The following is a 72,089-nucleotide window of genomic DNA, read 5'->3' on the forward strand; positions in this document are numbered from 1 at the left end:
ATACTTCGGTGAAGACAGGTATAGGGTTTACTCCATTTCATTTGGTATATGGAAAGGAAGCACTATTGCCCGTGGAAGTAGAGTTGCGTGCGGTCAAGATGTTAGAGAAGTTGCTTGGGCAGCCTAGTGATGCATTCAAAGAGAGGCTCTTACAGTTACAAGAGGTTCATCTGGATAGGATGAGTGCATTGGAACATTATGGGCAGATGCAAGATAAGGCTTTAGAAAGGATAAATAAAAAGGTCAATAAGTAAGGGTATCAAGAAGCATGACTTGGTTTGGCACTATAACACTGAGCTGGACAACACCTTCCAAAAGAAGTTTCAAATTAAGTGGGAAGGCCCTTTCAAGGTAGTGGAGTGTTTTCCGAATGGTACATATCAGTTGGCTAACCTGGATGGGATTTTACATAAGTCAAGGGTAAATGAATTGCATCTTAAACTATATCATGCGAGGTTAATGATGGTGGAGCAAGATGAGCTGTCTGTGGAGTAAGTAATGTATGTGAGGGATGAGGAGACCTGTGACGCGGCGAGTCTCACATCTCTTTTTGCTGCTCCTGATCATGAATGATCTAGCAGGCTAGGGGATGGGCAAACTATGTTAGGAGTTTTTTGGAGCAAGGGATTTCACATATGTACATACACATGCATGGTGCATCGAATAAAGGATTGCCCATTTTCCAGAGCCAGGTGGTTGCGTGGGGCCCACATGTGTACAAGTAGGACAACATGTACATAGTGCATCGATTTTCACTATCACCAGTACCAGTGTGTTTTTTCTATAATGATGAGGAGTTGGTAGCGTGTAAAACTTCGCAAGGAAGCTATCCACGAGCCGACGACATGAGGTAAGCAGGTGCGTCAGATGGCATCTAGTGGCGTCAAGAGGTCGAATGGGGTCAATACTTGCACGTGGATAAGTATGGACACAACGTGGGTGTTTTCTTGTGATAATTATGCAAAAATTTCATCATGGGCACTATATTTGGGGGCCACTTCACGTGGTAGCGGGATGCATTACTGGAAAAAGTTGAGTGCCAAGTGTGCGGATGGATGAAGCAAGGTGACAACTATGTACTGCGAGGCCATTTTTTGGCCTGTTCGGGGTCCGTTTGAGGTCAACTAAAAGGCCAAAGGTGTCCAAGTAATAAAGCTAAGTGTGGAAACTGAAAACTTGAGAGAAAACCAGAAAAAACGTGGAGAGAGGAGGATTGGAGCCTGTTTTGGCCATAAACTGCTCATCCGAGGTCAGACTTGAGCACTTTGACATTGTAGACAGGGGTTTTGGGCCGTTCCGGACGCGATGGTGTCGTCCATTTTGCCAAATTCCTCACTGTTTTTCTGCTATTTTGTTCGTGTAAGTTTCTCCTATGAGCGAAGCCTCTGCTCCAATTTGTGATTGTATCTGGCATATTTTACCCATATTGTGTGAGCTATTTGCCCCATGGGTGTTGGCCCAAGATCAATCGTATCTAAACATCATAAATTCTCCTCTTTTGAGCTGAGTTTTTTGGGTGTGTGTGTGTGTGTCTCTCTGTGTGGAGTGGGAAAATGGATAGTCTCTCTCCTCTCACTCCATCAGTGTGTTCCGTGTCTCGGCCAGGTGGGTTGTGTAAGCCGAATGATGCCCCATAGTGTGTGTGTGTGTGTGTGTGTGTGTGTGTGTGTGTGTGTGTGTATCATCCCAAGAGTGTGTGTTGGGTGATTATAGAGGCATTATGTGTGTTTCCATCCCGCTCACAACGTCTAACCCCATTTGTCTATCACATCAGGATTTTCAACTTTTACATATTGAGTCTCGTTTGTATCCATATACATTTTTCCTTGTTTGTTTGCTCTTATTTCCTCTTCAAAATCTACGTTATGGTCATCAATGCGAATGGCATACTCTTCATTAGGATCCAGGTAAACCTGAGCTCCATGAACATTAGTCTTATAAAAGTGAGTATGTGCTTATATCACACTGTTGTTTCAGTTCCTGACTGAGTCAAATAGGAAGACATTTAAGATGTTGAATCGGAATAAGTATCTGGGTCCTCTTCAAAGATAGTGCCCAATTGATCTCCTTGATTCATGTTCTATTTGATGGATACCCTACTAGTGATCTCTCCAAGTATGCCCTGATTTGCTAGTGTATGACCACATCTAAGGTTCATATAGACTTGTTAAGACTTGGATAGAGTATTTACTTGTGGATTGGATTGTTATCTATTTTTTCCACATGACTTGAACTCAGCTCCTAACAAGCTCCCAATTCTTTGCCTGCAACCTGGTTCCTAGGTTAGTTTTAACCAAGTTAGCTATTTTCTCTCAAAGACTGTACAATTTTTGCTAACTATTGTGATTGGTCTGTGTATATCACTTCAATCTGAGGTAAGTGAGTCAGCGATTGAGACTTCAAAATACTATCCTTTCAAAGAGCTAAAGGACTAATCTGCAACCTGGACACTAAGCAATCATGTACCAATTTGGATTCGATGGAACCCAAACTTGATCAATGGCCTTGTATTATGTTGCTCTAACACTGTACAAGCTCAAAAGTCCAAAATCTTGTCTCTGGGGCTCAAAAGTAAATAATCAAATTATTTACTTTTCTTAGTTTTCTCACTTTTTAGACCCGTATAGACACCTTGTTGTAGTCTGGACAAGTTTCACTGAGTTTGAACAAGATCTGTCCAAGTTACCAATTGTTTAGTGTCCGCATACTCAAATTTCATGAATATGACTTAAGTCTCTCTTTTGTGACCCAAATTTCACCAAATTTGATAAGAGTATTCTACTTGATATGCTCGACCCTGTGGTATACTCTTGTGCAAAAACTCTCAAACATGGGGTAGATGTAAATAATCACGATTCTTTACTTATGAAACTTTTTAGTATTTTTTTGCCAAGACGATGATAGAAGCAGGTAAAGAAACTCAACTTAAGCTCTTTAGCAAAGTTTCACAAAGTTTGGATAAACCCTACCCAATTTGTCAACTGTTTAGTGTTCGCAGACTGTCTTTACAAAATTTGCCACCATTCTCACTTTAAAGATCCTTATTTTACCAAATTTGATATGAGTGTTCAATACAACATGATAGAACCTATGGTATGCTTGGTTGGCCAAAAATACTTGAAAATTGGACAAAAGTAAATAATCGTGATTATAAATACAATTGTCAAATTTTAGCATATTTTTTATCATTTGAGTATACACACATATTAAACTCTTTAAAGTAAGCCTGTAAGTCAAGTTTCACCTAATTTAAACAAGATTCATCAAGTCAAACTCAATTTCTTGACCATCAGTACAGATTTTAGTTTTTATCAAGCTTTTGGTATGTTTTGTGATCCAAACTCTATGAGCCTTCACAAAAGATGTTTGTAATCATGCATTGAGTCTTTGGGAGTCTTACCGTAGCCCGAGTGAGATTTTTTGAGCGACCTAAAACCCGAGCAAATTTCTAAATGGTTAGGACCCAATTTGTGCTATGAGTTGCACTCTATATTGTGATGGGTGAAATGTTTTTTTTTCCCCCCCCCCTTATTCTTATCTTGTCCACAATGACCCAAATGTCTAAGAACCAATATCAAGCCCTTGCAAAGGGAGAATTAAGCCCTTGCAACCAGGTGCTATCACGTGGTGATACATGGAACTACATAGAAGTTTGTTTTGCCTAATTTTTCTCTAGTCCAAAAGGGACAGATATCTTGAAAGAGAAAATTATACCCTTTTCAGAGATGCTTGTAGTACCGTGTGTTGGAACATGGTGCTATATGAAGCTTTGCAAGTGCTTTATTATGGTAGGGTAAAGGTAGGTGCCTTACCCCGAGCCGAACACTAGATCTGGATGCCCATTGTTTCACCTTATTGATTGAGCATATACAAGCAATAAGGAGTACTCTCACTTCACTTTTGAGAGGCCGCCCATCCACTCCCCATGTCATCTCTCCCCTTCCCCTTTATGCACCATGCATGCAAACATCACACACTCACAAATTAGTCCCTCTGAAGATTCCTAACATCACCATGTGACGAATGTGGTGCTATAGCACCATGGACAAACACTTGGTGCTACAAGAATCTCCACAAATTGCTTAAATGAGCCCCTTTGAAACTTCCTAAAGCACTAAGTGCTGACACGTGGTGCTATAGGCAACTCTACAAAGCGCTTAAATTAGTCCCTTTAAAGCTTCCTATAGCACCACATGACGGCACATGGTGCTACATGTAGCTCCATAAAGTGCTTAAATTAGACCTTATGAATCCGCTTTGGGTATTCCTATAGCTTTGGGCTTAAATCCGCTTTGGGTATTCCTATAGCACCACATGTGGACACGTGGTGCTACATGCAACTCCACAAAGTACTTAAATTAGCCTCTTTGAAACTTTCTGTAGCACCATGTGTCAACACGTGGTGCTACAGGAAACTCCACAAAGCGCTTAAATTAACCTCTTTGAAACTTCCTATAGCACCACGTGTCAACACGTGGTGCTACAAGCAGCTCCACAAAGCACTTAAATTAGCCTCTTTGAAATTTTCTTTAGCACCAGGTGTCAACACGTGGTGCTACACACAACTCCACAGAGCACTTAAATTAGCCTCTTTGAAACTTTCTTTAGCACCACGTGTCAACACGTGGTGCTACAAGCAAACCCACAAAGCGCTTAAATTAGCTGCTTTCAAACTTCTTGTAGCATCACGTGGCGACACGTGGTGCTACAAGCAACTCCACAAAACACTTAAATTAGCCTCTTTGAAACTTTCTTTAGCACCTCTCGACCCGTGGTGCTACAAGAAACTCCACAAAGCGCTAAAATTAGTCTCTTTGAAACTTTCTTTAGCACCTCGTATCGACATGCGGTGCTACATGCAACTTCACAAAGCGCTTAAATTAGCCTCTTTGAAACTTCTTGTAGCACCACGTGTCAACAAGTGGTGCTATAAGCAACTCCATAAAGTGCTTAAACTAGCCTCTTTGAAACTTCCTTTAGCACTACGTGTCGCCACGTGGTGCTACAAGCAGGTTCACAAAGCGCTTAACTTAGCCTCTTTGATACTTTCTTTAGCATCACGTGCCGACATGTGGTGCTACAAGCAGCTTTGCAAATGGCTTAAATTAGCCTCTTTGAAACTTTCTTTAGCACCATGCGTCGACACGTGATGCTACAAGAAACTCCACAAAGCGCTTAAATTAGCCTCATTGAAACTTCCTGTAGCACCACGTGTCGATACGTGGTGCTACAAGCAGCTCCACAAAGCGCTTAAATTAGTCTCTTTGAAACTTTCTTTAGCACCACTGCTATAGGCAACTCCACAAAGTGCTTAAATTAGCCTCTTTGAAAATTTCTTTATCACCACGTGTTGACACGTGGTGCTACAGGCAGCTCCACAAAGCGCTTAAATTAGCCTCTTTCAAACTTTCTGTAGGACCACATGTCGACACGTGGTGCTAAAGACAACTCCACAAAGCGCTTAAATTAGCCTCTTTGAAACTTTCTTTAGCACCTCATGTCGACATGTGGTGCTACATGCAACTCCACAAAGCGCTTAAATTAGCCTCTTTGACTTCTTGTAGAACCACGTGTCGACGCGTGGTGCTACAAGCAGCTCCATAAAGCGCTTAAACTAGCCTCTTTGAAACTTCCTTTAGCACTGTGTGTCGCGACGTGGTGCTACAAGCAGGTCCAACAAAGCGCTTAACTTAGCCTCTGAAACTTTCTTTAGCACCACGTGCCGACACATGGTGCCACAAGCAACTTTGCAAATGGCTTAAATTAGCCTCTTTGTAACTTTGTTTAGCACCACGTGTCGATACATGGTGCTACAAACAGCTCCACAAAGCGCTTAAATTAGCCTCTTTGAAACTTCCTGTAGCACCACGTGTCGACACGTGGTGCTACAAGAAGCTCCCCAAAGCGCTTAAATTGGCCTCTTTGAAACTTTCTTTAGCACCACGTGTTGACACGTGGTGCTACAGGCAACTCCACAAAGCGCTTAAATTAGCTTCTTTGAAACTTCTTGTAGCACCACGTATCGACACATGGTGCTAAAAGCAGCTCCACAAAGCGCTTAAACTCGCCGCTTTGAAAATTCCTTTAGCACCACGTGGTGCTACAAGCAACTCCACAAAGAGCTTAAATTAGCATCTTTGAAAATTTATTTAACACCAAGTGTTGACACATGGTGCTATATGCAACTCCACAAAGCACTTAAATTAATCTCTTTGAAACTTTCTTTAGCACCATGTGTCGACACGTGGTGCTACAAGTAGCTCCACAAAGCACTTAAACTAGCCTATTTGAAACGTCCTTTAGCACCATGTGTCAACACATGGTGCTACATACAAATCCACAAAGCGCTTAGATTAGCCTCTTTGAAACTTTATTTAGAACCACTTGTTGACACATGGTGTTACAAGGGTCTCCACGAAGCTCTTAAGTTAGCCTCTTTGAAGCTTCCTATAGCACCACATATGGACACGTGGTGCTCATCGCAACTCCATAAAGGACTTAAATTAGCCCTTATGAAGACTCATATAGCACTATGTACAGGCACGTGGTGCTATAGACAGCTCCACAAAGATACATGGTGCTACAAGCAACTCCACAACAAATGGCTCAATGATTTTCAACCCTATAATTAGACAAAGACATTTTTTTATGTTTTAGAGAGAGAGAGAGAGAGTATGCGTATCATGGTTCCCTACAATGCATACATGAAGGTTGCAGATAGGGAATGTGGAGCCTAGTATTTATCCTTTGAAATGTGCTAGCATCATCCACTCTCAACTTAATGTCCTCTAATAGCCAGCACCTCTATCTTAGCTTGACTAGAGTGTACGAACTAAATAAAAACACATGTGTGAATGATTATTAAATTAAGTAGAAGTATCTTGAATAGTTTGGGGTTTGTAAAATCATATATTGATAATTTTTGCTCGGTTTAGTAATTGCTCGAAAAAACTCGCTCGGGATTTGGGATTCCTCAATCTCTGGTATCAACCTTGATCAATTTGAGCCAAATGTAAATAATCACGATTATTTACTTTTGGCCTAAAATGAACAAGTTTTGCAATTTCTTTAATAGCCAGTCTTTTTGTGACATGTTTTAAGCCTTTTAGTCAAGTGAAAACTTAATTTGGCCTAATTCTCAAGAAAATGTAAGTAATCTGAGTTTTTGCCAACTCTTGAAAACCTAACTCAAATGCATCCTTATGCTTACCCACTGGTCAGTACAACTTTTATGAGCATAATCTCCAATCGGTTTCAGTGGGACATTCTTTTGATGTACGACTTGAAATTTTGCAACTTCCCATAAACAACTCACAGATAATTCTGTTGGAGTGAGCAATGATTTGAGATCCCACCTTGGATTCTACTTACCCTACTCCTAGGTTCTTCTGCAATTGGGTTGTGGAAGGTGTCCACAAACACTTGTTTTTTATGGTTTCCTGAGCATTGATCTTAAGACTTGTCTTGTCCATCAATCATTCTCAAAATACAACCTAATCCTACAATCCCACAAGGTACTTAGCAGGTACAATTTACTCCCAAGCTACCTCTACACAGCAAAAGACGGCACTCTTAAGCTATGTGGTTCTAAAGAAAAAGTTTAATTCTAGGTAATCCTAGAGGAAGTTAAAGCACAACTACACTAGACGCTCCTGTTTTACCTAGTTTAAATCTACTCGTCCTCGAAAGCGGCGCCAAATGTGGATGGGTTTCCTTACCTCACTCTTATCTTATTATAGACATAACGAGAACCACAAACATAATTGTCAATCCATGGGACGAAGCTGATTCGACTAGTGCATGGAGGCTACAAGAGGGTGTCAATCATTCTCTTGGAAAACGACAGACAACTTGCATCTACCTCAAGCTACACTTAAATGACCTAAGTCATCAAAAGCTAGTCGCTAATCGGCAAGCAAACCATTATCATTACAGCATCAAACAACATCTGAATGCTATGAAACTTCTAGGACAAGTATATAGGACCTAAGCACACATGCTTATGGTCTCAAATCTCACTTTCAATGAGCAGTAAAAAAATACAATATTAATAGTAGTGAGATTTTGACCTAGTCGCTTTCTGACCCCGAATGCATCTAAATGCTTAGTAATGATGCCCCAATGTCCCACCTATGCTTACTTTGTAATTTCCTAGCTTAAAATCCTACCTACGATGAAATTAGACCATGGGTTGGTGACATGACCAAATGCTACGGTTTATCATGATATGTTCACAATGTCCATTTTGGTAACTTGACCTTTTTGCCTCCAAATTCGAGATCTATTGGTATCGCATGCACCATGGTGAGAATCATCATCCATTGCATCATCATGAGATCGTGCATCTCTTTTTGAAGTGTGAGAGACAAGAACCAAAGAAGAAGGTTCATCAATCGTAATAGATCAATCATCATCTGGATCGCCAAGAAGAGGCATATCTAGATAATGTGGAAGACTGGGATGGGTTTCCTAACTTCACTCTTATCTCATTGCAAACATAGCGAGAACCACGAACATAATTGACAATCCATGGAATGAAGCTGACTCAACTAGTGCATGGAGGCTACAAGAGGGTGTCAATCTCTTGGAAAACAACAGACAACTCGCGTCTAACACAAGCTACACTGAAATGACCTAAGTCATCAAAAGCTAGTCACCAATCGGCAAACAAACCATGATCATTATAGCATCAAACAATATCCGAATGCTATGAAACTTCTAGGACAAGTATATAAGACCTAAGCACACATGCTGATGGTCTCAAATCTCACTTTCAATGAAGTGCAAAAAATGAGTTTATTAATAGCAGTGAGATTTTGACCTAGTCGTTTCTAATCCTGAATGCATTTGAATGCTTAGCAATGGTGCCCCAATACTCCACCTATGATTATTTTGTTGTTTCTTAGCTTAAATTCCTACTTATGATGAAATTAGGCCGCAGGTCGGTGAAGTCAAAAGCTACGATTTATCATGATATGGAGTACGTCAATGCGTAGAGCTCTTACCTGTGGTTGCAACACAACAAATGACAGTGCAATGCGACAACCGACAAGGGAGATAGAAGCACGAGAAGGAGAGAAGTGGGCACCATAAGCTCACTTCTGTGTATTTCTTATCCCAAAAAACTTAGAATTAACTTTACAAAATTGGCTTTTATACCGTAGCCAAGGTTTTTAATCATCTGGGAGCTCTAACTAAGGCTAAGTTGATACAAACTGGAAGCTTATAGCTCCATCTCATAGATTACAATATCCACTCGTTCAATAGGAGTTACAATATTCCCGATTTATCAAAAGAATAAGTGTTTTTTACAATGAAGCTCCCAAAAAATGTTACATGAGTTAGCTTGCTGCTAACACTCTCAAGTGAAGCGTGAGCTCATGGAGCTCTTGACCATGGCGGAGAGCTTCCAGTGTTGCTATGGTGGTGAGTTGCATGCACGTAGGCATCCGCTAGTGGTTGTGGGCGGAGATGGATTTCACCGCTCATTCCGAAGTAGGTGGTCATGTGGCTGTTGACGTCCGCAATATTCTCGTGTGACTCGTAAGGGCGTCCATATTTAGGATGAGGATGGTTGTCACCAGCCTCGTCACATGGCATCGTGACCCCCCCCCCCCCCTCCTAAAAGGTGGTTCTCACATGCCTTGAGCACCAAGGTAGCTAAAAAATGGGTGGCTCACATGCCGTCGAGATAGAAATAGGATGGGCCCTTGCTAAAAAAGAAAAGATGAAATCAAATTAGAAGGCGAGCCCATAAGAGGCAAAACTTTTGGACAATTTAGGGGGTCCTTGTGAAGAGGAAACGAGGATTAAGAAGAAGAAGAAGCACAATTGTAACCAAGATTGAAGGAAAAAATGAGCCCAACCCTTTGATTCTTCTTGCTACCAATCTCTCCCACCCCCCACTTCTCTATTTGTTTGGTTTTTTTTGCTCTTGATTGTGCGGTGTTGGTGTGTGTGCATGCTCTCCCCGAATCGTGGCTTGTGTGGTGCAAAGAGAGAGTGAGAGAGAAGTTTTGTTTGTGTGCGTAATGGAAGCAGGTTTGGTATAGTGGTTGTGGATTCTCCAAGAACTCGTGTGTATGTTGTAGGGCTATTCCATTTGTTCGTGGTTGAAATTTGCAAGTTTGAGGGTGAATTTTAGAGGAGTGGGGTGTCATGAGTACCTTGATCTATTGAGAGGTGATAGTTTTGTGTGCCGGGTGTGTTTCCCATTCCCTCTCTTAATCTTTTGGTGCCCCCATGGAGGAGTATCTCATTGCTCTTTGAATTTGATCAAACAAGTGGTTTTTCATCAAGAAGAGGTGGCAGAAAGAGGTTATGGTCTGACTTTCACTAGAGAAGAAGATTTGGAAGAGTGGACGGCCGATTTTGAGTTGTATATGTTCTCATTGCAAATTATATATATATATGAAATTGCTATACCCAACCAATGAACATTCCCAATCTATTGAAGGACTTGTCCTACATGTAGCCATTTCAGCAAGTCGACTACTTTCTTTTGTACTAGTCTTTTTTACCATATTCTAATGTGAGTTTGATATGCATTGGGGAGACGACCTTCTAAGCCCCAAAGAAAAGATTACCACAGTGTTACCATATACATGTAGTAGTGATGTGTGTGAACACACTAGGACCGCCGGGGCATTTTTTCCCTCTTTAGGAGGTTTTTTCCCCCGTGCATTGTATATACGCCCATCACTCTAGGGCTATCTATCTTTCCATTTCACACTAAGTAACACACTCTCTATTGTGTGCCTTGAGCTTCCTTCGTCTTCTACAAGCTGTGTGTGTTTCTCTGCAACCCTGATTCCAACAATTGGTATCAGAGCAGGTCACGTCCTCCCGGGCTTAGTCGCCAGCTGCTCCAACACACGCCTGCTCACTTTCTCCGATTTCAGTGAGCTTTGGCGAGCGTTCGCAGGTCGACAAAAATTTTGGGTAAGCTCGAAGAGCTTGGTGTGCTCAGAATTTTGATTTGGGCTCATTTCGGCCTCCGTTTCCACTACATGTAGTACTGCACAAGCTATTTCGTCATTTTGTGCAAAATTTCTGTCAGTGCTGTTTTGTGCATAACAGGTGCCTTATAGTCTTCTACGGTTTGTGCTATATAGCACAGGTTGTTCCCAATCTGTTTCTCCTATTTTCAGGCAGTTTTCACATCAGGTGCAGCATTTACCATGGCAGACAACAACAACACAGACGTGTTCAAGATGTTTGCTGTTGAGGACAGGTTGGATGGGGACAACTACCCTATGTGGGCTTATATGATGCAACATGTTCTTGTGTCAAAGGGTGTCTGGAACATTGTGCAGGGCATTGATGTACGTCCTGGTTCTGAGGATGTAGGGGATGTTGAGGATGTTGCAGGTCTTGCTGCAAGGATTACAGCTGCTAGAGTTGTTTTTCCTACGGCAGAACAAGCTCGTTGGGATGTTAAGGATGCGCAGGCTCATGCATTGATTGCGTTGTCTGTGAAGCGCACCATTGTTCCTCACATCCGTTCAGCAAAATCTGCAAGAAAGGCTTGGGATATTCTAGCAGGTCTTTATGCAAGCCGCAATGAGGCTAAAATTGCTTTGCTGCGTAAAGAGTTGGAGTCGAAGATTATGCATGAGGAGGATGATATGGACACTTTCCTTGCTAGTGTCAAGGATACCAACGAGCAACTTATTTCTGCAGGTGAAGTCATTTCAGATAGTTCCCTTGTGCAGACTGTTCTTGATGCCTTACCAGATTCCTACCAGACTTTTGCTAGTACTTGGAGACTTATGACCCAAGGAAATCCTGAAGTTGTCAAGTTTGATGCATTATGCACATTGCTTTTGCAAGAGTCACTTTTCAGAAAAAACAGGACTAGGCAGCGTGCAGTTGAACAGGCTTTTATTGCTTCTCAAAGAAATGGTGGTAACAATAATGCAGCCACTTCTTATGGTTCTGCTGCGAGTGGCAAAAATTTTGTTCCTAATGCTTCAGCTGGCAGCACTTCGTCTGGCAATTCTCGTGATAAGGGCAAAAAGAAGATGCGTTGCCATTATTGTAAAGCCAATGATCACTTGATCAAGTCATGTCCTAAGTTGAAGGCCAAAGAGGCTAAGAAGAAAGAGGATGGTTCCACTGCAAATGCTGGTTGCACTACAAATGCAGCCATTGTTGAGTCTTCTGTGAAAGGAGACTGTGTTGCTGATGTTGATGCAGAATGGGCGTTTAGCGCAGAGTGCACTTACAATCCTGTTGTCCATGATGCATGCTTGTTAGTTGCTGCAGATTCACATGTGTGGTATTTCGACAGTGGTGCTACAAAGCACATTACCTCACATCGTGAATTGTTTACCCCTCTCGAGTCTGTCCCTCATGGGAATTCAGCCACTTTTGCCAACAACGCCTCTTATCCAGTTCAAGGAGTTGGAAAGATTGTGCTCACTACTGCTAATGGCAGTTCCTTCACACTATTTGATGCACTTTATGTACCTGGGATCAAGAAGAATCTCTTGTCTGTATCCGCACTTGCTAGACTTGGACTTGTAGTCAAATTTGTGGATGACAGATGTAGAGTTCATGATCTCAGTTTTGGTGATGAAATTGTTGCATCTGGACTTTTGTGCCGTGGGCTGTATAAGCTCACTTTGTATGACAAGTGTGGACAAAATTTTGCAAATGATGTTGCGGATTCAAGGGCTATTTCAGATGCAAAACTTTGGCATGCACGTTTTGGTCATCTGAAGTTTTTCAGTTTGCTGCGTTTGCAGAAATCTGATATGGTTGCTTCTTTGCCGCCTCTTGAAGCACCTGTCAAACATGTTTATGAAGGCTGTATTTTGGGTAAGATGCAGCGTTCTAAATTTCCAAAGGATGGTTCAGTTCGGGCCACATGCAGGTTGCAACTTGTGCATAGTGATGTTTGTGGGCCCATGCAAACTCCGTCCTTGGGCAAATACCTGTACTTCGTGACTTTCATTGATGATTACTCCAGGCATGCATGGGTATTTCCGCTTAAAGCGAAGTTGGAAGTTTTTATGTGCTTCAAACAATTTCTGGCTATGGCTGAAAATGTCTCGAAATGTACTATGGGCACCCTTCGTTCTGATCGAGGGGGGGAGTATATGTCTCATGAATTTAATGCATTTCTGGCTAATCGTGGGATAAAACACCAATGTACAGTGCCTTATACACCTCAGAAAAATGGTGTTGCTGAGAGGAAAAACAGGTCACTGACGGAAATGGCACGATGTATGGTCAAAAGTCAAGATTTGCCGCATTCTTTTTGGCTTGAGGCCATTATGTGTGCCACTTATGTACTTAACAGGTGTCCTACGAAAGCTTTGCAGTCTATTACTCCATATGAAGAATGGCATGATAGAAAGCCTTCTATTGAGCACATGCGTGTTTTTGGTTGTTTGGCATATGCTTTGGTGCCACAAGTGCAACGAAGAAAATTGGATGATAAGGCTGTCAAATGTATTTTTGTTGGTTATAGTGCTGAAAGCAAAGGTTACAGGTTGTATCATTCGCAAACAAAATGTATTCTGGTTTCATGGGATATAGTGTTTGTCGAAGATTCTGTTCAGCCCTTGCTGTCATGTACCAGAGACAGTAATGTAAGCTCACAAGACATTTATGACACTTTGTTGCCTCTTTTCAGTGGTGGAAATATGAATGTAATTTCCAATGAGGCAAATGTACAGCCTATGGGGGTTTCTGAAAATGTTCTAGATCAGCCTATTACTGATGCAGATGTACATGATGTACTTGATGAGGAAAGGGCTGAAAATGAGTAGGCTAGAGGTATGCCAAAATGGCTGGTGCACACTTTGCGTGACAGTAAATTGGATGCACCTTTGTCTAGTCGTACTCGTTCAGGCTCTTGCCATGCATCTTATGCATCAGATTGTTATGCTTTGGTTGTGTCTAGTTTACATGATGTTGAGGAGCCTCTATCTTTTGATGAAGCACAAAATTCAGAAAATTGGATGGCTGCCATGCAATCAGAATATGATGCACTTATAGAGAATGACACATGGACTTTATGTGATTTTCCTCCTGGCAAAAAGGCCATTGGTATGAAGAGGGTTTACAAGTTGAAACGCAAGCCGGATGGTGAGATCGATCGCCATAAGGCTCGACTTGTTGCAAAGGGTTATGCACAGCAAAAAGGCATAGATTATGAAGAGACTTTTGCTCCCACTTGTCGTATGACTACTGTGCGTTTTCTATATGCATTGGCAGCTCATTTTGGTTGGGATGTACATCAATCAGACATTGTTACTGCTTTCTTGAATGGTGACATATTTGAGGAAGTTTATGTTACACAGCCTGGCGGTTTTGTCATAAAAGGACAAGAGGACAAAGTGTGCAAATGTAACAAGGCTTTGTATGGGTTGAAGCAATCTCCTCGTGCTTGGTATGAGAAAGTTGACACTCATTTGGTCAAACAAGGCTTTCGTAACAGTCCAACAGAAAGCACATTGTATGTAAAGCGTGAGGGTGATGTATTTCTCATCGTGGTTCTTTATGTTGATGATTTGCTGATCACTGGACCAAATGAGAGACATATTGCTGAATTTAAGGCTGATTTGAATGCTACTTTCAAGATGAAAGATTTGGGGCTGTTGCATCATTATTTGGGTATACAGTTTAAGCAGTGTGATGGTGGTATTGCCTTGTGTCAGAAAAGTTACATAGAGACATTGCTATGTAAGTTTGGACTTGAGGATTGCAAACCTATTGCCACTCCCATGAAAACAGGTTTGAAGTTGAGTCTACATGATGCTAGTGATCCTGCTGATGTCACTCTTTACCAAACTGTTGTTGGTTGCCTCATTTATGTATGCAACACGAGGCCGGATATTCAGTTTGCAGTCTCACAGGTCAGCAGATTTATGCATAGCCCAGGGTCTAAGCATTGGCAGGCTGTCAAGAGGATTTTCCGCTACCTGAGTGGCACTTTACATCTTGGCTTGTTTTATCCCAAGGGGGGGATCATTGCCGCCAGAATTACATGCTTTTTCGGACTCAAATTGGGCTGGTTGTTTTGACATGCGAGTGTCCACAAGTGGTTTTTGTTTCATTCTTGGCAGTTCATGTATATCATGGTTGAGCAAGAAGCAACCTACTGTGGCCACTTTGAGTTGTGAGGCTGAGTACAGGGCAATCTTCACAGCTACGGTTGAGTGTGTGTGGCTCAGATGCCTTATGGCTGTTGGACAGGACACTGCCAACACTATCTACACTGACAGTCAGAGCGCATTGGCAGTTGCAAGGAACCCAGTTTTTCATGCTCGCACAAAGCACATTGAGGTGTAGGGAGAGGCTCTCTGCAGGAGAGATCAACTTGGCTTATGTGCCAACACAAGACAACCTTGCAGATAGTTTCACAAAGGCATTGTCTCGTGAGAAGCTTGAAGCTTTCCGCAAAGCTTTGGGCTTACTCCCCTTTGTGGACTGATCCTGTCCTCAGGGCATGGCACTTCCCTTTACTCATGTGCTAGCTCTCGTTCACCGCATCACTCCAGAGGGGATTTGTTACCATATACATGTGGTAGTGATGTGTGTGAACACACTAGGACCGCCGGGGCATTTTTTCCCTCTTTAGGAGGTTTTTTCCCCCGTGCATCGTATATACGCCCATCACTCTAGGGCTATCTATCTTTCCATTGCACACTAAGTAACACACTCTCTATTGTGTGCCTTGAGCTTCCTTCGTCTTCTCCAAGATGTGTGTGTTTCTGTGCAACCCTAATTCCAACACACAGGTGGTTGAAGTGGACAATGCAAGCACGGTGTGGTCGTACCGGTGCTAATTAAAAAGCAGCTTGGTGCAGTGGCCAACTCATCTTTGGTATTTGGATTTATGGGCAAAATACCCTCATAGGTAGAGCTCACCGTATGGATCTCTGGTATGACGGTCCTTAACCATGGTAGAACAATTGACTATGTCCAATATTTAACCAAAGGGTTCTTTACTGTTAGGTTCAACAACTCCATGGTAACTAACAAGATCCTAGCCAAAAGCCCGTTGTACCTCAACTGCTCCCCAGTTTGTGTCTTACAATGGAGCTCGACTTTTGAATCCCCCAAGGCCTTCAAGGATATATGCCCCGTGTGGGTTGATTTTGTCAATACCAATGTGGTTGTGGGATAGCCTCAGAGAACTTTTAAGAACCCTAGGTATTTCTATGTACATACCATCACACAAGAAGTTGGGGACCACTGCAAATAAAGTGTGGATTTGTTGGAATGTATGTAAACCTCCTCTATATAGCATGGTAATCAACATAGGTGCAGGTCTGAAAGTGATCCCTCTCAGATTTGGTACATTTTTTGGAGCATTCTTTAAGTGCAATGGGTTCAGCCACTTTGCTAAAGACTGCCATCTAAATGGTACTAGGGAAATTAAAGAGGATAGAGCTAAATAGGTACAAGCAACTTTCACTGAAAGAATCGACAGTATTCAATATGGAAGTTGAAGTTGCAGATCAACGAGAAGGCAGGACCAGCAGGGATAATGAAGTTTGCGAGTTTGGAAAGATGGTTACTCATGACACTCCCCAAGAACATTCGACTGTTGAGCAACGCCCAAATGTTAGCAGCATCCAAGCCACACCAAGTTTGCAATTTGTTGCATTCCCTATGGTCAAATCTCCCATGAAGCCTCCTCAAAAGATTATCTTTCCCTCAGCTCCAAGGTTGATGGACAAGGGCTGGCAACAAGTCATTGTGATCAAGTGCAAGAGAGTAAAAATATTGGTGTGGAGCAACTTCCACTACAAGGAGAACACTTTAGTTAATCAAGAATATCCCATCAATCTGCATTACGTCTTTGAGGTTCTTATGGATATGAAATTAAAGTACTTTCTTACCTCGGAGTTGTCGTCTTCTTAGCTAAATATGACGGAGGAGGACAGTGAAAGTGAGGCGGCGAGGTATGGTTGAGGCGTTTATCCCACTCTCTCCATAAAGGATGACTTACATATTCAGTCTTGGAATGTGAAGGGCATACAATTGGCAAAGAAAAGCACTCTCTTTTGGGAGGAGGTCCTTAAAGTAGCTACAAATTGTTGGCTCATTCAGGAGCACCATCTTAATGCTTCTTGTTGTACGAAGCAGGAAACAAAGAATAAGTTGGTGTATTACAGTGATGGTGCTCTAGTGTTTAGTGGGGTGCTCTCCATTTTTGACAGGGAGTTGGAGCCATAGGTTCTATTTAACCACAAATCAGGGAGAGTCCTTGGGGTAAGGGTCAAGTGGGCTGGTCAGTCCTTCACCATTATCAACATTTATACTCCTTCTGATGCTAAGGGGAGATCCAAAATCTGGGTGGATGTCAAGAAGAAGCCTCTAGGAGGAGACTGGTGTATCATGGGTGATTTCATCATGGTGGAAGCTCGAAAGGACAAGACGGGGTCAGCTATTCTGCTAGCTGATTTTGAAAAATCCAAATGGCAAGAACTCTCTGAGAAATGGGCAGTGCTTGATTTGTGGAATGAAGGTCCATGGAGTAGCTCTCCTGGTTTGACATACACGAGCCTCCAATACGCCAACACGATGTCCCGTATAGATAAGTGCTACATCTCCCATCAGGTGGGCTAGCTTCCCCCCTCGGTGTTGCTATGCATCGATACCTCCAAGAGTATGTCAAATCAATTTCCCTTGAAGCTTCACATAGCTAGGCTAGTAATGACGCTTGCTCCCCAAAGGGGAAGAATAAGAAATAAGTCTCAGGGGATCATCTCTTTAATGATTCTCTCTTTAGATCCTTAGTTAAGACGACTCTTTGCAAGTATGGCAGGATGTGGAAGCAGCTAATCTTTGAGCCTTGACCTCCTTGGTGCGTAGAATCCAATCAGCAATAAAAAAAAGTGGGGCCCAAAGTGAAAAAGGCTCAAGAGGTTGCAAACAAGATCTGAAGAAAGAAGTAGAGAATCTCTCCAAAAGTAAGCAAGAAGGAAGGCCTCTTGAGGAAGAGCACAAAAGATGACTTGTGGCCAAAGCTTGCCTCACTGATTTGCAAGCTGAGGAGATCAATAAGACCCGATTGTTGGCCAGAGAGCTTGCCCTCAAACCCGAACCCGCCAACCAGGCTCATTTCTTCATAACTATCAAAGTCAAAAGAAATAGAAACTCTACCACAACAATCACTATTGAGAGGGGGAACGAAGTAAGAGACCAAAATTGGCCAAGCTCATGCTTGACCATCTCACTCAAATTATTGGTCAGTCAAAAGTCTCCGCTCAAATGTTGGAAAAGTAGCTTGGTACGATCAAATGTGATATAATCAGAATATCAAGCCCTTTTGCTTGGTACGATCAAATGTGATGTAATCCATACTGAAGAAAAAGCATTGGAGAGGCCAATATCTATCAATGAATGTTGGACTGCCTTGCAGGCAATGGGGAAAGAAAATTCCCTTGGATGGGTTGGACTAACTGCAAAATTTTTCAAAGAATTCTGGGAGGATCTTAAAATCCCAATAGCACAGCTAGCTACGAGGGATTTTCTAGAGGGGCAATTGGATGCTAGCCTTAAAAGAGGGCTGATCAAACCTATGCCCAAGTTGGTTTGTTGTTGTGAGACCAAAGGGTGCACCAGCATAATGATCTCCTCCCAATCTCCCTATTTATAGCCCTTGGCTCTTGCAAGTAGGACCCCTTAACCTTATGCCCTTTGGCCCTTGGCCTACCGAGTCCCTCGGCTCCTAGCCATACTGAGCCCCTTGGCGCTTCGTCTGACATTACCCCCCCCCCCCCCCCTTGAATAGAGCATTTTCATCCTTGAAAACAAAAGTGGGTATATCATCATAAAGAACACTAATGTTTGTAGCAGTGGCATCCATCATAGATCCAATTGTCCTTTTGATCGGAGCACAATTCAGTAAGAGGTTCAATAAAATCAAGAAGAGCATCTTGATTTTCCACATTGTTGTCCCTTTGTAACCATCTTGTGTAATAGGCCCATATCCAACATATTGTGTAGACTCCATTTAGAACTCATATGAGCATGCTGAACGAGTTATTGCAACAAAGATGTACCCAAAAGAGTACCTCTTTTCACTTTCCATTAAAGTAACTGGCTGACGTAAATCATCAACAAGGCTTGTGTCCTTGAGTTGTGATATTCGCATCAATAAACAGCCCCACCATAACTAGTGTTCAAGGTTGAGAGCCTGATTTAAACATGAAGAGACTAAACTTAGTCACAAACATGCTTTACCTTACAGTAAATAAACTCCAACTAGAGCGATACATGCTTTCTAACTGGATTGCTTGGTGCTAACATACGTGCTTTGCATATCCTTTAACACAATATTACACTTGTAATCTATCTATCCTTGTTGGATAAATGACAGTACTGAGGTGTTTTCTCCCACCGTTTATAGACATTATTCCAAAATGACTGGTAAAGAGGGATCACATTGCCTTACAAGATGGATGAGGTATTGACAATGTTATGAATAACCATCTTGGTTAACTGAAGAGATCCACAAACACCCAAATTAAGTCATTACCTCTATTTCTGATTGGTAGATCTTAAATTAATCTCAAAGAGATGTTTCACATAGAGTGCAAAATGATTTATAAGCGACTAATGGGACAAATATCCATGCCGCTCCAGATCAGCCTTTGCTAAACACTAGGACCCATAACACTTAGTTTGCATACATGTAGCAAAAATCAATCTGAACCTGCATATCCCTACCTTTCCTAGCCCTTGGACTGACATTGGACCATAACAAAATGTATAACAAAATTAGTGATGATGGACTTGTTTGCTATAGAGTAGTGCAAGGTTGAAGGGTCACGCTGTGTTGCTCCCCAGGCCATGCCACAAGGTTGAGGTACCAATGAAACATGTTCATCAACAGAAAAGAGACTTAATACATGAATAAGAAACCATTCGTTAATGTTTTTTAGCAGCACTTGTAACGTTAACAAGACATTTTAAGTATTCAACAATTTTTGGCCACTAAAATTATTCCTATTACTACATGCTCAAAATGGTCTATAAAACAGAATTGACCAGCACCTAGAGACTTTGTCACGACACATAATTGAAATAGCCGTGTCACTCCCATAGAGTCATATTATCCACATGTGGAATATGTCTCAAATAAGGATGTCCGTAAGAAAAACGTCCTTCAAGTAGGAGATGTACTTGTGTGTGGAGGTAACATCAAACACTCTGCGATGTGAGTGAGAGGAACCCTCATTGACTATTCTCCACACTGTCGAAATCAAACTCCTTGAGCTCCTAGACCATGTTGTATCCCATGTGACAACATGTGCCAAAGAAAACCCTACATATAGGTCTATAACTACTTAATGCAAAAATGTATTTGGGACACTACGTCCCAAAATTATGTGCTTGTATATGACCTTGCCATGTCTCTGAAGAGAAAAAGCAATGAAAGCATTCAAGCTTATTCATCTAGCTTGAAAAACGTCAAGCAAAGCATATTCAAAAAGGGAAATAAACCAAATCATATGCATACCTAGAGGTTGAACATAATGTTCACTTACCACAGTAGTCACATGCACTTTGCAAACTTGAAAGATACTACTGTAAAAATGCTTTACCATAAAACTAGCTGAAAGAGGTAATATATTGGTGACCTCTTGAATACTAAATGAGAAATTGAAAAACAAGCATTAGAAAATGGTAACCCTGGGTGTTTTCTTTTTGCAATTCAAACCCCTTCGTTAGCTTCTGCAATGTCAAACTGCTTGGTTAGACTTTGCATGAAAGCTGCTCAACCTAGCAGCCAACGGTGACAAACACAGTCTACCGTGGTCAAAAGTGTTTGAAATCGACTAGGAAAGTTAAAATTATCCACTACCCTATGGTAGATTGCAGACTTCTTTCCTTGAAAGTACAACTGAAGGAGTACGAGCGGAAGTGCGACGCGAGAGAGAGTGCGAGAAAAAGAGCATGACGATATGGTGAACTCGCTCTACTGTAATGTGTAGAGCATAGTGAGTTCTTATTAGGTTTTTACAAAAGAATATGTGTACATACCTGACGGCCCGCCCACTTACCTGGGCGACCACATTGGGCTTTATACCCCAACAACCTCCCACTTAAAGTCCAATGTGGTACTTTAAGTGTGAGAGAAGCTACTATACAAGCTAATATACAAGAGATGTAGAGAAGTGATGTACTACCCTACACCTAACTGCTTGCGAAAATGCGCGAAGCTCTCTGAGGGAAGTCCTTTTGTAAGTAGATCAGCAGGATTTTCTGTGGTGTGAACTTTGACAAGCTGAAGTTGCTTATCCTCAAGCATTTCCCTGATGAAATGATACTTCACATCCACATGCTTTGTCTTTGAGTGATAAACTGGATTGCGAGCCAATTGTATAGCACTTTGACTATCACAATATAACACAGGCATCTCTTCTTTGATTCCCAAATATGTTACTAGTCGATTAAGCCAAATTGATTCTTTGCATGCCTCTGATGCTGCAACATATTCAGCCTCTGTAGTAGACTGAGTACCACAATCTTGTAATCTAGAACGCCATGATACTGCTCCACCAGCCAATGTAAAGACATACCCTGACGTAGACCTTCGGTTGTCTAAGTCACCTGCATAATCTGAGTCTGTAAAACCCTTTACACTTAGCTCCTGACTCCCATAGCATATACGCATACTCTTTGTAGCTTTCAGGTATCTCAATATTCCTTTCACTGCCTCCCAATGTTTCTTGCCTGGGTTTGACATGTATCGACTTACTACTCCCACTGCAAATGCAATGTCTGGGCGAGTAGCAATCATTGCATACATCAAACTACCCACTGCAGACGCATATGGAATCTTATCCATTTCAACCTGTTCTTCCTCAGACACAGGACAATCTTGTTTGCTAAGTTTCACATATGGTGGCAATGGAACACTCAATGCCTTTACCTTCTCCATATTGAAACGTTGCAAAACCTTGTCAATATAATCTGTTTGAGATAACCAAATCAACTTCTTTGATCTGTCTCTCTCAATGCGCATACCAAGTATATGACTTGCCTCACCCATGTCTTTCATGTCAAACGATTTTGCCATCTTTGACTTCAAAGCTGAAATTTCTTCCAAGTGCTTGCCAGCAATCAACATGTCATCCACATACAAAATAAGGATCAACCAACTGCCATCCTTAGCCTTCTTTGTATATAGACAGTGATCGAACTCACTACGTTTGTAGCCTTGAGAAAGCATAAACTTGTGGAATTTATGGTACCATGCCCTCGGTGATTGTTTTAAGCCATAAAGACTCTTTAACAACTGGCATACCCAATCTTCCTTGCCTTTCTCAACAAACCCTTCTGGCTGCTGCATGTAAATTTCCACATCTAAATCACCATGCAAGAACGCTGTCTTGACATCCATTTGGTGCAACACCAAATCTAATATGGCAACCAATGCAAGAAAGCATCTCAATGTAGTCATCTTGACCACCGGAGAGAAGACTTCATCAAAGTCAATGCCTTGTTCTTGTTTAAAGCCCTTGGCAACAAGCCTTGCTTTGTACATTGCTGACTATCATGAGCGGTGATCTTATACCTGTAAACCCATTTACAGGTTAGAGCCTTTTTTCCCCGTGGTAATTTAACTAGCTTCCATGTCTGGTTTTTATGCAGAGCTGTCATCTCTGACTGCATGGCCAATTGCCAATTCCCGGAGTCCTTCATTTGCACTGCTTCCTTGTAACATGAAGGCTCATTGCAATCTGTCAACATGACATAATTCATAGATGGAACAAACCTATCAGGAGGTCTCGTGACACGTCCAGATCTACGCACAATAGGTGGCTCAGGCTCAGCCACAACCTGTGGTTCCACTCTATCCTGTCCTTGCTCCTCTTGAGCCCTGACATTTTGTCTTGCACGTGCAGGTCCATCTTCATGGAAGACAACTCTTCTAATCTCCTCAACCCTCTCTGGTTTAAAATGATATTCGGATTCATTAAAGTGAAAATCATTGTTGCGGACAACCTTTCTGGATTCGGGATCCCAAAGTCTGTACCCCATCTCACAAGAATTACCATAGCCTAGAAAGATGCACTTTCTACTCTTTGGCTCAAGTTTGTTCCTAAATTCCTTTGGAACGTGAGTATATGCCTCACAGCCAAAGACTCTGAGATGCTTGTATGAGGGCATTTTGCCTGACCATACCATCTCTGGCACTGAATCCTTCTGAAAAACCTTGCTAGGAGATCTATTTACAAGATGAACAGCTGTTGATACAGCTTCAACCCAAAACCCATTTGGCAGTTGTGCATTAGACAACATACTTCTGACCTTCTCTTGTATGGTCCTATTCATCCTCTCAACAACACCATTTTGAGGAGGAATGTAAGGAGCAGTAAGTTCACGTTTTATACCTTTTGACTCAGAAAAGTCCTGAAAGGCCTTTGAAACATACTCTCCACCATTGTCAGTGCGTAAGCATTTAAGCTTCTTGCCACTCTGATTCTCCACAAGTGTCACAAACGTTTTGAAAACACTAAACGCTTCATCCTTGTGCTTGAGAAAGTAAACCCATACTTTTCTCGAGTAATCATCTATAAATGTCATAAAGTAAGAAGCTCCCCCTAGAGATAGGTTAGGCATAGGTCCACACAAATCACTATGAACAAGTGCTAACTGTGTATCTCTGCTGTTGCTTCTATGCTTATGTGGATGCTGTGTTTGCTTACCATACAGACAATGTTCACAGAATTCAAAATCATTAAATGAAAATCCAGGCAAATAACCAGAACGAGACAAGATTTCCATTCCCTTCTTGGACATATGTCCTAACCGGCTATGCCACAAAGAAACATTCGGCTGCTCGGTTACATTGATTACATTTTTAGAGACATTTGATACATAAATCATGTAAAGTCCTCCAGACTTTACTCCATGTGCTACTGTCATAGAACCCTTGGATATCTTCCACATGTTCTGTCCAAAAGTGGTGACGTAGCCAGCATCATCAAGTAAACCTATGCTGATCAAGCTCTTTGTAATTGCGGAAACATGTCTCACATTCTTCAGCGTGAAAGAAGAGCCATTCTGAAACTTCAATTGAACATCTCCAACACCTACGATCTCACATGTCTGCCCATTGCCTAGCCGAACATGATCTTTAGTGGTCACATAAGAGGTAAACCACTCCTTGTTTGGAGACACATGAAGTGATGCCCCTGAGTCTATAATCCAGTCACTCAGTGCATTTCCATCAGTTGTTGTAAGAAGAGCTGAGTCCATTGTATTCTTCAAGAAGTAGATGTCTCCTGACACTAGACTGTCATCCTCTGTAACAGTGTTTGTCACATTTATTTCTTGAATCTTCACTGAGGACTTGCTCTTCTCACTATGGTCTTCAGCTTTCTCTTTGCCTTTTTCTGCTTTCCATTCTCTGCAGTCTCTTTTCATGTGGCCCTTCTTGCCACAATGGTAGCATTCTATGTCACTCTTGCCTTTAGCACTGCGGGACTTGCTACGAGACTGATTCCTCTTTCCACCTTTGTACTTTTCTTTGGTCCTTCCCCTGACAACTAAGGCTGTTCCTTTGCCTTTGTCCATTGTCTTTCTATTGGTTTCTTCAGTAAGCAGACTTCCTTCTACACCTGCTATGTTCAAACCATCTGGAGGTGCAGAATTACTCAAAGCTGTTCGAAAAGTGTCCCAACTTTCCGGCAATGTGATCAACAGGAACATAGCTCTAACAGGTTCATCAAACTTGACACCTTGAGCTGACAACTGACTATAGATTGTGTTGAATTCATTTAGATGATTGGACATAGGTGTCCCTTCTTTCATCTTCAAGTCAACAAGCTTCTTAAGCCAGTATACCTGTGAAGCTGCACTCTGCTTCTCATAAAGATCACTCAGCTTTAACCATGCTTGATAAGCCGACATCTCGTCTGCTACATTGAAGTAAATGCTTTTTGCCAAAGTCAGCATAATGGTAGAAAGTGTCAATTCATCCATTTCGCTCCATTCATCTTCGTCCATATCTTCTGATTTTATCCCCTTGAGCTTTATAGGTTTTATCTGCTTCTTTTGAGCCAACACGTGCCAAATCTGCTTCTTCCACAATGGGAAATTGGTTCCATCCAGCTTCTTGATATTGTAAAGAGCAGTGTCCTGTGATCCAGCCATAGCTACGCTTCACAGTGGTTTACTTTCGTGGGAAAAATTTGGCAGGGTTTCCCCTGTAAACTGACCTCTGAACCAATATCAACCTGTCAAATGAACCAAGAAAGCTTCAGATTCTGCATAAATTTCGGCAGAGTCTCCTTTGTAAAATGGCTATGGTGTACTCAAAAAACAGACCAAAAAAAAGCTCAAAAACACTGTCTCTCTGACACTGTAAGCTGCGGGTAAACCTGTCCTGCACCTGTACTGTCTCTCACTGTCTTGTCACTGTCCTATAAGCATAGACTACAACAATGCCTCAACGGCAGTAAAGCAAAGATGCAATCCCAACTGTCTAACTCATAGTCAATACATCCTAGCTGCCTATCTAAGGGTGCTCGAGGGATCGCTCCAAGACCTGTATCACCGAAAGGATCTCAACATTCGAGAATCCCCAAACTCAATAAAACCTCACTCGACCCTCAACAAAGGCTGCAGTAAATCTGACAGTACATAGACTTCCCACAAAGTCATACATCCATAAATTTCCCACTGTATGCTGTAACCGTTGCGGCGGTTGTTTGCTGCGTGACTCACAGCCAGCAAACCCTCAACAGACATACATCATCTCTGACAATACATCCCATGTGGAAGTACCTGCAATGTCAGGATGAAATCTGGAATATCAAGCAGCAAACACAAGCTACCTGATGAACTAGTGGATGTCGCCTACAGTCTGTGTGTAGATGCGCCCGTGTCGTATGTGACACGCCTCCAAGAACTGTGAGCCGTCCTTCGATGTGTAGACAGCCACAAATCAACACTCTGGGGGTGTCGATATCCTCAGCACCTGCAATCGTAGGCCGAAAAACCCCAAATTTGCAGAGTCAGATCTGCACCCTCCAAGACCACGTAGTCGAAAATGGCCTACGCAGACCTTTGTTGAAGCCGAACGGTGGCCGAGATGACCTCAGAATGAAATTCTGACAACACGAAGCCCTTCGGGCAGGCCCACGAGATTTGGGGCCGTGTCTTTGCCTGTCGAATTTCACTCCAATCTGAGCTGGTGACTCTAGCTTCCTGCAGTGCTGCCCCGAGCCTCGATCTGAGCTCTGATACCAGTTGAAGAAGTACGAGCGAAAGTGCGACGCGAGAGAGAGTGCGAGAAGAAGAGCACGACGATATGGTGAACTCGCTCTACTATAATGTGTAGAGCATAGTGAGTTCTTATTAGGTTTTTACAAAATAATATGTGTACATACCTGGCGGCCCGCCCACTTACCTGGGCGACCACATTGGGCTTTATACCCCAACAACAACTATGTTGAGCTCAAATCATGATATCAACACCCATGGAGTGATTGTGTATTAATTGGGTCATACCCCTAAAAGTACTATCCTTAGAGACATACAATGCTGCAACTAAGCAATAAGTTTGCTGCAATTAGAATCTTATTCACAATTAAGTCATGAGAGAATCTTTTTCTTCCATGAATAGAGGAGAAAGATGTGAAATACTCCCAAAGAAAATAGTCCTACTAGATTTTATCATGTGTCTACACAAGAGATTACCCACGTTGAGGCTCTCTTAATCTATTCATTGCGTGGCATGAATCAGTTACTTGATAGCTAGGCCGTGCCTACTTGCTACCTACATAAACCATCATTTGGATTGATTGCACCTTGTACATAGAGCCAATGTCGTGAAGTGCTCATCGTTGTATACATATACAACGATCTAAAGCCCATCTACCAATCTCAATTGTTCTTGGATAGAGTAGCTAATGTTATTGCAGAAGCATAAACAATGATGGAGTGGATGTACTGCCAACTTACTCGCATCCCAAGCATGCATTGCAAAAAATTAGGTTGATAAGCCCTTGACTTTAATGACAATCTCAACCTTGTACTAGTACACTAGCATGGATATATCACAGTGCAAAATTTCCAAACTTAAATTGTGAGCTTATATCCACATAGTGCCAAATATGTGTCGTTATCCTTGATCTGAAGTCAATGGATAGTACCTTGGTATATAATAGAAGCCTTGCCTCGTATAAAGGCTGGAAAAGCACTTTGCTTTTTGTAGTGGAGAAATCTTTTACAAATGAAAGGTTAAATTACAAGAAAAACAAGTATAGCTTGAAATGTATTAACCTTATTGCCTTTTTGAGAGCATTTGTCTTCGTCTAAAGCAGGCTCGTAGCCTTGTACGCTTAGAAATTTAGAGCTATCATAATGCCATCATGGCTTGGGTCATACCAGCCTCCAAGAGAAAATAGATAGGCATCGTGCCAAGTTTCCCAAAGTCTGTATGCTCATAGCATATTCCAAACTTTGGAAACTTCTATGCAAAATTCCCTGAAGTGAAGCCCTGCTTCGCATAAGTACATGAAAAATATGAGACAGAATGCAGTTTGGTGCTCATAGCTAATAGGTGCTCTTGGTGACACACACATGTCAAAGCAAAAAGATTTGACCTTGTGGAGATTTCATAAAGAAAATCGGCCTTGTCAATGCATGTATTTGAGGATCCTTAGATTGCCTAGTAACTCAGGAAGCTTAGCTATCAAATTTTATTATAACTAGCAAAGTGTGCTTGACTGAAGCAACATTTTCTTATCAAGTTGGTATTGTAAAAAAATTTGCAAGTCACTAAATTTAAAATTGTAAACCAAAATTTAGCATACTTACTAATGTTCTAGAATCTCTACCCTTCGCACCAGAAGTCATAGTATCCTATGGCAGAAGTGTGCGTTCAATATACTTTGTGTACTTACTTTGCCCGCATTTGAACAAGTTGTAATTGTTGTTAAATGATTATGCATAGACATAGCTATGGAGCCATGCTCCTGGAAGCCTTTCTTTACAATAAGTACTTGAAGAAATTACTATGCGCGTAGCTATTAGTTGTGTTCAAAAATGTTCACCTATCATGCAATTGGTAGGAGACATTGTACATTGTGGAAAGGGCCATGCCCTCCAAAGAATAGGTATACCACATCTTATGATTTACCTAAATGAAAATGTCATAAAGAGCATCACCATGTGTATGTAGCAGTCAACCTTTCTGAGAATCAAAGCAGAAAGCAATATTTGCGATTCCTAGACTACATAGGCTATATCTATCCATCTATTGTATCCTATAGAAAGAACACAAAAAATAGATACTTGACAATTTATTTGTTAAAGTCCTATGAATCCAATGCAGAAGGACACTATTTTCTTTGATGTTGTCCCATGCAATTAAATCATAACTTTTGCAATTTTTCTTGCTTAAAATTTGTAACTAAAAGTCTCCTCTTTGCAACATTAATCAAGACTTTTTGACTTTTCCCCCATGAGTAGGGACTGCATCCTACGAGATATACAAGGTGATCAACTTTGTAAGTTGTTCTAACGGAGTAGCAAGCAATTGAACCCAAATGGAAAATTTTCAAAATCAATCATCAAAATTTTGGAAATCACGTCGTGTGATGTACTCCTTTGGTTCCGTTAAATTGTTGGTATCCTCTAGAATTTCCAATACACTCTAGGGAGGAGGAGTCAAATCCCTTGGGGAAAGTATCAAAATCAAATAGATGATTCTCTGGTAATTCCATATGCAAAGAATCAACATGGGGTCCATGATGCAATAGGAAAGAAGTACCTTATCAATATGATGCTTGGTCGTGACCAATCAAAACCGGAAAGAGATGAGTTTGATGCCAAAAACAAAGTCAAAGTCTTCAAAAAGATCACTTTGATACTTTGTCGAAGATTTGTGAGAGCGTGTCAAAATGAAAACGCTTCAAATCTCGTAGCGAATGAAGGTAACCCTTCCATAAAATTTTGTCTAGGTAGACGGGAAACCTATAATCCTGAGGTACTTTGAATTCCTTGCTTGATTTTTTCTTCAAAAATCCATTGAGTGTTGGCTTTGACTACACAGGAGTGGGTGCGGTTGCTTCCTTGTCAAGTTTTCTTGAACCCGTCTTGAGAGAGTATATTCACTTGAGGGATGTGTGCCCTGGTGTGTACTCACCCTTAACCAAATTAAATTGGCCAAATGGTATGGGCCTTGTCTGCCCACTATGTGAAAATAGAATAGCGATGGTGGACCTGTCAGCTGTAGAGTAGCATGAGGTCAAAGGGTCACACTATCTCTCTCCCTTGGCCACACCACAGGGTCGAGTTTTCCTCCCTAGGTGCTGCGAACTCAGTCAAATAATAGCTCTCTCCCCTGGGTCAAATACTAGCTCTCTCCCCGCCTAAGTGGCCTTGCACACGGACATTACCCTTTGACTCTTTCTTAGCAGCCATGCACGAGATCGTCCTCGACCCCCTTCTCCATAGTTTGCATGCTCATGCAATTCATGCACAAGCAAAGAGACCACATCCCTTCTTTCCTAAAAAACATGAGGCTCTGTAACCAATGTGAGACCAAAGGGTGGACCTGCATAATGATCTCCTCCCAACCTCCCTACTTATAGCCCTTGGCTCTTGTAAGTAGGACCCCTTAACCTTATGCCCTTTGGCCCTTGGCTTGCCCAAGCCCTCCGCTCCTAGTCGTAACGATCCCCTTTGTCCTTGTCCTGACAGTTTCTCATTGCTAAAGCACTGGTAGCCGATCTCCATGATGACAGTTGCATACAAGATCATTGCTAAGGTGGATTCTTTAAGACTGGCTCCAACCTTGAAAAGAACCATCACCCCCCACCAACGTGGATTCATCAAAGGATGGTCAATATATGACGGCATTGAGTACGTTTCTTTTACCAAGAAATAATGTATCCTCCTCCAACTTGACCTAGATAAGTCCTATGATAGAATCTACCGGTCTTACATTGAGGCTGTCATGAAGGCTTTGGTCTTTGGGCTTTGGATCCAAAATGTGTTCTCGATAGTTCGCATGCTTGGGGAAGGAAGTTACTCTAAGATTCTCTTCAGCAACAAGATAGTGGGAGGGTTTGCCCCAACTCTTTTATCTTGAAAGTCACATTCAAATCAGCCTTAAATTCAGCAATATGTCTCTCACTTGGTTCAGTGATCAACAAATCATCCACATAGAGAACGTCAATGAGAAGTACATCACCCTTGCGCTTTACATACAATGTGCTTTCTGTTAAACTGTTACAAAAGCCTCATTTGAACAAATGAGTGTCAACCTTCTCATACCAAGCACACGGAGATTGCTTCAACCCATACAAATCTTAACTACATTTGCACACATTATCTTCCTGCCGTTTGATGACAAAACCACGAGGCTGTGTTACATAAACTTAGCCAAATATGTTTCTTTTACCAAGAAATAATGTATCCTCCTCCAACTTGACCTAGATAAGGCCTATGATAGAATCTACTGGTCTTACATTGAGGCAGTCATGAAGGATTTGGTCTTTGGGCTTTGGAACCAAAATGTGTTCTCGATAGTTCGCACGCTCGGGGAAGGAAGTTACTCTAAGATTCTCTTCAGCAACAAGATAGTGGGAGGGTTTGCCCCAACTCTTTTATCTTGAAAGTCGCATTCAAATCAGCCTTAAATTCAGCAATATGTCTCTCACTTGGTTTAGTGATTAGCAAATCATCCACATAGAGAACATCAACGAGAAGTACATCACCCTCGCGCTTTACATACAATGTGCTTTCTGTTAAACCGTTACAAAAGCCTCATTTGAACAAATGAGTGTCAACCTTCTCATACAAAGCACAAGGAGATTGCTTCAACCCATACAAAGCTTAACTACATTTTCACACATTATCTTCCTGCCCTTTGATGACAAAACCACGAGGCTGTGTTACATAAACTTAGCCAAATATGTCACCATTCAAGAAAGCAATAACAATCTCTAACTGATGTACATCCTAACCAAAATGAGCTACCATTGCACATAGAGAATGCATAGTAGTCACACGACAAGTGGGAGCAAAAGTTTCTTCATAATCTATGCCCTTTTGATGTGTATAACCCTTTGCAGCAAGTCAATCCCTATAGCAATCAATCTCACCATCTGGCTTGCATTTCAACTTGTAAAACCACTTCATACCAATGACCTTTTTGCCAGGAGGGAAATCACATAAAGTCATTGTCATTTTTTGTAAGTGCATCATATTCTGATTGCATGGCAGCCATCCAATTTACTGAATTTTATGCTTCATCAAAAGACAGTGGCTTCTCAATATCACATAAGCTAGACATAGCCAAAGCATAACAATTTGATGCATAAGATGCATGGTAAGAACATGAATGAGTACAACTAGACAAAGGTGCATCCAATTTACTGTCACACAAAGTATGTACCAGTCAATTTGGCATACCCCTAGCTTGCTCATTTTTAACCCTTTCCTCATCAAGTACATTATGTCCATTTGTGTCAGTAATAGGTTGATCTATAAAATTTTCAAATGCCCTCATAGGTTGTACATTTTCCTCATTGGAATTTACATTCAAAGTTCCACCACTGAAAAGAGGCAACAAAGTGTCATAAATGTCTTGCGAGCTTACATTACTATCTCTTTGCAACATATTAGTTAGTATGTATTCAAAGTGTGTTGTACTTCTCAAAGCACAACAAGTCCTGGGCGAGCTTTGAATTCACAACTGTTGTGTCATGGAGTGCACTAATTGCTGGATATGCCCACTTGGAGACGGTCTGGGCTTTTTTGACGGATGCGAAGCGAGGGTTGCAATCACATATGCTTGCATCTTGAAGGCAAGGGTGAGGGAAGGTCCAAGAAGTTTTGGGCTATTTTCAGCCAATGCAAAGCGAGAAGTCTTCCCATAGTCAATCACCTAAGCTTGCATCTTGAAGGCAAGGGTGGGTTACGATCAAGAATTTTGGGTTGTTTTTAGCATATGCAAAGAGAAGGCATCTCTCCAAATGCATTCACATACACTTGCACCCTTGATCTATACTATCTATAATGGGGGGAGGAATCCCCCCCCCCCCCCCCCCCCCCCGATGTGTGTCAATATGCTTGTATCTTGAAGGGAGTAGGATACATGTTAATATTAATGATAGTAGGTTACGTGAAAACAACACATACTTAGGCATCAATATGTATGCAAAGTGCGCTGCACTTCACAGAGCACAAGGATTCATTGGCAAGCTTCAATTCCACAATTGTTGTCTCATGGATTGCACTGATTGCAGGATATGCCCAACGTGGGAAGGGCCACGATGGTCTAGGTTGTTTTCGGTGTATGCAAAGTATAGACTACTTTGTGCTTTGGTACCCTCAAAAACCTTAGTCTCTACTCTTCTTTACCTTTGAAAATTAGTTCTCAAGCAGCCACACCCGTGGTTTAGACATTGTTGATTGCAAAGACTAGTGGAGAGGGTCTAACATTGCTCGGTTGATTGTGGTTCCTATTGAGCTTTCTCATAGCTCAATAATGGTTAAGCCAAAAAGGCAAGCCCTGAGAGACTCCACTATTAAGACTATAATTCCCAACGGTGTACCTCGAACTAAGTCCTTCTCAACCAAAATAATAGATCCTTGTCACACTTACCCTATTGCAATAAACATGCCCAACCTTTCATGGACAACTTAAGGACCTCTCTTCTTAAGCAAGAAAAGAACCAACAGCTTTGATACCAAATGTAATGGAAATGGCCTATGAACTTTGAGAATAGCGGAATTAAGAGAATTACAGTGAGCATTTTTGTGAGACTACTTTGAGAACATAGAGGGTGAACTTAGCTAGCGGTAGCAACATAACCATAGTACGCAATTAACTTGGCATGAACAATACTTTTGCAAGAGAGAGAGTTTAGAGAACTTGACAACAATTGAGAACCAGATTTATGTGGAGCCAGTCCCCCCTCCAATAGGCTTCTGTATTATAAATTATCCCATCAAGAGAGACTTGGTACAATACAATCTTTGTGTTCCTTGTGACCTAGGTGATGCAATCAAAATGGAAAGCTTCATGCATCACGAGTATAGCATAGACTTTGTAGAAAGCATTAACCATCCCCGGCCTCAGTCCCAAGACCTCAAACACCTTCAAAGGTGGAGAGAGCTAGAGGGGAATGAGGGTAGGGAAGAGGAAGAAGAAACATTCATAGGAGAAATAAATAGTTTCTCACTTATCATCACTCTTCTTGCTTAGCATAGCATAATAGCATAGTAATGAAGATGGAGAAGATGGCAAGTTTAAGCATTGAAACATGGCTCTTGTTTGGATTTGCATTCCATAGCCAAGAGTGTTGGTGTAGGCTCTCAACTTCTCAACAAGCTTCGAGAAGGAGATGGAGCTCTTGCACTTTGCACCTTACACAATGAGAGAGAGAGAGAGAGAGAGAGAGAGAGAGAGAGAGAGTGTGTGTGGAGGGGGGGGGGGAGTATACCCCCCAAGCTAGCCCCCTCCTTGATTTGGGTGACCCCTCTCTTAGCTCATGTTGGAAGCTCATTGGGCCTCTTCAAGCATGGCCAATCACATGCAGAGTGCATATCAAGCAAGCATGCTAGCCTTGAGACAAGTGTCCCTCTTTTTCCTTTGAGAGAGAGAACTTGATAAATGCATCAACAATTTATTTAATTAACTATATTATCATTAGACCGCTTGGAAGGACAACCAATAGGCTTTATGCACACCATGAGGGCAACATGAAGAGGAACTTGACAAGTGTCCTAGTTGCTTCACTAGACCAAGCTTGCCTTGTGTGAGTGAGTGTGTTCTCTCTCTAGCTCCTACAATGAGGGATCGCCTCCCTTGTGTATGGATTTTCTTTGAGTTTTTGAACACCTTAACCCCTCAAGCACCTTAGTCATGGAGCACCTTAACACCTTAGTCATTAAGCACCTCAAGAACCTTAGTCATCAAGCACTATAAGCACATCAAGCACCTTAGTCAACAAGCACCTTAGTAAGCAAGCACGACAAGCACCTCAGGCTTGGGCCGCGTTCCCACCTCAAGCACAGCCCTAACTTGCCTAAGGTCAAAGGACTTTTAACACTAACCATTGGAGGTCTTTAATGAAGCTAACCCTAAGGTCTTTAAGCTCCATTAGCTAGCCTTGCTGTTTGACGGATCATCTCTCATTTGGACCACTTTAACTTTGGCCCGGTGTTGAGATAGATCCATAAGCACATGTCTATATTCTAACCCTTGTTCCCATTTATTCTCCCACAGTAAATGATCAGTTTAATATGAAAAAATAATTTAGGGTTGGTTAGATATTAGATTTTATGACATTACCTCTCTCTTGAAATCATAATTGTCCTTGACTATGAGGTAGAAGAGATAAAGCGTTAGTCATTAGTCAATGTTTGTTAACTGGTAGAGGATCCCTTTTTACCCTACAAAATCATTCCAACATGGATGACTAATTTATATGGTGCTTGGGAGACGTAACTGCCGCAAGCATGTCTACTCTTTATTCCATTTCATTCTCCCAAAGTAGAGTGACAAATTCTACTTGGTGTTTGAGAGACGTCGTCATCACAAACATGATTTTAAGCATGCATACTATTTAAATTTGTGCACAATAAAAACAGAATTAGTCTTATAAGACAAAAACATTGATCAGTTAAAAGAAATGTACATTTGATTACTCTAATATAGCATTGTAAGCACTGACAAGGTTCATACTATCCTTAAGCTGTATTCCTTGCATCCATCTAGCATCTTCAAAAGGATAATTTTTTAACTTAATAAGATATCATCGGAAAATCTTACCATGTCATAGTACCTTGTCTTCATGCCGAAGGATAGCTTCCGTTTGTACCACCTCTTCTTGGTCTTCGATTTTTGGAGGGTCTTCAATGTAATGGAAATGGCCTATGAACTTTAAAAGTAGCGGAATTAGGAAATTAGGTGAAGCACTTTTGAGAGATTATTTTGTGAGCATAGTGGGTGAACTTAATTGATGGTAGAAACATAAACATGGTACTTAGTTAACTTGGCATGAACAATACATTTGCAAGAGAGAGAGTTTAGAGAACATGAAAATAGTTCATGACCGGATTCATATGGAGCCGATCCCCCCTCCAATAGGCATTTGTATTATAGTTTCTCCCATCAAGAGAGACTTGGTACAATACAATCTTTGTGTTCCTTGTGACCTACGTGATGCAATGAAGATGGAAAGCTTCATGCATCACAAGCATAACATAAACTTGTAGAAAGCATTAACTATCCCAAGCCTCAGTCCCAAGGCCTCAAACACCTTCAAAGGTGGAGAGAGCTAGCGGGGAATGAGGATAGGGAAGAGGAAGAAGAAACATTCCATAGGAGAAAGAAATAATTCATCACTTATCATCACTCTTCTTGCTAGCATACAAAATAGCATAGTAATGAAGATGGAGAAGATGGCAATTTTAAGCATTGAAGCATGGCTCTTGGTTGGATTTGCATTCCATAGCCAAGAGTGTTGGTGTAGGCTCTCACTTCTCACAAGCTTGGAGAAGGAGGTGGTGTTCCTCAACTTTCACCAAGTCATAATGGATCCACCAAATGAGTGTGTGTGTGTGTGTGTGTGTGTGTGTGTGTGTGTGTGTGTGTGTGTGTGGCGTATATCCCCCTAGAACCCCCCTTGATTGCGTGGGGCAAGTTGCAACTGTTCCACATGTTGAAAACTCATTGGACCCTCTCCCCCTAGCCAATCACATGTAGCATGCAGTCAAGTACATGAGTAGTCTTTTGACAAGTGTCCTCCTTACCCCTTAGAGAGAGAGAGAGAGAGCTTGAAAATATCTAGATATTTGTTTGATGGAACTAGAAGCTCATTGGACCCCTCTTTAGCCCAACCAATAGCATTCAAGCACACCATGTGGTTAAGCTTAGTGAGAGTCTGACATGTGTCCTATGTGCCCTTTTAGAAAAGGGGTTCCCCTTGGGTGAGTGGAAGGTTAGGTCAAAGATACCCCTAACTTTGCGACTTATATGCATAGGAAGCTTCTCAAGCAACTTCCTCATTAAGTGTGTAGGGTCTCTTTTTGACTCAAGCATCTTACCCCCCATGCATAGGAAGCTTCTCAAGAAACTTCCTCATTAAGTGTGTAGGGTCTCTTTTTGACTCAAGCATCTTACCCCCCATGCATAAGAAGCTTCTCAAGAAAATTCCTCATTAAGTGTGTAGGGTCTCTTTTTGATGCAAGCATCTTACCCCCCATGCATAGGAAGCTTCTCAAGCAACTTCCTCATTAAGTATGACAAGTATCTCAAGTACCTTAGTCATCAAGCATGACAAGCACCTTAGGTAGAGTTCCCACCTCAATCTCAGCCCTATCTTTCCTAAGGTCAAAGGCAAGTTTAGGTCGGGTTCCCACCTCAAGCACAACCCTAGCTTGCTTAAGGTCAAAGACAAGTTTAAGTCGGGTTCCCACCTCAAGCTCAGCCCTAGCTTGCTTAAGGTCAAAGGACTTTTAACACTAACCATTGGAGGTCTTTAATGAAGCTAACCCTAAGGTCTTTTAAGCTCCATTAGATGCACATTGCTCTTTGATAGACTACCTCCTTTTGGACCCCTATTGAGATGTAAACATCTCTCCTCTTGGTCCCCTAAGGTAAGTCTAGAAGTGCTTATTGTACATTGCTCTTTGATAGACCATCTCCTTTTGGACCCATATTGAGATGTAACCATCTCTCCTTTTTGAACCGTGTTGAGATAGGTTTAGAAGCACATGTCTCTATTCTAACTCTTGTTCCTATTTATTCTCCCACATTAAATGATTAATTTAATATGAGAAAATCATTTGGTAAAGTTAGATATTATATTTTATGACATTCTCTCTTGTCCTCGACTATGAGGTAAAGAAGATAAAGCCTAGCCATTAGTCCATGTCTCTTAGCGGGTAGAGGATCCCTTTTTACCCTACGACATCATTCCAAGATGAATGACTAGTCCATTTGGTGCTTTGGAGACGTAGCTGCCGCAAGCATGTCTGCTCTTTAGTCCATATCATACTTCCAAAGTAGAGTGACAAGTTCTACTTGGTGTTTGGGAGATGGCATCACCACAAACATGATTCTAAGCATCCATACTTTTAAATTTGTGCACAATAAAAAGAGAACTAGTCTATTAAGACAAAACATTTTTCATTTAAAATGCATTTTCATATGCTTACTCTAGTGCAGCATTGTAAGCATTGACAAGGTTCATATTATCCTTAAGCTAGGTTCCTTGCATCTATTTAGCATCTTTAAAAGGATAATTCTTTAACTTAATAAGATATCATTAGATAATCTTACTGTTTCTTAATATCTTGTCTTCATGTCATAGGATGGACTTAAATTGAAGTACTTCTTCTTGATCTTCGATTTTTGGAGGGTCTGAAAATATTGCTTCTTTTGATGGTGCTCCTTTGTAAGGCTTATGTAGGTTCTCATGGAAAACATTGTGCATGAGCCAATGGTTGGGAAACTTCAATTGATAAGCCATCTCATTGACTGGCTTAAGAATTTTAAGGACCATAGTATCTTTTTGCTAGTTTACCATCATACCCTTGGTGGTCCGTAGGACTCTTGCCCGTAGTATGCCTCAGATGAGCCTTGAGAAACTTTAGCAAGACCCAATCATTTCCCTTAAAGGCTAAGGCTCTTCTATGCTTATTAGCAGCAGCCCTTTTTGCCTTTCCTGTGAGATGGATATAACCCCTTTAATCTTTGGGAAAAGATTCTTGTAGGTCTCCACTATATATCATCAGCATCGAAGATCTTCCCATGTACTTTAAGTAGTAAGGGACTTTTGGATCTTCTTTCTTTAACCTCAAACGGTACTTTCCCCATAGAAGTATGTACAATATCATTGTACGCATACTCTATAAGAGGCAGGTACTTCTATCATTGAGAACATTGATCTACTTCCATGACATAGGCTTTTAGTAAATCAAGAATCGTTAAATTAATTATTTCACTTTGGTCATCCGTTTGTGGATGATAGACCGAAAGAGAAATTTAATCTACTTCCTAGATTCTCAAAGAGACCCTTCTAGAAATTACTGGTCATTCTAGGATCTTTGTCTGACACTATGGATGTTGGAAAATCCATGATGCTTGAAAATTTGAGATCTGAAGAGGGTTGCCATTTGATGTGCCTTAATAGTCTTTTTGACAAGCATAGAGTGTGTTTTCTTGTTAAGCATGTCGACTGAAACAATCCAAGTTGCTTCCCTTGATCAATTTTCAACTTTTTGTATACCACGCATTTTGAAACATACTCTTGTATGTTTACTTTTCATGGTAGACCAAAAAATATATATTTCTACTCCTCGAAGAGTAGACTATGGAATCCCTCTTTGCCCCGCATAAGGAGAAGTATGGGATTCATACATGACTTTCGTATTGTATGGGTGATTAACACATAGCCTATTGCCGTTTGGAAGATAACCATCCTTCAAGGTGAATGGTTCTTTTTTCTTCCCTATTGCAAAGGTTGTAATTACATAAAGTCTTGGTCAGTAGCATACTCATCTATCATAAAAGATAGATCATTGTGAGTTGCTATAGACACATTTACCCTTGGTTCTTGTGAAAGTGCATCGACCACTTGATTGTGCTTGCCAACAATGTGAGCAATATGAAATTTAAATTGCAAAAGAAAATTGTCTCACCTCATTTGTTTGTCGGAGAGCTTGGTTTGCGTCATGAAGTTCTTGACGCTTTGTGATCCATTCGTAGGATGAATGGAGTCCCCAAGAGATAGTGTTTCCACATGTTTAGGACATACAGAATAGCTAGTAGCTCTTTTTTGTATTTGCCCAATACTCACTTATTGAAGTTGAGTCTTTGACTCTCATATGCTATGGAGTGCCCTTCTTGAAGCAAAATAGCTCCAAGGCAATTACCACAAGCATCACATTGGACCTCAAATGGCTTTGAGAGATCTAATAGTGTGAGCACATGTTGAGAGATAAGATTCTCCTTAAGCTTCTCAAAAGCTTCTTGCACTTTTGCAGTCCATGAATACTTAACGTTTCTTTTTGTTAAGTCATATAATGGGCCTGCTATTAGCAAGAATTTTTTCTATGAAGCATCTATAGTATGCACACATACCTATGGAGCTTCATACCTCATGTAGATTCCTTGGATCATGCCATCCTTTTATTATCTCTAACTTTGTTGGATCCATATGGGTGCCATCATTAGAGATAATGTGACCTAAATATTGAATCTCTTGTAGAAAAAATTCACTTTTCTTTAGATTAATGAAAAGCTTATTCTCTCTCACAACTTGAAAGGTTACCTCAAGGTGTCGCTTGTACTCTTCAAGAGAATTTGGATGGCCTGAAGATTTTTGTCGATCATGAGTTCGAATGCGTCCGGAGCATTTGTCATGCCAAAACTTGTAAATTATCACATAGATCTTCTACCCGTGGCATGGGAAATCTATTTTTGATAGTGATCTTATTTAATGCTCTATAGTCGACACACATGTGATATGTGTCATCTTTCTTTTGTACTAAAAGAAATGGTGAACAAAATGGAGAGGAGCTAGACCTCACCATCCCTTTTTTTTCACCAATTCATGCACTTGCCTCATGATCTCCTCTTGTTGAGCTTGTGAAACTTGATAAGGAGGCTTGTTAGGTGGTGAGCTTCTTGATAGGGACTCAATTGCATGGTCATCATCGCTCATTTTTGAGATAGCTCAATAGGGATGTCATTAATGAAAACATCTTGGAATCCATTTAGGAAATTAGACAACTCTAATTCCTCTTGATTCCCTTTATTGCAGGGATATGGTGTTCCCCAACTCATTAGCATCTATATACATGCTCTTTTCTCTGTAGGTGAAGTAGATTCTCCTTTCAAGGAACTTCATGTTGGAAGCCATGCGGTTAAACCATGGTGCCCCAATGATAGCATTCTCATGTTTGAGGGGAGATGAAGAAATCCTTCTTGTCCACATAGTTTTTGACATGAAGCCTTAATTTGTCATTTAAGGAATTAATTGAGACGTCTTGTCCCTTGATGGCTCCATTGGCTTTCAATGCATCTCCCATCTTGTGGGTTTGTATGCCTAGCTTGGTGGTCAACTCCGTGGATATGAAGTTGTGAGTTGAACCAGGGTCAAAAAAAATAAAGGCATCGTGCTCTTACATCTTTCCCCAATCTTAGGAAAGGAGAAGTCCTTGGCAATGAGCATCCTCTTTTGGAGCTTCAAACATAGAGGCTCTAGGAGTCTCATTGCAGGTAATTCTCTTGGGACAAGGACATAACCATGGTTTTGCTCCCCATACTTAAAACATTTGTGGTCCTTACAAAAAGCTTCTAGCTCATTAGGAGAGAGTTTATATTTACCTTTGTAAACTCCCTTCTCCTTGGACCGATTGTTGTTGTTGTTGGAATAGCCTTGGTAAGAATTTTGGGCATTGGTTTTCCCCTTGGCATCCTTTTGTCTTTATTTTCCATGGGCTTGACATTCCGTCTAGCCCCTTGTTGGAAATTGATGCGCGGAGAAACCATGGTGTGGTGGACTACTTTGGTGATAGAACCAAGCCGTTGAGAGTTGACATACTCAGCCATCTCTTTGGGTAATCCCGCATAGAATTTTTTCTTTTGCTTGGCAAAATCTATCTTTTGAAAGATAGTAGCCTTGAGATGTAAATCCCAAAACTTGTCCACATATTTGTGGATAGACTCATGAGAGAGAAGCTTTAAACTTCACCATTTGGTAAGCTCTTTGTCCTTTGCATCGCTTGCAAGGAATTGCTTCATGATGGAAACTCGTAGAGTTTTCCATGTCTTTGGGGTTTTGCCATTGCCACAAAAGCTAGCGAGCCAATTTTTGGAAGTGCATAGCTACATGGAGTAGCTTGGAGGATTCCGTGAAACCCTCGTCTCCAAAGGCCACATCAAATAGTTGGATGAAGGACAATACTTTGTCAATAGCACCAAAGGTGCCATCATAGGTGAGAAAAGAGATACTCTTTCCTCCCTTTTTGAGCTTCTTGAGCTTTTGTGACCTTCGCCATGCAGGGTAAGATTTGCGATGTCCTCCCCTCTTATATTCTCTAGGAGAATAGCCATAGCTTTCATTGGTAGAGGAGGAAGGTGAAGAAGAAGGAGAAGAGGGTGACCTCTTTCTTCCCCTTTTCTTCCTTGGTTTCCTCTCTTCCCTTTTTGGAGTGACGAGGAGAAGGACTATGGGTTAACCGTTTCCTCTTGGGAGGAGTTGGTGATCTTTTAGTCCTCCTTTTTTGTGGAGCCACATCTTCAGAGGAATTTAGGGATTCATTGCTTTCTTGATCTTTGGATTCCTCCTCTCGTATGGGAGAGAGTCTTATTTTGGGGGTCTCATCAAGAGGCCTCGTAAGCTCTCTTTCCTCTTGGAGAGGAAAGGAAATCCCATAAGCACGAAGTTGTTGAGTAACTTCAGCTTGCAAAGAGGGGTTGCTCATAGCTTGTTGCAACCTAGTGACAAGATAACTAACAAACATGGGGGCATCATCATTAGCACCGTCATGTGCAAAATCAAAGTTATCAATGTCCATTCTACTCTCTTGATTATTGTCAGCCATGTTAATTAAACTTATGTGTTTAATTAATTAGTGTATGCTTTGGCAATTCAAAACCTTAGTTGCTACTCCTCTTAGCCTTTGAAAATAGGCATTTAAGTATCTACACCCACGGGTCGAATTGGTTAATTAAAGGGAGTAGTGGAGTGAGCTAACATAGCAAAGTTGCTTAGGGATAGCTCCTTTTGGATTTCTTATGGCTCAATATGGTAAAGCCGTAGGCAAGGCTAAATAGAATCCATTATTAAGACCAAAGCTCCCAAGGTGTGCACCATATCCCACATAGTGGGCTCAACAAAACTGATAATAGATCCCAGACCCACTTACCCTAATATAATTAACAAAAACAACCATTAATAGGCTACTTAAGGACCTCTCTTCTTAAGCAAGAAAAGAGAAACCAAATGCTATGATACCAATGTAATGGAAATGGCCTATGAACTTTAAGAGTAGCGGAATAGGGAAATTAGGTGAATCACTTTTGAGAGATTACTTTGTGAGCATAGTGGGTGAACTTCATTGATGGAAGCAACATGAATATGGTACTTAGTTAACTTGGCATGAACAATACTTTTGCAAGAGAGAGAGTTTAGAGAACATGACAATAGTTGAGGACCGGATTCATATGGAGCCGGTCCCCCCTCCAATAGGCATTTGTATTATAGTTTTTCCCATCAAGAGAGACTTGGTACATTACAGTTTTTGTGTTCTTGTGACCTACGTGATGCAATGAAGATGGAAAGCTTCATGCATCACAAGCATAACATAAACTTGTAGAAAGCATTAACTATCCCAAGTCTCAGTCCCAAGGCCTCAAACACCTTCGAAGGTGGAGAGACCTAGCGGGAAATGAGGATAGGGAAGAGGAAGAAGAAACATTCCATAGGAGAAAGAAATAATTCCTCACTTATCATCACTCTTCTTGCTAGCATACATAATAGCATAGTAATGAAGATGGAGAAGATGGCAAGCCTAAGCATTGAAGCATGGCTCTTGGTTGGATTTTCATTGCATAGCCAAGAGTGTTGGTGTAGGCTCTCACTTCTCACAAGCTTGGAGAAGGAGGTGGTGTTCCTCAACTTTCACCAAGTGAGAATGGATCCACCAAATGAGTGTGTGTGTGTGTGTGGTGTATATCCCCCTAGCACCCCCCTTGCTTGCTTGGGGCGAGTTGCAACTTTTCCACATGCTGCAAGCTCATTGGACCCCTCTCCACCTGCCAATCACATGTAGCATGCAGTCAAGTACATGTGTAGTCTTTTGACAAGTGTCCTCCATACCCCTTAGAGAGAGAGAGAGCTTGAAAATATCTAAATATTTGTTGGATGGAGCTAGAAGCTCATTGGACCCCTCTTTAGCCCAGCCAATAGCATTCAAGCCACCATGTGGTTAAGCTTAGTGAGAGTTTGATGTGTGCCCTATGTGCCCTTTTAGAAAAGGGGTTCCCCTTGGGTGAGTGGAAGGTTAGGTCAAAGATTCCCCTAACTTTGTGACTTATATGCATAGGAATCTTCTCAAGAAACTTCCTCATTAAGTGTATAGGGTCTCTTTTTTACTCAATCAGCTTCCTCATTAAGTGTGTAGGGTCTCTTTTTGACTCAAGCATCTTACCCCCCATGCATAGGAAGCTTCTCAAGCAACTTCCTCATTAAGTATGACAAGTACCTCAAGTACCTTAGTCATCAAGCATGACAAACACCTTAGGTAGAGTTTCCACCTCAAGCTCAGCCCTATCTTGCCTAAGGTCAAAGGCAAGTTTAGGTAGGGTTCCCACCTCAAGAACAACCCTAGCTTGCTTAAGGTCAAAGACAAGTTTAGGTCAGGTTCCCACCTCAAGCTCAACCCTAGCTTGCTTAAGGTCAAAGGACTTTTAACACTAACCATTGGAGGTCTTTAATGAAGCTAACCCTAAGGTCTTTTAAACTCCATTAGATGCACATTTCTCTTTGATAGACTACCTCCTTTTGGACCCCTATTGAGATGTAAACATCTCTCCTGTTGGTCCCCTAAGGTAAGTCTAGAAGCGCTTATTGCACATTGCTCTTTCATAGACCATCTCCTGTTGGACCCCTATTGAGATGTAGCCATCTCTCCTTTTGGTCCCGTGTTGAGATAGGTCTTGAAGCACATGTCTCTATTCTAACTCTTGTTCCCGTTTATTCTCCCACATTAAATGATCAATGTAATATGAGAAAATCATTTTGTAAAGTTAGATATTATATTTTATGAAATTACTTCTCTCTTGAAATCATTTTCTTAAGTAAGACCCAATCATTTTCTTTGGACGTTAAGGCCCTTCTGTGCTTCTCAGCAGGTAGATTTTTGCTTCTCAGCAGACGTTAAGGCCCTTATGTGCTTCTCAGCAGGCAAATTTTTGCCTTTGTTGAGAGATGGATATATCCTCCTTAATCTTTTGAAAAGATTTTTGTAGGTCACGGCTATACTCATCGCTAGCGAAGATTTTTCCATGTAGTTTAAGTAGCAAAATTACTTTTCGCATTGTGAGCGTTGATCTACTTTTTTAACATAAGTTTTGAGTAGGTCGAGTATCAAGACCATATTAGGTATTTTGGTAAAAATCTCACATTATGGGAATCTCCAAATCGACTAAATTCATGTAATTTGGGAATTTTCCACTTAAAGTGGGAAAAATTGAGGTGTATGGTTAGTAAATAAAGTGAAAATCTCATAGGATTGTGGTGTTGATAAACACCAAAAGTCAAGAGGATGTACAACACATGGATTTGAATAATAACTATAAATTACATAAAACAAAGGAAGATACAAAAAAGATTTTGTTTACAAACTGACTAGTATAGTCACAATAGAAGCTCCACATAATTCTACTCCACATTTGATACCATATCTGAACTTTGATCCAAGTGTGGTTGATGTGCACGAGTGAGGCCTTCTTTGGCTTTTAGAGCATGCCTTTCTGGAATCTTTATTCTAGAAAATGGTCCTTCTTTGTTGGGTCTCCAGGACCAAACAATTGCATCTATAGTTTTCCACACTTGTGGGTCCTTATAGTTGACAGCCCAATAACCCTTCCAACAATTGCTGTAAGCTTAAGTATCTGTCATCCCACTTTTTCTCGCGCAAGGTGCCCAATATTGAATCAAGAGTTTTCTGTAGTTTGGTGATGTAGGCTCATTATCAATGTCAGATAAAGCCATTGCAAGCCACACTGGATAGATTTCTGTGTCACTCGGAACAAGCATAAGAAAGTCACCTTGGTGCACATCAGACATAGGGTCAAACTCTTCCCTTGGCCTATCTCGTTGAGGCCCACAAAAATGATCGTTCAACTCTTCAAGGCCTAGGAATCTTTCTGCTCCTTGTTGCAAATTCATTGTAGTGCTTTGTAGGTGAGAATATTCTTGAGTTTTTGGCGAAAACATTTCATACAAAACTCCCTCTGATATGATTGCTTTTCCAATCTCTTCAATTACCTTACTCCAATAATCTATCACGGGTCTATAATATCGCGGAATACTTGAACCATTCCCTAAATTTTTCCAAAATTTTATATAGTTCTTTAGCCCCAAAATGACTTCTTCGTGGGCCTTGACATACTCCGCAATTTGTACTAGAGGTGGATCTCCATGTGGTAACATTGGCTTGCCTTCTGTGTCTGTTTTCCAAAGGCGAATACTTCCACTCCAACTTGATACACCTACATGTGCCTTATATTGCATCATTGGTGTCTCATCCTGCATAAAGAACCTGAACTGAAGCGGTTTGGAATGTCCAACAAGTATGTCTTGTCCATCACAAAGATAGCCATCACAATATTGCTTGAAATCGGGAGCTGGAGATGAAGATGAGCTGTTTCGTAATGTATCCATCAAATGTGGCAAAGTATAGGTTTGTGTAACTCTCAGCTTCTCTGAAAACCTACTAAACATGGCGTCTATGTCCTCATGTGTATGCCCAACCATTAAAAATCCCAGCTAGATGGTTTTGAAAACACCCCTTGCAACAAGCATTGACAAATAGGCAAATAAGTATCGATTTCTGTTTTCCCCTGCACAATTATCCAATTGTAGCAACAAGTTCTCTGGCAATCTACGAAATGTTGACCCCAATTCCTCTTCTACAATTTCTGACGACTGCACAATGGGCTCTTTTCCATCACTCAAGTTATGGTAGTCCAAAGCATCCCTTGAGTTCAAAGCATGTAGTAGTGAAATATTGCTCCTTGGAAGTCCATTTGTTACTAGATCACCAAGAGGATGCTTATCTATCCTCTCTAGGTTATGTAAACAATTAGCAATTGAGCCAATTGTAAGATTTGGATCAGCTGGCCACAAACCATTCAAGACAAAGTGTCCGTAATGACCTTCTCCATGTCCATGAGTGATCATGCCAATCAATGCCACCTGCAGATTATATCCTGAATCCACACCCTTGGGAACAATGCGTAATCTAGGAATGGCAGTCTTCTTTTGATCCATCTTATCATGGATTATGCATACATATTTTTGTGGTTGAGTTTCTGAATACGTGCGCCATGCATAATATAGGCTTCTGCAACTCTTTTGTTGTGCCATGTGAACTTCTCTCTCCCTCAAGAGAAGAGCTCTCTCTTCAAGAGAAGGTTTAGCTTCTAACCTTGCCTTGATTGAGCTACAAATATTGCACTTAGAGAACTCACTCGTCTTTGTTAAAGTGACATGTGGGTACTCTTTGTTCCAAATTCTACCAAAAGAAGATTGGGATAGCTTCTTCTCATAGCCCATTTGGTCAAGTGCCGTGTTGATTTCACATAAAATATCCACTTGTTTGTATGTTGATGGAATCACCAATTGAGTCTCTCTTGAGCCATCTAGCAGTGTTCTACTTCTATGTGGCATCTTCTCAGAGTTGTTTTCCACAAACTCATTTAGTAGTGCTCTTGCTAAACTAGTATGTTGAAGTCCCCTTCTCAATGTACATGTGTTCCCATGTACATATTGGCGCACACCATTTTCAAAGTTCTCCTTGTATCGATAAAATGATGTCTTTGGTATTCCATGTAGCTCATACCATGCTCTACAACAAACAATAGAGCCATTTAGCCTGAATTGGTATCGTGACTTCTCATCTTTCTGATAACATATAGAAAGAACATCATAAACATAATTAGTGCGTGATTTTTGAGACTCTCCCCAAAACTGTTGTCGTAACCTTGTCACCATATCACGATCTGCAAACTGGCAACATTTTTGTGCACAACAATCAATGCATGATACCCTTTGAATTGATTTTTTTGAAAGGTAAAAAGTCGAAGCTGGTGCTGCTTTTGATTTTTGAGTCCTGTTCATGAAAGTGTATCGTCTCTTCCTTGACAACTGGACAACATTACTCCCATCAAGTTTTTTTCCAACATTGTCATCGTTGGATACATCCTCATATGTAGCATGCATGCCATCAACAGGAACAAATCGTTGTAATGGGCTCCCATTCAACATTGTTGTCTGCTTCATGGGCCACTTTAGCAAAGTGATGCTACCCACTTCAACCACATCATCAATGCTTGCATTTTCTCTTTCAATACCCACACCCACACAATCAGGACCAAGTTTCTGAAAGTTGACATAATCATGTGGAAATACATATAATATGGTCCCTTCATTCATGGTTTGCATCATTGTGTCATCTTTTAAAAGGACCCTCTGATTTCTCCAAGACTCTCGAATCATTGCTTCAAATTCTGGGCTTGTCATAGGTATTGCATCTGTAACTAGAGGATCAGAATGATCATGTTCTTCATCACCATTGTAGCTTTCCTGTGGATCAATTAAGTTCCCATTTAATACAAAAGATTGCAAAAGAAGCTTTGACCATCGAACAGCACTCCATAATGAGCCTTGGAGAGATGAAGTATCCATTGTAGGAAAAGGTAGGACCACATCCTTCAAGCATTCCTCCACTAGTATGAAGACATTTCCTTGCCCTATCTTTGTACCACCACAAGTGGAATCTGGATCTATTCTACACACATAGCCAATACCAACAATTTCATTGTCAAGTATCATATGTACTTTCTCCCCAGATTCAAAGTCCATCCTGTAAGTGAAAAAGATTACATTGTTAAATCCATAGTTATAGAAAAATACTCTTCAAACAAAAAATCATGCTACAACATGGAAAAGGTTTGCATAGGTTGGACAAGTGGTGAACCTTGAGACCAAATCCTCCTTGCTATATTAATGGAAGCAAGGTTGGAAATTATGGTGGATCTTGAAACCAAAGCATCCTTGCTATATTAGAGCATAGGTTGGACAAGTGGTGGACCAAGTTGTAATACCCACTGCCACCTATCAACTACTATAGGACTATGCTTTCCAATGTCCAAGTATCCCTTGAGGCTTTCAAGGTTGAGCACGTGGTGGACCTTGAAACAAAAATCCCCTTTCTATATCAGAGCATAGCTTGGACAAGTGGTGGACCCAGTTATAATGCCCAATATCCAAGGTGAAATACCTTAGGACCTTGCTACCTTGCTTGCCAATGTTTACGTAGCCCCTCATTTATTTAATGGAAGTAAGGTTGGACAAGTGGTGGACCTTGAAACTAAAGCCTCTTTGCTATATGAGAGCATAGGTTGGACCTAGTTGTAATACCCACTGTCACCTATCAACTACTATAGGACTATGCTTTCCAATGTCCAAGTATCCCTTGAGTCTTTCAAGGTTGAACACGTGGTGGACCTTGAAACGAAAATCCCCTTTGTATATCAGACCATAGCTTGGACAAGTGGTGGACCTAGTTATAATGCCCAATATCCAAGGTGAAACACCTTAGGACCTTGCTACCTTGCTTGCCAATGTTTACGTAGCCCCTCATTTCTTTAATGGAAGCCAGGTTGGACAAGTGGTGGACCTTGAAACTAAAGCCGCTTTGCTATATGAGAGCATAGGTTGGACCTAGTTGTAATACCCACTGTCACCTATCAACTGCTATAGGACTATGCTTTCCAATGTCCAAGTATCCCTTGAGTCTTGTAAGGTTGAACACGTGGTGGACCTTGAAACGAAAATCCCCTTTCTATATCAGAGCATAGCTTGGACAAGTGGTGGACCTAGTTATAATGCCCAATATCCAAGGTGAAATACCTTAGGACCTTTCTACCTTGCTTACCAATGTTTACGTAGCCCCTCATTTCTTTAATGGAAGCAAGGTTGGACAAGTGGTGGACCTTGAAACCAAAGCCTCTTTGCTATATCAGAGCATAGGTTGGACCTAGTTTTTATACCCACTGCCACCTATCAACCACTATAGGACTATGCTTTCCAATGTCAGTATCCCTTGAGTCTTGCAAGGTTGAACACGTGCTGGATTATTGAAACCAAAATCCCCTTTCTATATCAGAGCATATCTTGGACAATTGGTGGACCTAGTTATAATGCCCCTCCTTTCTTTTTTGGAAGGAAGGTTGGAAAAGTGGTGAATCTTGAAACCCAAACCCTTTGGCTATATATAGAGGATAGCTTGGACAAGTGGTGGGCTTAGTTGTAGTATCCAATGTCCAAGGTCCAAGGTGAACTATGTAAAGACCTTACTTCCAAAAACAAAGTCGTACAAGTGGTTCTCCTTCAAACCAAAACGTCCTTAGTGTATTAGAACATAGCTTGGAGAAGTCGTGGACTTAGTTGTAATGGTGAATGTCCAAAGCAAACTATTATAGGACCTTGCTTCCCAAATCAAGTTTGGACAAGTGGTGGATCTTGAAACCAAAACCCCCTTACTGTATTAGAGCATAGCTTAGATAAGTGGTGGACCTAGCTGCCATGGAAAATGTTCAATGTGAACTGCTACAGGACCTTGCTATTAAATGTCTAAGTAGAGCTAGCTTCTTTAATGGAATCAAGGTTGGGAAAGTGGTGCATCTTGAAACCAAAAGCCCTTTATTGTATTAGAGCATAGCTTGGACAAGTGAGGGACCTAGTTTTAATGTGTGATGTCCAAAGAAAAGTATTACAAGACCTTGCTTTCCAATATTTGAATTGGTCAAGTGGTTAAAACTAAGTATAAAACTTTGACCATTTTCTTCTCGAATTTCCAAAAAGCTAGTTTTAGACACCCCTAAATGAAAATGGTTTAGGGTGGCCTTAAGCAACGTTTTTTCAAAGACTTGAACAAAAGGGTTGCCGAAGAGTAATGAAAATTTATTATGGCTTGAAGTGCCTGAGTATGTGAAAACAAGCCTAGGTTTTCCATGAGGCAAAAGGTGACATAATAAGAACATTGGAAACTTAGGATTGACCATGTGGCCTAAACTTTGGCAAGTGAAGTGGTGGCCAAGTTTTGTGGCACAGTGTGCACTTGGTCCTATATGTGTTGACCACTTGGCTAAATCTAGGACCATAAGGCCAAACCTTTGGCACCTTAAATATAGTATGGGACATAATCTAGAACTGCTATAGTAAATTAGTAGTATAGTTAATATGTTAATATTTGTATTATATTTAAGTATATGCTAAATATAATTTATGTTCAAAATTTCACTAATGAAGAATGTTCCCATTTAGCACTCCAGATGCAGGGTCTTAGGGCAATGCCACAATGGGGTGACAAGGCAGCGCTTCCACGTGAGGTTTGGGGGTACCGCTCTTGATGGGGATGTGGAATATAGTGCTCTCGATGGCGGAGCTTGGGAGGCTGATTTTGGGATATTGTTCCGGGCGGGGTCCAGGGCAGCTATCTAGGTTGGACAAGTGGTGGACCTTGTTCAAAATTCTCTAACCACCTCTCTAACATGGTGACATAATTTAGGTGTGATAAATTCATATCTATGCAAACTAATATCAGTTTAGGCTTGTTAATTTGAATTTGTTTGAATTTATGTACAATATAATGATTTGAGGTTTGCATATTTGAATTTAGGTGGTATAATGATATCTTTTTGTGGTAAACTTGAATTTAAAATCAATTTCGCGTGGAATATATTAAATTTAAGTGGTAAAATTTAAATTTTTATAAAAAAGTTTGAATTTTAAAATTTGGGCGGGATATTTTAAAATTTAGGCGGGATATTTAAAATTTGGGAGGGATATTTTAAATTTAGGCAATCAGATTTTGAATTTTAAATTTAGGCGGGAAGGTTTTGAATTTATAGCGAGATCTCCCTTACATAAGAGAGTATAGGTTGGACAAGTGGTGGACCTTAAAGCTACAACATCCATGCTACTGGACATGATAGGTAGGGAATCTAGTTGAATATTGTATGTATAATATATATGTAATAGATCTAGCTTGGACAAGTGGTGGACCTTAACACCAAGATATTCTTAATCTAATTACATAGAGTGGAAAGCTAGTGAATCTTGAGACCAAACCATGCTACTAGCAATAATAGCTTGGACAAGTGGTGGACCTTGAAAGTAATCCCCCCATCTACGAAATATCGTGGGTTTAAGGTATTTTGATGGAGCCTAGCATCTTGGAGACATGGTGCACCTTGCTTCTCTTCATGTTTCAATGGAGCCTATCTTGGACAAATGGTGGAGAATCCTTCTCTCCATGTTTCAATGGAGCCTAGCTTGGACAAGTGGTGGACCTTTGCTTTTCTCTATGATTCAAGTGGTGGACCTTGGAACCAAACCCCCATGTAAAACCTATCATGGTCACTCCAAGTGGTGAGAAAGAATAACCTTTAAGATATAGCCTTATAGGTTGGACAAGTGGTGGACCTTAACACCCAAATATTCTTAATATAATGACATAGAGTGAAAAAGTGGTGAATCTTGAGACAAAACCACTCATGCTACTAGCGATAATAGCTTGGACAACTGGTAGACCTTGAACGTAAACCCCCCATGTTTCAATAGACTTAGCTTTGACAAATGGTGGAGCATCGTTCTCTCCATGTTTCAATGGAGCCTAGCTTGGACAAGTGGTGGACATTTGTTTCTCTCTATGTTTCAATAGAGTTAGCTTGGACAAGTGGTGGACCTTGGAAACCAAACCCCCATGTAAAACCTATCATGGTCACTCCAGGTGGTGAGAAAGAATAACCTTAATGATATATCCTTATAGGCTGGACAAGTGGTGGACCTTAACACCCAGATATTCTTAATATAATGGCATAGACTGGAAAAGTGGTGAATCTTGAGACCAAACCACTCAGGCTACTACCAATAATAGCTTGGACAAGTGTTGGACCTTGAATTTAAACCCCTCATCTATGACATATCGTGGGTTTAATGTTTTTCGATGGAGCCTAACATCTTGGAGACATGGTGCAGCTTGCTTCTCATCATGTTTCAATGGAGCCTATCTTGGACAAATGGTGGAGCATCCTTCTCTCCATGTTTCAATGGAGCCTAGCTTGGACAAGTGGTGGACCTCTGTTTCTCTCTCTGTTTCAATAGAGTTAGCTTGGACAAGTGGTGGACCTTGGAACCAAATCCCCATGTAAAACCTATCATGGTCACTCCAAGTGGTAAGAGAGAATAACCTTTAAGATATAGACTTATAGGTTGGACAAGTGGTGGACCTTAACACCCACATATTCTTAATATAATGACATAGAGTGGAAAAGTGGTGAATCTTGAGACAAAACCACTCATGCTACTAGCGATAATAGCTTGGACAAGTGGTGGTACTTGAATGTAAACCCCCCATGCACAAAATATCGTGGGTTTAAGGTATTTCGATGAAGCCTAGCATCTTGGAGACATGGTGCAACTTGCTTCTCTTCATGTTTCAATGGAGTCTATCTTGGAAAAATAGTGGAGCATCCTTTTCTCCATGTTTCAATGGACCCTAGCTTGGACAAGTGGTGGACCTTTGCTGATCTCTATGATTCAATAGAGTTAGCTTGGACAAGTGGTGGACCTTGGAACCAAACCCCCATGTAAAACCTATCATGGTCACTCCAAGTGGTGAGAAAGAATAACCTTTAAGATATAGCCTTATAGGTTGGACAAGTGGTGGACCTTAATACCCAAATATTCTTAATATAATGACATAGAGTGAAAAAGTGGTGAATCTTGAGATAAAACCACTCATGCTACAAGCGATAATAGCTTGGACAATTGGTGGACCTTGAACGTAAACCCCCCATGTTTCAATAGACTTAGCTTCGACAAATGGTGGAGCATCGTTCTCTCCATGTTTCAATGGAGCCTAGCTTGGTGTTGAGCCAGCAGAGGATCACACCCGCATTTTTGTTCACACCCATCATTTTGTAACCACTGATTGTAATAAATGTCTTTCCGACATTAATTTTGATTTGAGCCATTCATTAAGTAACGGGACTCAATTGAGTTTCCAGCTTGTAATCCCGACGTAATTTCACCTGCTGATGTAAATAATTAGAGATGTTTTCACCTCCAAGGCTGAGGTATATAAGCCAAAGTTTTGTAACCTAAGAGAGGATTCAAAATTAATCAAAGTGAGTTTTTGAGCGGCGTGACTGTGTCTGAGAGAGAGAGAGTCTTATCTCCTTGCTACGCGAGCTATGGGGCTGCCATTGGAGAAGCGACACCGCCATTGTGTTAGCAACGGTGAGAGCTACGCACAGATACCAAGAGTGCGCGCTATCGGCTTCTACGTGTGGTAAGTTCCTACGAGCTTCGGTGTGAGTTTTCTTCCAACTCGTGTGTCGGAATAGAGTGTGCAGCATATCTATAGAACCACAACGAGTAGAGCTACACATTCGTACCATCGGGGTCAAGTTTCGGTCACCTGTATTTTTCGGCCTGTCTTCATACGTGTTTACCGCACGGAGTGGTTATAGGTTGATTTTGCAGTTCAAGTCTTTAGGGTGTTGTTCTTACCTAGTGTATAGACTTCCCCTTGAGTTTGAGATCGATTCGATGATTCTAGATCCTGTTTTGTATAGCATTCGTTCGTAGTACGGATTTCAGTCACTTGCGTGTTTTAGAACTTAGATTTGATTTCCTTAGTAGTGATTGTCATTAGAAGGTCGAGTAGGTGATTTGACACCCACCTAGTTGTTTCCATGCGCCTGCGGGTCAAGCTTCGTCCTCGTCTGACAAATTCTGTTGTTGGTTGAGTTCTCGCTATTTAGCTTCCGCTAGCGGCGTAACCGCCTTAACATTTGGCGCCGCTGCCGGGGACGAGAGCCCTAAGTAGGTGACCTTAGACTAATCCTACGAGGTGAGTCGTATAAACTACTTTGTATACTTTAGTTAGAAAAGATCTAGGAGTGGTGGACTCCGAAGGTCTCGAGAGATACTAGGAAGTGGGGTATTCCTGGGTCTTCCGTGTTGACAGTATTTTTAGTTTAGCTTAGATTAGATTGTTTTTGATGGTGTTTAAGTGGTTGTTGACATAAAAAGCATTTGCTACTCCTTGTGTGGTAGTAAATCTCTTTATATTTTCAATTGCAAAAAATCCATTTTATGATTAGAAGTAGCTTAGGTAGGGCCTGATTTGATCCTGATCTAGAGCTATCAATTGGTGTTCTATTTGCTTGATGTGTTTGATTGCATGTTAGATCACTGAAAAAAGTCGCTTTGGTAGTGAAATATGCAATAAACAAAGTTCAGAAAAAATTTCTGTGTAACTGATTGTTGCTGAGCACTTAAAAGAGCTATTGGAAGAGTTCTGTGCTGAAAAACTGGAAATCTGCAACTTTAGACATCATACGCGTATGATGTCTTAGGACCTAAACAGAAACTAAAATTGAAAATTTGACATTGCCAGAGTGTTTAGAAGGGGGGTTTTACCCTAAGATCAACTTAAAACAAGAACATTAACACTCAAAGAAACCCAAAAAGACAAGTCGGAGTCCAAGAAACGCAAAGAATAGGAAATTTTGGATTCAAATCTTGTTTTTACATTCAAACCTGACAAAAACACTTGAAACTCAATTATAAACATTGGAGAAGGCTTAAAACCAAAAATAGTCAAAATCTGGGACAAAAGACATCATACGCGTATAATGTCTTTTGGCACATCCACTGCTTATTTTTGAGATCTGACCTGACAAGATTGTTACAAACACTGTTGAAAGTATAAATATCAAGTTTGGACCCAAATTGATGAAAAAGACATCATACGCGTATGATGTCTTTGACCTAATTTTGGACATATTTTGATACTTTGCTAACACAGATCCATTGTAATAGCTGTCTAGAGGTTATATTTCAAGTTTCATACCATTTGGATCACAATTGACCCAAAAAACAAGTCAAAAGCGGAAAATTGCCAAGAAAAGCCTGAACTAGCCATAACTTGCTCAAACAGAGTTCAAACTGAATTTTGTGAGTGAACAGAGCATAAAGGGGCCACTGAGAGTGAGCATAACCAAAATAGTCAAAATCTGTGAAAAAAGACATCATACGCGTATAATGTCTTTTTCAGCATAACAGTAACAAAATTCTCACTTGATGAAACAGAAGTTGTCCAACTGACAAGATTAAACAATTGACCAAGTATCAATCAGTTTGGATCAATTCTGACCACAAAAACTTGGGGAAAACAAATTGCCGAGACGGAAAAGCTACAGTCCTTTAGGGGAATTGATGAATTTGAGATCGGGCAGGAATCTCCGGAATAATCAACCAAAACAAGGGGAACCAACAAGTGTCATATCAACCGAGGGAAGTGTAAACCAAAGTTGGGTGCAACCATTAGAGCCGATCTGTGAAGGAAGTGTTTCTGATACTTCTTCGGAGAGATCTTACGAGATTTTCACCAAAAACTTGGAACACTTGAACCTGAACAACAGAGAAAATATGGCAGCAGGATCATCAAACCCTTCCGCCACCATGAAGCTATTGTTCATAAAATACCAGTACGACAATGAGCAAGGTGCCAAGATCTACAAAGATGGAATGGACCGCTATTGTGTAAAGATAGAAGATAGACCTAGTGAGTTCAAGGACTTAGTGCCTGTGAGCTATAGCGGAGATAGATATCTAGATGACGAGGGTACCATGTACTTGGTAGTCCTAAACCCTAACATTGTGGACAAGTGGGGATTGATGGGCACCAAAGCCAAAATAGATGAAGAACTCGAGGAGAAAGCACCAATAATGAACTTCCCTAATGCGAGGTTAAGAAGAGAGAATGAAACTACAAGGATCAACACTGATAACATCTATGTGGGGCTGTACAAATATAATAATGGGGAGCAAGATCTCTATTATAGATGTGAAGAACCCTACACCGGAGAGTTGACAGACCAAAAAAGACTTTATGTCTTTACCTACACAGAGGGATCGGAAGTGAAAATTGCCGCTTACGATAAGTATGGCAGGCAATACTCAACAATGGGCAAGAAAGAATTAGAAGGATATACATACTTTGGGGGACCACTACATCAGTATTATGTTACTTCTACTCACATAGACCAGCACCAACAACTGGAGTGCGAAACTCAATGACAACAGGAGGACAAAGAACTCAGGTTGCTGACTCTTTCAGTCAACCTTGGGACTCGAAGCTCGGACCAATGGGATCATTACATTCCAGAGAGTCAATGGAGACGAATCGAGGTAGTGCAGTTCCAATCCCCACCTATACCACTCCAGGTCCAAGGTTTGAAGCGGAACCATCACATTTACCTCCTAGTAGTAGATTCAGGGCAGGGGAACCGACAAGGGTAACCCATGAAGTCCATGATGCTAGAGAAAGCTTTAGCCGAGACACAGGAGCAATGAGATTGGTAGCAGATCATAGACGTATGAGACCATCTCAAGTAGCCAAGTGTATGCCAAAGAAGTATGGTGGTTCAGGAGATCCGTATGCACATGTGTCACTCTTTAAGCAAGTCTTAAGAGCTGAGCAGATAACAGATTTCCATACACAATACGAGGGATTTGGTCTTACTCTAGAAGGTACTGCATTGACATGGTTTCAACCAATGAACATTGGGGGATTCCATGACATTGACCATTTGCTAAGAGAGTTTGCTGAGGAATTCTCAAAACGAGGGATTAAGCACAATACGGTCTCACAAATATATGCTTTTAAACAGAGAGAACACGAAAAAGTGAAGGAAGCGTCACTTCGCTTCAAACAATACATTGAGAGATGTCCAGTACGTGAACGACCACAAGATGACAGACTATCTGTTCTCTTTATTGAGGGACTGAGGAACGACACTCTCAAGAAGGACTTGCACTTGAAAGCTTGTACAAGTTTCGAGCAAGTAACGAGAGAGGCATTGTACTTAGTGGATAACTGTACGGTTTATGGAGAGGTGTCAGCGGATACAGATTTTGCATCCAGTAGCTCCTCCTCCGTAGCGAGCGAGACTACCACTAAAAAGAATGTTCAAACAACAACCATGCCAAATGTAGAGCAAATGATAGAAGATGCTCTAAAAAGGATGGCACCATACCAAAAACCATTGCCAAAAACACTGAAATGGTGTGCTATTGAACAAAAATGGACAAATCATCCAACAGAGGAGTGCTATTACAACAAAGGGTATGTAAGGGAGCGCCAGTATGCACCTCCTGCTCAATTAGCACCACCTCAAGTACATCCAGTACCTCGATACCCAACGGGAAATGTACCTGGACCTATGGGGATAGAAAGACCGCAACCGGTATTGGGACAACAACCACCTTTACCAGGAGCAAGACCAGTGGGCATTAGATATGCACCAACCTTAGAGAATCAGGAAGAACAAGCCTTAGTGCCTGTTCAAGCCTATTATGAAGAATCGGGTGCACACATGTCTCCGACAGTGTATTACCCACCAGAAGAACCAAAACAACCAGAACCATGGGGCATGATGGGGAATGTTGGAATACCAACAATTACAAGTGCTTCTGATGAAGAGAGATACAATTTGGACGCAAGAACATTGATGTTCATAGCTCATGGAGGGTTAACAGGACAAAGACCATCCTATCCACAAAGGACGAATCAAATGGGACCAAGACCAGCACTAGGACCCTGTTACAAGTGTGGAGGTGACCATCTGATGAATGTTTGCCCACATACGGAAATCATTAGAATTAACGCTTATTGCACTGAGTGTGGGGTTACTCACTTCATTGAGGATTGTTCAAAGAATCCAAACAAAGTGCAAAAGACGACATTGAATATGCTAGAAACTATTCCTACCAGCAGTGGGTCTGAAAATGAAACTCTGATACCAACGCAAGTTGTTACTAGAGCTCAAGCTAAGAAAACCACTAGAGAACCTGAGAATGGAAAGTTAGCGACTGACGTAGTTAGTCAAGGACCGCGGAGTCAGAAAAACACATGGAAAGCTAGAAAAGCACGCATGAAGTTGAGAAAAGAACGTGAAGACGCTATTCTAGCTGAGGAACTAAAGCAAACTAAAGCTAGATTAGAAAAACTTGAGAGTCAAAACGGGAAACGAGAGATGAGCCCGGAAAGAACGAAACAAAAGAGTATCAAAGAAACAACGAGCTTAAGCTCAGGGGGATCAGTGCTAGTCGACAAGGTACACGAACCATTGGACGCACTGATGAGAGCTTACGAAGCTAGGTTAAAGAACAACCAAACACAAGAACAGAGGTGGATGACATACCCAAACGCGGAATTGGAAAAGCAGAGACTTGAAATGTGCCAGAGAATGATCGAGACTGCACAAGCCTTATTAGAACCACCAAAAGAAACAATGAATTGTGGAAAGGAAAACCCAATTCAGCAAGAGACTATCGTTTCACGGGTAGCTGAAAAGACTCCAGTGCACAAAAGCCTGAAAATACACAAAAGGATGACCGCATAGTATTGAACACAACCGATCAGGAGATAGAGAGTTTTCATCCAGTCATACAGAGGTCTTACGAAAGAGATGAGGATTACAATGAATTTTGGAAACAAGTGAGAGAGGCAAACTTTGCAAACGAGCTAAGTTGCCAAGCTAATCAGACAAATTGGGAAAAGGACATCAGGAATCCTCCCATAGTGGAATTTGAGGCAGGATCTCAAGTGGACTTGGATCTGCAATCTTACTGGGGAGATGGGGGCTCTGTTAGAACAATGGAGAGCAAACCTCATTCACTGAAAACCTTACCTTCATACTTAGGAGAGTATGAAGCAAAATCCGAGATTAGAGCACTTCCCTCACGAAAAATCTCATCAGAAAAAGTCATGGACTCGCAAGGATTGATAGAGATTTTGTCAACACCAGTGACATGCACTATCACTCTAGCTGAGCTTTTGAGGCTAAGACCACATATGTGGACCACTGTAGGAAAATGCTTGGAGAAATTCGGGATAAAAGATCCAACATCGAGATTGCAAGAGAGCATTGAGGAGCTGAGCAAGCCACAAAAGAACGCTAAGCCTGTACCCTTAAACAAGGTCGGAGAGTATTGCGAAGGTGAAGAGGGGAATACAACCTTACCAGTTGAATTCCAAGGAGTGAACACAATGGCAATACTAGACAGCGGAGCTGGGGTAGCCATTGCTACAAAAGAAATCTGGAAAAAATGGGGGAAACCAGCAATAAGGAAGACTAGGTTGAAACTCCAATTAGCAGATGGACACATGGAGAAACCTATGGGGTTATTAGAGAAAGTTGTAGTGACTTCTTGCGGCATTGAATACGAACATACTTTTGCTATTGTCGATTTTGGCAAGGAGAATAACTATGATATCATACTGGGAAGACCATTCATGAGACAGTTGAAAATGGTCCAGGATTGGGGCTACGATCACATATACCTGAGAAATATGGAAACCACTACACGTGTGAACCTGAAAGACCATAGCTACAAAGATGTGAACCGAACACCGGTAGAGGAGTTTGATTCAGCTACTTTGGCGGGATCCGAATTTCCAGCTTGGTTAGGTAAACCCAAGGAGTTATGGATGTGTGGAGCTTCGAAATGTGGAAGTCTGAAACGAGAAGAATGTGTTTTAGAAAGGGCTATCGAAGACGAAACTTATATAGGAGAACCCTTTCCAGAGGACACGTTTGAACCATTAGAATGGACACACATTCTAGCAACCCTAGATGTTTGTGCAATTCCGGATGGTCCCACAACGAAATTTTGCGACAAGGACGGGTACGACGTGGTTCCGTATTTCATGTTGAGAACTGTACTCGAAAAAGAAACTGAAAAGAACGATACACTGGAAAAGGAAGATGAAGAAGAGGTGTTTCACGACATTCCCAATCATCCAGAGTGGGGAAATGAAGCAGACAACGAGTCAACGGACAATTCAAGCGGAAACGAAGAAACTATAACGGATGTCCGATTTTATGATTTTCCGAACCAAACTAAACAACGCCAGAAACACTATAGAGCAAAGAAAAAAACAAAAGGGGTTAGAACCAATCCGATGCCTAGAATAAGAGGAAAAAATCAATTCCTAATGCTAGTAAAGGCTGAAGATTGTGTTAAGGATAAGATTTCTGAAAGAATGAGAGGCAGTGATCAAAAGAGCTTACGAAAAGACAAAAGAGGCTCAAGAAATCAAGTTCAAAAGAATGGAACGAAAACTGAAACAGAAAAATCAGAAAAGAACAAGCGCAACAGAGAATACACGGAGTCCAAGTTAGAACGTAGAAACAAGTACAGAGAGCTCAAGAAAACTCTGAAAGAAGTTTGGACTACAGAAATTGAGAGTGGAGAGGACGAAAACGTCAAAATCAAGGAAAACATGGATGTTCCCTCTCACTATAGGAAATTCACAATAGAGGATAGGAAGGTGATATTAACCCCACCTATTCGAGAGAGGAAGGAGAACGAATCTTATGACGGACCGGAGGATGCAAAAAAAGTTGATTTAGCAGCTCCAGGTGAGACGCCTAGACCGGTGTACATAGCCACAGATTTGTCTCCAAGCGAGGAAGAGAGACTTTTGAGTCTTCTCAGAGAGTACAGGGATGTGTTTGCATGGTCTTATAAGGACTTAAAGGGAGTTGACCCATCGATATGCCAACACTCAATCCCACTGAAACAAGACGCAAAGCCTAGCAGACAGAGACCATACACATATAATGATACTTTTGCTAAGCGAATCAAGGAAGAGATAGATAAGCTAATGGAAGCTGAATTCATATACGAGATTGAACACACTGATTGGGTATCTCCGATTGTGGTAGTACCTAAGAAGAACGGAAAACTCCGAGTGTGTGTCAACTTAAAGAAAGTGAATGCTGCAACAATCAGGGACAATTATCCCCTGCCGATAACTGATCATGTTCTAGAGCGTGTATCAGGGAAAACAGCATACTCCTTTCTTGATGGTTTTTCAGGATATAACCAGCTAGCCATAGCACTGGAAGATCAACATAAAACAGCTTTTGCAACGGAGTGGGGAATTTATGCTTATCGGGTTATGCCTTTTGGTCTAACCAATGCTCCCGCAACCTTCCAGAGGCTGATGACGCATGCTTTCAAAGAATACTTAAGGCTGTTTCTCGAAATATACATGGATGACTTATGTGTACATTCTCTACTGAGAGATGAGCATCTAGAACACCTAAGAAAAGTATTTGAGAAATGTAGGACATATCGCATTTGTCTCAATCCTGAGAAATGTGTGTTTATGGTCCGACAGGGCAGAATTCTGGGACATATTGTCTCACAAAACGGAATATCCACGGATTTAGAGAAGATAAAAGTTATAGTGGATATGCCTAGACCAACCAATGCGAAACAAGTACAGAGCTTTATGGGACATTGTGGATATTATAGACGATTCATTTACATGTACGCTATAATAGGCCAACCACTTTACAGGCTAATAGTGAACTTTGAATGGACAGAGGATGTGAGGAATCATTCAAGAAATTGAAAGAGGCACTCATTACTGCTCCAGTCTTGAAATCACCAGATTGGGAGAAGATATTCCATGTGCACATAGATGCTTCTGCATATGCAATAGGATGCATTCTGGCTCAGCCAGAAGAAGGAAACATGGATTTTCCTATCTGTTACGCCAGTCGACAGCTCAACAATGCAGAGAAGAATTACACCACAACAGAGCGAGAAGGATTAGGAATGATCTATGCTGTGAAGAAATTTCGGCATTATCTTCTAGCCAACAAGTTTGTGTTTTTTACGGATCACCAAGCCTTGCTCTACCTAGTGAATAAACCATGCAATACCGGGAGAATAGTGAGATGGTTCATTATCTTACTGGAATTCGACTTCACGGTAGTAGTAAAGAAAGGAAAAACACATCTTAGAGCTGATCATCTTTCGCGATTGACGAATGGAGAAGACCCTATAGGAGTAGATGACGACATGCCAGACGCGTACTTGTTCAACATAGAAATGATACCGAGGTGGTCTCAAAATGTCGTTGACCTATTAACCTATGGAGGAGAGTTCGATAGAAGAGAATACAACCTGAAACATATTGCTATTCAGCAATCCAAGAATCTTCAATTGATTGCAGGAAGGTTGTATCAATTGGGAAATGATCATGTTTTACGACTATGCATCAATCCTGAGGAATATAATATATATCTGTGCGAAGCACATGTTCAGGAATGTGCATTTCATTGTTCAAGAAGGAACACATATAGGAATTTGTTACAATTGGGAGTCTATTGGCCAGGAATGAAAGAAAGCGTACATGAATATGTCACTGTATGTATTGTATGTTCATCAAAACCGCCAGCCGAGTATTCAACATTATATCAGATAATGATCGCTCCAGAATGGAGTCAGTATATTGTTGAATATCTCACAAATAGAACTTTCCCAGAAGGAACGTCAAAAGCTCGTCAGAAATCTGTAGAGACAGAAGCTAGAGATTACGCTTTAATAGGAGATCAACTCTATAAGAGAGGTAAAGACAACCAGCTTAGGATTTGCGCATCAGAGTCTGAGTATGTGATAATCCTGGAGCAAGCTCATGGAGGAGTAGGTGGAGGCCATTTCTCAGGTGATAAGACAGCAAAACTTGTCTTAGCCGCAGGAATATGGTGGCCAACATTACATATGGACGCTGAGGAATACGTTAAACGGTGTGATGACTGTCAGCGGACCAAAGTACCACTTAAAAGAGATGATATGCCGCTTAGACCAATGATGGGGGCAAGAGCTTTTGCAAAATGGGGGATTGATTATGTCGGACCCATTTCACCTCCTGCATATAAGACTCATGCACAATACATCATTGTGGCTACAGACTATCTAACAAAGTGGGTCGAAGCAAAGGCAACTCAAAAAGCAGATGCCAGGACCACGGCACAATTTCTATATGAATACGTCTTTGTACGATATGGATTGCCAATAGAAATTGTGAGTGATCGAGGCACACATTTCATAAATGAAGTGATAGAGATCCTGCTAGATGAATTCATGGTAATCCATAGGAAATCAGCCCCGTATCATCCACAAGCAAACGGACAAGCTGAAGCAACAAACAAAACCATATGCACGGTCCTTACGAAGATTGTATCTGAGTCGAGAACTGACTGGGACCAAAAGTTACATTCAACATTATGGGCATATAGGGTGGCGTATAAAACATCCATAGGAACGACCCCATATAACATGGTTTTTGGGCTAAATGCTATCTTGCCAATAGAATTCTTGATTTCAACATTAAGGGTGGCTAAGGATCTAGAGTGGACAGGGCACGAGCTCTCTGATAGAATAGATGACCTGGAAAAGCTAGATGAGCTTCGCCTAAAAGCAGCTTCGCCTAAAAGCAGTAGCTTCCATCTACGCTCAAAAAAGGCGACAAAAGGAATTTTTTGATAAGCATGTGCGGACTAAAGAGTTTAAAGTTGGGGACTATGTCCTAGTTTACACTCTGAAACAGCATGCTAAGAAGCTTAAAAAGCGAGGGATGGGTCCTCTGGTGATTAAAGATCTATCACCAAGTGGAGCCGTCAAGCTTGCTACATTAGACGGAGAAGAAATGCCCAATTGGATTAGTGGATGCAGAGTGAAAAAGTATCTGTTGCCGCTAACACAAGACATGCTTCTCAAAATACATCAAGAAAAGCTGCGTGTCCAGAAAAAGAAAAAGATTGAGGAGGAAGCGCAAGCCGAGGCGAAGGAAAGAATGGAGAAAAGAAGACTACTGCGTCAGAAACAGCGCAATGAAGAAGCAATACGAATAAACGCAGTTAGTATAACAGAAATGGGGAATGACAAAGAAGAACCCATCATTGAATGCAAAGTAGGAACCAACCAAATCAAAGCCAGAGCACTATTGGATTCAGGAGCTCAAGCTAACCTACTTTCACTCAGTTTGTATAGACAATTGACAAATGACACTAAACTACAAACTGCCAAGCAAGAGTTAAAGAGTTACTCTGAGAATGCAATCAAAACTGTCGGATGCACAGTTTTACATATACAGATTAACCAATATGTGTATCCTCATATGTTTTACGTGGTTGAAGACCAAGCTACACAACATCCATTATTGCTAGGACAACCATGGCAGAAGCAATACAATGCAATGATTGACTGGAGTTCTAAATCAGTGCTTATCAAATACGAAGGTGAAAGTCAATCAGTTAAGTTCACCAAAGGAGAAGAGCCAACTCCAAAGGAAGAATCCACGGACAAGGGCAAACAACAACCAGAGAAAAAGAAGAAGCAATGGCAACCAAAAGTTTCTATACAACCGGATTACTCTTCGACGAGGAATTCTCAACAGTGGATAAGGAAGACAAGCAATAATATAACAGCTCAACCTTGGAAAAAACGGAGTCAAAGTTGGTATGGAGACCAAAAAAGGCTGTGCCAGAGAACAAAAGGTGGAAAACAGAGTCTTCAATACCAGACAACAGAGTGATCCCAGACAATCAAGGACAGTGAAACAGATCTGGATTCCAAAGAAGTTCATGACGGCACAAAGCTACAGCAAGCAAATTTGGATCCCAAAGATTTGTAAACAGGAACTCCCTTCAATACAATCAACGGAAACTCCTAGGTATTTCAAGGCGAGGAAATCAACACACAGAAAAAAGCAGGTTTGGGTCGCAAAGAGTTTGTGGCAAGCACAAGCAAAGCGGAAGCAGATTTGGATTGTGAAAAAAGACAACAAGGTAACGAAGAATCCATCTACTGATTCTACTACCAAAGTGCCAAAACCAACCCAAAACCCGACCACCAATCCTTCAATCAAACAAAGAGCAGCTTTATTGGAAAGAGTGTTGTATCATCGCTCTACAATTGCATTGGGAACTGATGACCAAAACAACTACAATGCTTCACCCACAGACACTTCATAGTCGTCCGGGAGGACTCAGACTCGGAGGGGGGGAGGTATACTCGGAGGGGGGGAGGTATACAGGAGCTACAAAGCAGCCACAAGCGGAAAAAAACAAAGAAAAACAAAAATTATATTACAAGGGCAGTGTCTTACATGATTTTTCCATTTTTTATGTTTGATTGCGGATATTGATAATATTTATGCCCTTATATACCTTGTTTTGCAACAAGAAGAGATCAAATGATGAATTTGGGTCTCTAGATGTGTAAATATCACTAAATAAGAGTGTTTTTGGAGCTAAAAAGTGGAAAAAAGTGGTTACCAGATATTTATCGTGTATGTTTGGAATTTTTTGGCTTCAATTTGCTATTTTCCTTTATTTTTTATGATTTTCTTAATAAAAATAAAAGAAAAATAAAAAAGCAGGTGAAATGAGATCGGAAAAAAGAAAAGAATAGACGGTGATGATTCTAATGACAAGGGCAACCTAGGATAAAAATTGGGTACAATTCTGAAAAAGTTGCGGAAAGCCCGAAATGACAGAAATTTTGGCAAAGTGGACAGATTTCTCAGAAACAGGTCAAACGGAGTCCAAATTGAGAAATTTCAAATCCTAAAGTGCATTTCACGACGAGATAGGAGCACATGTCAAATTTGGTAACAAGTGATCCGGGAAGCCCGAAGTTAAGTATTTTTCACTTCACTATCAAGCTCATTTCCACTATTACCTTCTTGGAGAGAGCAAAGAGCACACAGGAGCATCCGACCTTCTACCGCCTTCTACGACTGCTACGAGAGCTCAGAGGACACCAGACATGAGAGGTAGACTCGTTGCCATAAGCTTTTGATGCTTATCGTTAACTTTTGTCGCGAAAACTCACCAAAACCAAGAAACAAGAGCAGACGGGGAATGGGGAAGAACGCTAGGTAGGGGCACAACCGCCTAACCAAACTTTGCAAGAACTTAGAGGTGGGTTACCCTAGTATAGAAGATGAGTTTCTAGCACTCAAAGCTCGAGAAAGAACGACTGGAAAAACCCTAGGTCAACAGAGCCTGCAAGAGGCAAACAGAAAAAAGTTGTCGGAACGACACAAAACTTCTCAGGAAGCTTAACAACATCGAGGGCAATGCAACCATGGAGTATCTCCAGGTTTGGACCACCAAAAGTAGGTCGGAACAACCGATTCGGCTGCGGACACACAAAGCGTCATTTTGGCATAACGGCTAAAATTGACGACCAAATGACATGAAACTTCACAAGCAGTTTCAACTATACATGGATGACTTATGTTTGCAAGCAAAACCCAAAAGAAAGCTGATTCACTTACCGATGGTGAAAAAGACGCTTTCGGGCAACCAAATGGAGAAAGATGGAGAACGGGGAGCCAAAGTCAAGTTCAACCAACTGGATGGCTTCACAACATATCCAATGAGCTGGAAATGCAACTCTCAAGAAGAAAAGTTGAAGAAATTCAACTCCAAGGCAAAAAGACGACTTCGGAGACTGAAATGCCTATAAGGGGGCTTTTTAGCTAAACTGATGACTTTTTAAGTTGAAAACTAGTTAGCAGGGCTTAGGGCACTAGCACAAAGCATTCTTTGCACAAAAAGACCAACATTTCAAGAAAAGACATCATACGCGTATGATGTCTCACAGCATGATTTTCACATCCATTTCAACATTTGAGTGCATAGCCTCATTCCACATGTTAATCACATCCTATGAACCAAGTATCATGAGAATTGGAGTTAGAAAACCCAAGGAAAACCAAAAAGACGCAAAGTAGGCCATAAAATTGATTTTTGGTCCTAATTTTGTCAAAATAACTCCAAACTCATTGAAACTTTGTAGGATTGTTGATTAACACATCTACAAGCTATCTGGAACCAAAAAGCACCATTTTGACACAAAAGACATCATACGCGTATAATGTCTATTTGCACTTACAGAGCCAAAAATGCTCATTTGTCATCATACATCCATTATATATATCTAATACATGCTACATATGAAGTTTGGAACCATTTGGTCAAGTGGATCACCCCATTAGCCCAATTAAGAGAAAATCCTTCATACAAAGCCTATTTTTGTCCCAAATCCAACATATTCAAGTCCAAACCAAGATTTGAGTATAAACAGTCCTTCACTAGCACATGGAGAGTCCACAGAACCAATCCCATGAAAAATTGATGAAAAAGACATCATACGCGTATGATGTCTCCAGAGCCATTTTTAGTCCAAATTCTATCCAAACTTGATAAATCCACTGAATAAGCCTATCTAAAGCCAAAACCAAGCTTATAGAGAAAATTGGTCCAAAAATGCACTAAAAGACATCATACGCGTATGATGTCTCACTATGTGATTTTGGCATCTAAGGGCTTCAACCACCAAACAGAAGTGTTCTACATGCCATTTGAAGGTGATCCACCAAGTTTTACCCAATTTGGATCATAAAATCCATTTCCCTTTCAAAATTTTGCCAAGAGCCTGAACTGGACTAAACTGGCCAAAACTTGACCAAATGGGATCCAAACTCAAATCCAAGCATATGACACTCATGTATACACTATCAGCTACAAGCACAACCAATATGAAGTCATTCTGACACAAAAGACATCATACGCGTATGATGTCTCAAGCATGTTTTTGAGCCCAGTTTGCATATTTTTTCACCTACATTGCATCCTTAGGCCCTGAATAGCTCATGTTTCAATTTTCAAGTCATTTGAATAGTTAAAAGCTTCATTTCGGCTTTCAGTACTAAAAAGACGCTAACTTCTGAAATTGGAGTTACAGGATCCATGGATTCCGCTAAGTCATCGGCAACTAAGAGAAAAAGACCAACCATCAAGGATGCTCTTGCAGAGGCAGAACCTTTTGATATTCCAACAGAAACCCTCAAGCCAACCAAGACTTGGGTGGAGGAAGCAGTACTAGAAAAAGAGGGAATAAAGATCTACCAGGGGACTTTCAGAGATCCTCAAGGGCAATCGGTCGATGTACCTATGATCCCACGAGAATTAGTGGATTATAGCAGATCAGAGAACATAAGCAGATACCTGGAAAAGGCTGACTTACACAGGTTCTTCACCTCGAGACCATCAGGTGTAGACACAAGAAGAGTGTATGAGTTGGCAACATCCATTCAGAAGGATGGGAAAGCCACGTTGACAGCCATGGATGGAGAAACAGTTGAAGTACAGATCACTCCACAGCTCATTGCAGATGCATTGAAGCTGCACAACAAAGGGAGTTCTGTCAGAGAAAGAAGGGAGGCCATAGAGGTCTATGGATCAAAGAAACAAAATACAACCTACGGAGATATGGCAGATCAACGAGCGGCAACCCTTTGCCGATTATACAACCAGTTTTTCCATGTGTGCAGTAAAAGACCGCAGAAGTATACTACACCACCCCATGCCATTGCGACAACCATCACATGGGCACTGAAGAGCAACATGCCAAAGGAGGTGAATTATGCTCAATACATCCACGAGCAAGTAATCGCCATGCACAACCAGAAGCCAAAGTACATAGGAGGAGGAGAAATCCTAACAAGAATAGCTTATGAAGCTATTGGAGCTAGGGATCAAGGGCCACAGATTCCCTCCCAGAATGAGTGGCTTAGAGAAGCCGATGAGGAGGAAGAACAGCAAGAAGTATCCAAGAGGGCGTCCACAAGAGCACGCCGAAAACTAGAAATAGTTTCAGAACCTGAGGAGGCCGTGGACGAGCCGCTCAAGAAGAAAGTGAAGAAGAAGGCCGATCCCAAGCAAACCAAAAGTCAAAAAGCCGCAAGAATGGAAAGGCTGGTGGAGCAGTTTAGAGCGGAAAGAGCTCTAAAGGGGGACTTCGAAGAAATGTGGGTGCCAGACCCCAGTAAAGTCGGAACCAGCTCAGCCAGGCCACATGTTGATCAATATGATCAATATATTAGAGCTTATGAGGAGTCGGAGGCCATACTGGAGCAGCAACCTGTCGAGCCTTATACTGAAGAGGAAGTACAGCTTTTAAAAGCTGAGCTGCAAAAGGACGACAAGGGGAAGAAGAAAGTAGATGAGTCTACTGAACCTCAAGAGAAAGACGGGCAAGCAAACAAGGGAAAGCCAAGATGACTGAGGACAATCAGCCCTCTTTTACTGTTGTACCAAGCCCGAAGAAGATGGAAATTATTGTGGAGGAAACCACAATAGAAATGGAAACAGAAATTATGGAAAAACCGGAGGCCGGGACCAAGGAAAAGAGATAGATCCAGTTCAGCAAAAGAAAGATGATTATGAGGATCTGGTAGCGATCGGATACAGTGAAGAAGAGGCCCTGGAGGCAGTTTATGGGATATCCCTACGGAAACAAGATGATCGGAAAGGGACGAAAGAAAAGACAAAGGGTACAATGGAGAGTGAAGAAAAAATGGACGAGCCGAAGCCATTGGAGGTGGTGGCAGAAAGAGCTGTCAAGTTGACAGATGAAGATGAAAAAGACATGCACATGGTGCATGAACTGCTCAGCAAGATTAAAGAAAGATCCAGAGCAAAGGAAGTAGCACTTGAGACAGCAAAACAAAAGGAAGCAGAGTTGCAGAAGAAGTTAGAGAATGCTATGACTGAATCTGAAAGTCATAAAGCATCACTCTACGACGCAGAAAACGAGAGGGACGGCTTGATACTCCAACTAGCCGAAGCTTCAAGAGAGGTAACAAGCTCACAGGAAGCAAAGGAGCGAATAGAAGATGAGCTGGAGGCAGCCAAGGATGAGCTCATTGAGCTAAGGGAAAGAGTCGAACTTCAAGAAAGGACAATCACGAGACTCAGGACCACCCCTAGAGCTAGCAGAGCAGGAACAGAACAAGAGGGAGCCCTCGTACCAGCTCTGGAAGATCAGGTCAGAAGTCTGCAAAGAGAGCTGAGGTTAGAGCAAGTGCAAAGGTTGCACATGGCGGAGGGATCATTGGCTGCAGAGGAGAGGCTCACATCAGAAAACCAAACACTAAGGACAGAAAATGAGGCCCTCCGCAAACAGCTCCAAGACCTCCAAGAGCAACAAAGAAGAGAAACAGAGACACCACAAGAAGAAGCAGGGGGAGCAGCCATAGAGCTACCAGAAACTGGAGAGGCAACCACAATTGAAGATCCAGCCCCAGTTCAAGAAGTGGCCTCAACTTCAGGAATCTCTGAAGAAGAAGAACAAAGGCTCCAGGACCAAATAGAAAAGTCAACAGAGGAAAGTGCCAAGGCGGAAATGGAATGGGAAAGGAGACTCCTCATTCCATTAGACTTCAAGGTTTAGACACAAAAGTGCTCCATGAAGAGTGGATGCAACCAAGCCTGCCTTTCCCTCTGATGAAATTTGAAGTGATAAAGACGAAAAAGAGAATAGAGGAGGAGCAGTATGTCGCTCTTTATGAAGGCGACATCACAAAGGATGAACAATCAAAGAAGATTGTAGATTCTCAACCTAGATGGAGGAAAGGTTGGCTGAACAAATACCCAGCCTACCTCATCTACTTGGTAGAGGCTCCAAAAGAGATTCGGGAGGATGCAACCTTCTGCCCGGTGCCAAGAGTCAGAAGCTGGAAAGAGCATGGCAGGATTGCAGAAAAGAAGCCAAATTGGCTTAATTACCCAAGGATGCCAGGACCAAAGGCAGGAGAGAGAATAGGTAAAGCCTACATGGTGAAAACCCTAACGGGCACCATCAAACTCTTTACTGGCTCTCCTGACCTTTCGTGTCAGATGCTAAAGAAAATCTGCAGGACTCTCTTAGCATGCATTGAAGTGTTCGCGCCAGATAAAGCCACGACCTCGAGTCTACTATCGACGGCCGACACAGTGACAGATATGGTGTATGATCTTTCTTTGCAGCCATCACCAAAGGTGTTACATCTCTTATACCAAAGAATTATGTTTTTGCCTAGCTTCCACATGCAAACATTCGAAGAAGCTTTCTACACCGGCTTTTTCACTCACGAAAGCAAAATATTCGGCCCAACCTTGACCATCGGCAACCTACGCTACGAATCACATTTGCAGATGCTCAAGACGACAGGACTCTATTGATCAAGCCTAAAAGTCATGTCAGGGACGACATGAACGCGGAGGGGGGGGAGTGTTGAGCCAGCAGAGGATCACACCCGCATTTTTGTTCACACCCATCATTTTGTAACCACTGATTGTAATAAATGTCTTTCCGACATTAATTTTGATTTGAGCCATTCATTAAGTAACGGGACTCAATTGAGTTTCCAGCTTGTAATCCCGACGTAATTTCACCTGCTGATGTAAATAATTAGAGATGTTTTCACCTCCAAGGCTGAGGTATATAAGCCAAAGTTTTGTAACCTAAGAGAGGATTCAAAATTAATCAAAGTGAATTTTTGAGCGCCGTGACTGTGTCTGAGAGAGAGAGAGAGAGAGAGAGAGAGTCTTATCTCCTTGCTACGCGAGCTACGGGGCTGCCATTGGAGAAGAGACACCGCCATTGTGTTAGCAACGGTGAGAGCTACGCACAGATACCAAGAGTGCGCGCTATCGGCTTCTACGTGTGGTAAGTTCCTACGAGCTTCGGTGTGAGTTTTCTTCCAACTCGTGTGTCGGAATAGAGTGTGCAGCATATCTATAGAACCACAACGAGTAGAGCTACACATTCGTACCATCGGGGTCAAGTTTCGGTCACCTGTATTTTTCGGCCTGTCTTCATACGCGTTTACCGCACGGAGTGGTTATAGGTTGATTTTGCAGTTCAAGTCTTTAGGGTGTTGTTCTTACCTAGTGTATAGACTTCCCCTTGAGTTTGAGATCGATTCGATGATTCTAGATCCTGTTTTGTATAGCATTCGTTCGTAGTACGGATTTCAGTCACTTGCGTGTTTTAGAACTTAGATTTGATTTCCTTAGTAGTGATTGTCATTAGAAGGTCGAGTAGGTGATTTGACACCCACCTAGTTGTTTCCATGCGCCTGCGGGTCAAGCTTCGTCCTCGTCTGACAAATTCTGTTGTTGGTTGAGTTCTCGCTATTTAGCTTCCGCTAGCGGCGTAACCGCCTTAACACTTGGACAAGTGATCGACCTTTGTTTCTCTCTATGTTTCAATAGAGTTAGCTTGGACAAGTGGTGGAACTTGGAACAAAACCCCCATGTAAAACCTATCATGGTCACTCCAAGTGGGAAGAAAGAATAACCTTTAAGATGTAGCCTTATAGGTTGGATAAGTGGTGGCCCTTAACACCCACATATTCTTAATAAAACTGGTGAATCTTGAGACCAAACCACTCAGGCTACTAGCAATAATAGCTTAGACAAGTGGTGGACCTTGAATGTAAACCCCTCATCTACGAAATATCATGGGTTTAATGTATTTCGATGGAGCGTACCATCTTGGAGACATGGTGCAGCTTGCTTCTCGTCATGTTTCAATGGAGCCTATCTTGGACAAATGGTGGAGCAT

This window comes from Adiantum capillus-veneris, chromosome 17 (genome assembly GCF_014529385.1).
Source record: "Adiantum capillus-veneris isolate H3 chromosome 17, ASM1452938v2, whole genome shotgun sequence".
NCBI classification, from domain to species: domain Eukaryota; kingdom Viridiplantae; phylum Streptophyta; class Polypodiopsida; order Polypodiales; family Pteridaceae; genus Adiantum; species Adiantum capillus-veneris.